Below are 72,089 nucleotides of genomic sequence, written 5' to 3'. Positions count from 1 at the left end.
ATCCTCAAACCAGTGGTTAAGTAGAAGTCTCAAATAAAGAGATCAAATCTATTTTGGAAAAAAACTGTCAATCCATCTAGAAAAGACTGGTCTTTACGATTATCTGATGCATTGTGGGCATACAGAACAGCTTTTAAGACACCTATAGGGATGTCTCCTTATCGCCTCGTATTTGGAAAACCTTGTCATCTGCCGGTTGAACTTGAGCACCGTGCTCTATGGGCCATCAAAAGCCTCAATTATAATACTAACGCGGTAGGCGCGAAGAGAAAATTGCAGTTAAATGAGCTTGAGGAAATTCGAAGTGATGCCTATGATCTCTCGAAATCCTATAAAGCCAACATGAAAAGAGTGCATGACAAGCACATATTGAGAAAAGAATTCAAAGTGGGTCAAAAGTTTTGATGTACAAATCAAGATTACACATTTTTCCAAGAAAATTAAAGACTTCGATGGTGCGGTCCTTTCACGGTCTCTTTGTCACCCCTTACGGGGCTATTTCTTTGAAAACGTAAATGATGACAAATAATTTCAAGTAAATGGCCAACGCCTTTAAACATTACCATGAGTTCGCTCTCCGGATGTCGAAAAGACTCTTCTCAATGACCATCTACATAGACTAATAGATTCGATGGTGTACTTCTTTCCATGTGTTTAAACAGAAAGTACGCCATTTGGGTAGCCGGACCCTCTTCTATTTTCTTTTCTTTAAATCCCTATAGTGTGTGGTTGTAAGGGCGGAACCATAGTCCACAAAAACTCTAATTCAGCCCGAGTATAAATGTCTTCCGATAATCGAGCAAAGCGTGCCTCTGGAAAACAATGGGTACCAAAATTTCAACTCCTTCTTTCTCCTCCCTTTTCTATTCTCTTCCTCCACGAACTCCAACTCATCATTTGGTCCAAATCTCACCCATCTCGAATAGGTAATGGTCGTAGTAATCTTGTTGCTTTCAGCGGCGGGCAAAAAGGATGGGGTGGTGTATGAACTAATCAAACTCCTTTCTGTCGGTCTTGATCTTCTATCGAGATGAGCGATTATAAGGTATATTATTGTCGACACCCAAAGGCGGGATAAACTTCGTCGTCGTCGTCCCGTTGTTCCCCACAGGTTGAGATTCGTCTTGAGGATCGGCGTTAAAAGACTCACATTCGTCTTGAGGATCGGCGTTAAAAGACTCACATTAAATCTTGAGAATCGGCGATAAAAGACTCAACATACATATAATCGTTTTTCCCTTAGCACCAAGCATGGTGCCCAAAAAAAGTCGTGATATGCAACATCGGACATTTCCTAGTTCGTGCGGGCAATGGATTCCACCAAGCCAACTCCGATCGGTTTTCTATGTGACTGTATCAAGGGGCGGTTTGAGGCTATACCATATGTACTAAGGGTAATATTATTACTAGACCATTGCACATTGGTCGGGATGGTACCGCCCTGAACCCTAGGCCCCATAACATAAAGGTTAAAGCCACGATCCGGGCTGGATTGGGTTAAGCCCGAGTTTCCACATGAAAGTTGCCTTAGTTAAGCTTTTATGATGTGTTGTTTTATTTGGACTTCGGTGTTGTTGACCGCGTTCCTTTAAATCTTGTACATTTGTATATAAATGTGTAAATAAATAAAATCACAAAAAAAAAAAAATTGAGTTTGAATGTGATTATATCATATTCCAGTGGATGGAATTTTTAATGCCGATCGTTTTGATATCTCATTGGTTCAATTTGGAGTTAAAACGAATCGAAATTCCAAGTTTGAAATTTCAGAACAATTCGGGACATAAGGGAAATTTCTGGAATTCATTTGGGCTTGGGCAAAAAAAAATTGGACCTAACCCAAAAACCCACACGCGGGCACCCACGTGTCCAAACCTCTCATTTCTTCCCCCTAAAAATCCGGATCTTGGTCTCCCTCACACTCCCCTCCCGCACGCGACTCTCCATCAGTGAATTCAACCTGCGCACGCGAGCCAAACTCCACCAAATCAAAAATCCTTCCTCCAGCACCATCTCCTCCACCAATCCTAGCTATTTCAACCCTCAAAATATCATCTACACCGCGCTATGGCAACACGAAGGAGAATCACAGTTGAGAGAAATTTCGAAAACCTCTACAATTCCTGGTTGTTTCACCCATTTTTCGATGAGAAACTAGCTAGTAGAGAGTGGGAATATCTACTGCATCGAATTCCAGCTCAGTACTCCGAAGATTTAGTGTTGAAATTTTACAACAATGGAGGTTTCCGGGGTGATGAATTTTGGATTATGGCGGATGGGTTGGAACGTGAACTCACGCTGGAGTTAATATCGAATACAGCACAGATTCCGATAAACTCTGATAGTCTTACCCTGTTATTGTCAGAGTATCCGACTACGAGGGATTTGATGTTTGACACCGCTTCTCGAGGGAGAGTACAATGATGGCTCGAAGCTGCGTGTACCGGCCTTTCGCTTCGCCGACGAAACCAACTAGCCCGTCACTCAATGGGCTTTGCAACGTCATTGGCACTTCAAAGACGTCTGACGTGAACAAGACATTCTTGCACCTGCTGTGGATCCTCCAGGAGAAGAAGCACACTTTATGTATGGTCCATTTTCTGGGCCATATTCTTACGACCGCATCAAACAAGTCAGCTCCTATTGCTGTACTTGTTACTAAGCTTATGCTTAATTTAGGGTTCCAGTCCGCTACTCCTTTCATTCCAACAAAGTCTTCCGAGAATTTTGGAATTTTCGAGACTTGTGTTCTGGACCACTGGGACCCAGTAGCTAGAAATGACATTGAGCGTGATAACGTACCTCCTCCTCCCCCTTCACCACCCGACTATTTTAATGAGGCTACCATGCACCGAATCAACACTCCCATGGAAGCCTTGAGACACATGAACACTAGTATGCGCAGGTTGTTTCTTCGTCAGGAAGAGATGATTACTTCCCAAAATGACTTCCAGCAAGAAATGCGAAATCGCCAAGGCCGTTTCTAGAGAATGATGTTGGCAAATCAGCTTCAATTCCAAGATCAACTGCTACAGTCTATAGGCCACATTCCAGACCAGTCAGCTCAGCCAGAAGTTCATCGTGGCCGACGACGTAGAAACCCTGGTTCATCTTCTGCTAACCCAGAGGATTCCCAGTAGTTGTTTATTTCCCTTATGCATTGCATTTTTAGTTTTCTTGTGATAAAAATATTATATATCGGTTGATTTCTCATAATTTTGTATCTCCAGATGGTTTAAATGAGAAATTATTTAAGTTATACACTTATTGTAATTCCAATGAGGCTACTTGCGTTGTATTCGGTGCCCTAGCTCAAGGTCATACATTATTTAACATCATAGGTTGTGTTATCTCCAACCTAAAACGAGCTCGCACTTTTCAGGATCAGTATATACTTTTACCGGTCACCGCTTGCCGAATCATGAAGACACATTTCCCACAGTTTGCAGCTACTTTTCATGACTGGGTCAAGGTAGATTCTATGTGCCCAGCAAACAGAATCATTCGTTCATTGAGGTTTAGGCAATGGAAGCGTCCCGCTCGGTACCTGAGGCATGTTCGTTGTTACCCGAAGGATGAAAATATGAAGATACATTTGAGGAAAGCTGGAAACGAAGACTGGGCAGAAATTTGGCAGACTATTATCTTTTGGCACGATGCTAAGGAAATGCATTTCCTTCAAGAGGACGCCAGAACTTCACATCCTGCTGGATGGTAAACTTGAGTTTGCCATTGTACATATATCTGGCTAAACCTTATGTTTGGTGTGCTATTGTTTTCATGTTTAAGTATGCTATTGTTTTTATTTAGGTGTGCTATGTTTAGTGTGCTATTGAACATTTTCTTGTTCTTTCTGAATAATATATTATGTTCTCCAACCTTTACGTTCGACAATCTAGCCCTAATTTTGCTCCGCGGTTCTCGGTACTTTCTCTCTTTAATTATTGATACTTCGAGGACTAAGCATCGATTCTGTTGGGGGTGCTTTAACCACAGTAGCAAATATTAGGCAAATTGTAACCTGTTTATAGTTTTATTTCATGTTAATAATTGTACTTAGTGACAAAGTCTTGTTTCCTTTTCAATGATGAAAATTGTCTAGAAATCTCACATTAGTATCCGAATTAGGATTTGTTTTTAAGAAACTTAAGATAATATGTATGCAATAGTTTATACATCTTTTCATGAACATTCATGTATGTTGAGTATCATTGATTGTACATAGCGGTAAGTTTGGAACCAACGGTTAGTTACTTAAACTATAATTCTGTGAGAATCTAACCAAAACCTTGACATAAGTGATTTGTGTGTGATGACCGCGAGGAGTAGTTTTCCCGATTAGAGAAAATCACGCATCTACTTACTTGATCACCACCTGAACCCTAGGCAAGAATTTATGCCATCTTTGGATCGACATAGCTAAAAATTCTTACCTGTTACAAATTTTACCACTAGTCACTCCACTGAACCTTTCATCAAACCTTTCACTTTCACCAAAAAAATTCCTTACCCATCTATTAATCCAAATAAAAGAACTTACCTAAGTGATGAGTATAAGAAATAGGATGAAATGTGGAAAGAATAAAGAGAAAGACTTGTCCCAAATAAAAGTCAGTTACTTGCTTCAGGAAAGAAAAATAGAATCATGTTCTTAAGCCAGTTAAAAAAAAAAAAAAAAAAATCCATTAGAGGCTTAAGAATAAGGTTGGAAAACTCAGTTAGAAGAAGGAAAGAAAGCAAAGATTTCTCTAGTGTAAATATATGAAGACCCTATTCTCTCATACTCGTAAATTTTAATTATCCATTTCCATTTTCTTGTACACTATCACCTAAGCCCCATAATACTTAAGAAAGACCTCTAGCTCAATTAGGAGTAGGGTGGTGTGATAATAAGTAGTAGACATGATTGATCGACATCGGCTCCTCTGACTGTCATTGAGATGTGAGGAAACGTGTGCCCACTTGCACAATCGGAGTTAACAAAACACGGGTGGAAAAATTTGAGTGAAATTGTGTTTTGACACATACACCGCGAGAACCCATTTAGGTACACTCTCTAAAGGATTGAAACAACCCTGCTAGTACATTTCAATGAAAAGTTCACTGCATGCATGATCATATGTAGATGTTTTAATTATTGAATACATATTAACTTGAGTTTCAAAGAAATCAATCCTCGTTCCCTGCTAAGGAGATGTATGGATATCTGAGATTAATTTAGGAAACGAGTTTCTGTCACTGAGTCATTGTAGTATAAATGAAGTTTGTGAGTATCTTCTCTGGAAAACTCTCACGAGGCTATAATTCGTCCACTAGGGAATTCCTAGTGGTTTAAGGCCTTGTTGCATATGGTCAATGCAACCGCACTCTGCGAAACGAGAATTAGTTAGGACTACACATTTTTGGCCACTTATCTATTTTAATGTCTCTTCTTTGCTTGAGGACAAGCAAAGTACTGTTTGGGGGTAGTGTGATAAGTACCCAAAAGTGTATTATGAAACCCCGTTGAGACATAAATTTGGTTAACTATGTGTTTAATAATCATGAAATAAATATGTTTTCATACTTTTGCAGGTATTCGCAGTAAACATGGAAATATGGTTTAAACCTGCAATAAAGCACGAGAACCGACATGTATATGAATACTTCCAAATCCGCATTTAAGCATCAAACTTCGAAGCTCCTACCTCTTGAACCAGACTCGAATCGACAAGTGAGCTGCTTTCGGACAATCGTATGATGAACTCTACGCATAGGCGGGAAGTTGTAAAATTGCCCAAAACCCCGACCGCCATTTGGACTGCACATAGGACCCATTATCACGGGCCCAAAGATTGGATGAGTCATCAATCATGGAGCATGTCAAGACAAAAATGACAAATTATTGGTGCAAAGTTGACACCTTGCATGTAATTAATTAGATTAGGTGTTAATAGTGAAAAAAAGACAAGGTGTCACTTTGTTTTAATGTGGTGGATAAAAATAAAGTAAATGTGGTTTGATGTTTCACATGGGAGGAAATGAGATGTCTCTCAAATAAAGAAGAAAACAAAACAAGGGGGGACACTCCATTTACTCCCTTGACTTCTTTTCCTTACCTTGTATTATTTTAGTTCCTTAGTCATTCTTATTATTTAGTTTTTAGTTTTAGAAAAAAAAAGCTTGTAATAGTTTTACTGGAGGAAACCTTGGTTTTCTTCTAGAAAATAAATAAAAAGCAAGTGAGTTTAGTTAGTTTTTCTTCTTCCTCTTTCTCTCTCTTTTTGTTCTTCTAGTTTGTAATCTTTTATCCCAAGGATCATGAGCTAACTTCCTTTTGGGAGTTAATCCAACTCATGTGAAGGAAAATAATTGTTGATTGGTTTGGTAGGTTGTTAGGAAGAACAACTAGACCTACATCCTATCCCAAAATGATAGTTGGTGTAGTGTCTAGTTAGGAATCAAGGAATGAGCTTAGAGATAAGTCATTGCTTGATTCCATTTGCTAACATGTATGAGTTTAGAAATTAGCCATTCATGTTAGGGATCAAGTTTTCTTCCATTAGGGCTTGTCTATGAGTCTAGGAAGAATCAAATGAACCTTTTCAAATCAACAACTAAATGTTATTTTCACATGAGGAGGATTAGCTCTCCACCTTTTCTTTAGTAAATTGTATTTTGTCTTAGTTGCATATTTCGAATCTTAATGTTTTTCTTTAATGTTTGTGTAGGAAAGAAACCTAGTATTAATATAAACTTACTCACTAGTTCCCTAAGAGTAACAACCAAGTTGTAGTTGTCCTAACCTTTAGGTTGGTTCGATCCTTACTTCAACTTTACGAACGCGAAGATCGTGAGTATGGAACTTTGAGTTCGCTTTTGCATCAAATTAGAGAATCAATCTTTAAACGTAGTAAAAGTGTAACACCATCTTTCTCTCCAAATTCATCCACTATTTATAGGTGAGTGGTGCCTCTTCGAAACAACACAATGACTCTTTGGAAAAAGTAGGCAACTCTTTGAAAAGTCACATGTTTCAAAAGGACACACCATTTCGGCATAAAGCACTATTTTGAACCAGTGCCTATTTCGAAAGGTCACACTTTTTTGGCATGATGCACTGTTTCGAACCAGTGCACATTTCGAAAGGTCGCACCTTTTCGGCATAATGCACTGTTTGAACCGTGCACCACTTTTGAAAAGGTTTTCCTCACTTTTACTATTCCAAGAGAAACCTATTTTATCTCAAGTGGGGTAACTTGGGAGATAAATTACTCATTCATATCTCAATGGATTTGTGCAAATCTATTTTTCTAACAGATCCACTTTGAAAATCATAGTTCTCGTATGGCTCAACAGGTCGAGTGGAAGTCCGACCTTCAAGCCCTAACTCTAGCTTTAGGAGTGAGGTCGTGGAGCTCTTTGTTTACCTCTAGCAAAAACTTAAGGCTCTAACCAAACCTCCAAAAGGTAATTCCTAACTTTACTAATGGTATAGCAGATGTACCAGTGAGTATTTTGGAGGAGGGTGTTGAACTTTGGAAGGATCATGTTGTGGGTTTTTTCATTGAAAAACGTCTATCTTATCCGTTTGTGAAGGCAGCAGTGACTAAACAATGGAAGTTAAAGGGGGGATTCAACATGATAGTAGACAAAGACTTGTTCTACTTTAAATTCTTCAATGATGAAGATAGGCAAACAGTCATAGACCATGGTCCTCTCTTCCTTGCAGGCAGAATATTTATAGTACGAGCATGGTCACTAGCCGTTGAAAAATATAGAAGTAAAATAAAGGCCCTTCCTTTATGGATCAAGATCGATTTACCTAAATAGTTATGGACTAAAAATGGGATTGATTTTGTCTCTAGCCTTCTTGGTGAGCCTATTTGCATGGACGATGCGACAGCTAAGAGAACAAGAATCAACTATGCAAGGGTTTGTGTAGTGGTGGATATCAATTTTAGTTTTCCCTTATTCATTCTAGTTAATCTTGGTGAAGGGACTAGGGAAGACATTGGGTTGGACTATGATTGGATCCCGTCCGATGTGGAGCTTTCAACATATTTGGGCATTCGAATGAAAACTACCCATTGAATAAGAACAAGGATAAGCATGTGACGAGAAAAGCTACAACTACTCGGATAGTAAAGCTAGCTAGAGTACAAAAGGTTCAACAATGCAAACCCAAGCAGAGATGGACTCCAAAGAAGAATATTGTTCAAGGGCAAACGAGTTGTCCGCGGTGATGACCGGGGGCCGACCTATTCATGAGCATGAAGACACTCCGCGATATTATATCGATGACAATCAACAATCTGAAAGCAACATTCGAGATGCTCAAGGTGTATAGAACCAAACACTCTCAATAGGTTGAAGGATCTAAACTTATCTAAAGAACACAACAACATACATGATCTTTCTCAGATCATAATACATGAAGAAGTACAAGTAGCTAACCAATTTGGTGTCTTAGCAAATAATATTAATGATCACGAGCACACGAAAAGCCGAACAATCTGGTTATAGTCCCTTTTTTACTGCTAATCACCAAACTAAAACTTTAGAAGAACCTTTTGAAGAAGTTAGAACAAAATTTGACAACAATGAAATGATTGCCTATACTACAGATGGTGATGAAGACTTTATTGAAGGTAATGAGGAGGATAAAAGGCATTATGTAGAGAAAAGGAGCCAATATCATGAAGATAGCAACACGGTAAGTGAAGAAGAGATCGAAAAGGAATATTTTTCATATCACAATGATCCTTCTGATGAAGAGCATGTTGTTGCTGGAATGTTGAACTCTCCTTCTCAACCTGGGACAATGGTAAAGACTAAGAAATTGTCCGAGCTTCCTGTTTCCTCTACTCCACCAGAAAGCAGGCAAACAAGAAAAAAAGAGAATACTAGAGGAAGGCCCAAGGGGGGAGGTAAGAAATCCACATTATAATTTTCCTAATGACGAATAATATTCCACTGTATGGAATGTTAGAGGGATTAACTCATTACACAAAACCAAAGAAGTTAATAAAATTAGACTGGAACACCACTTAAGTCTTTTTGGATTGATTGAAACTAAGGTAAAAAGGGATCATTTTGATTTCATTAGAAACTTATGCTACCCAGGATGGTATTCTTTTGATAATTATGGCAGTGATCCTCATGGAACGGTGTGGATTTGTTGGGATCCCAGTTACCATAAGGTGAAGAAAATAGGAAAGAGTAAACAGCATATTCATGTTTAGTTAAGGTCTTGTCCTCCTTAACAATGTATGAACTCTCAGTTATCTATGCTAGTAATAAGCTTCAACATAGAAAGATTTTTTGGAACATTTTGGGAAGCATGCAGCCTATTATATCCTTGCCATGTTGTCTCATGGAAGATTTCAATAATGTGTTATACTCAAATGAACGAGTCGGTTGTGAACCCGTTCATCCAAATGAGATTGTAGACTTCATGGACTATATAGTCATTACAGGTTTACCTGATCTGAAGTTCTCTGGGTTCTTTTACAGTTGGTCAAACAATGTTATAGGTCTAAATAGAAAGATCTCCAAGATTGACAGGGTGCTAGTAAATGCTACATGGATCTCCAAATTCAATTCTGAAGCTATCTTTGCTCCACCTGGCATTTCTGATCACTCTATTATGCTAGCTAGTACAATGGTACGATTCTAAGAAGGTCCATTTCCCTTTCAGATTCTGTAATATATGGTTCATGCATACTAACTTTCAGGATGTCCTTAAAACTGTGTGGGAGAAACAATAATATGGTACTTCAGTTTTCATTCTCTATTCTAAACTCTCAGAATTGAAGAAAGTTTTAAAGAGATGGTCTAAAAGTAAGTTCTCTATATTTCATGAAAGAATATCTGAAGCAAGAAAGGACATGTTTGATCTTCAACAGCAGATACAACTTGACTCTTCTTGCCGAGAAAGATAGAGAGGCTCGTGGAGTTTATGTTGAATTATCAAAGATGGAGCAGGTAGATATGCAACAAAAAACTGATTGTGATTGGATGGTGTTTGGAGATCGATGTAATGCCTACTTCTTTAATGCAATAAAAGAAAGGAAGGGCAAAAACTGTACTTGGTTTATGGAGAATTCTCAAGGGATAAGACTCAATGATTCTAAGCAGGTTGCAGATGAGTTCCTAAATTCTACACAAAGCTTCTGGGTCACCAAGATGATTATGATGTAAATGTTCCTTTCTTTCAAGACTTGGCAGTAAATGGCATTCTACAACAACATCAACATGTAGCCCTTGAATTAAAGGTCTCAGAAGCTGAAATCATTGAAGCTCTCTTTGATATTGAGGATAATAATGCACTTAGACTAGACGGATATAATGCATTCTTTTTCAAAAAATGCTTGAATCTTGTGGGAGAAGACTTCATCAAGGCAATCAAGTACATGTTCTCTCATTCTATTATTCCTAAATGCATTAATTCTACCTTCATCAGTTTAATTCCTAAAATGAAAAATCCATCGAAAGTAGGGGATTAATTATAGGCCTATTTCTTGTACTAATGTCATTTATAAATGTTTTACTAAAGTCATCACTAACATACTTAAGCATGTTATACATGACTTAGTGGCTCCTAGTCAATCCGCTTTCATACCAGGTAGGAGCATTCAAGATAATCTGCTCTTAGCTCATGAGATGCTCAGAAGTTACTCAAGGAAACATGGTCCTCCCAGATTCACTCTTAAGGTGGACCTACATAAGGCTTTTGATTCTATCCATTGGGATGTTATGTTATTCATGCTCCACAAAATGAATTTTCCGAAAAAGCTTATAGCATGGATTGAAGTATGCTGTACTACACCTTTCTATTCTCTTATCTTTAATGGAGAGCCACTGGGGTTCTTTTAAGGAAAGAAAGGGTTGAGACAGGGTGATCCTATGTCTCCTTACCTTTTTGTGTTGGTCATGAAAACTCTAAACTCTCTCTTGCAAACTGGATTGCAAAGATGGGTATTTAAGCCTCATCCATCATGCAAGAGAACTAAAGTCACTCATCTCTGCTTTGCTGATGATGTACTTATATTCATTAAAGGTCACGAGGATTCTATATGGGCTCTGAAGCTTATTATTGAAGATTTTACTAGAGCAACAGGTTTTACATATGAACTTACATAAGTTCACTATTCTCACCTCACCGGTCTCTTTTTTTTTTTTGCGTAAGTAAGGAATTTTATTAATGAAAGGAATTGTCAAAGACAATACAAGTTACTGGTGGTCTCTCTCATCAAGATGGTACACACCTAGCTCATATTCTGGGCATGCAGCTTGACTCTCCTCATGTAAGGTATTTGGACCTCCCCCTAGTTTTGGCAAGAATTAGCATCAAGGATTGCTTGCCTCTAATTGAGAAAACAACTATGAAGGTGGAGAATTGGAAGAATAGAACTCTAAGTCATGTTGGGAGACTCCAACTAATCATTTTTGTCCTAGCCTCTTTCCACATTTACTGGGCCAACCTTTATTCTTCCATAAGGTGTCTTGGTCAAGGTTGCAAAGATTTGTGCAAAATTTTTATGGAGTGGATCACAAATGGGGAAAAAGATGCATCAATCTAGTAGGGAGAATATTCAATACCCTAAGATGGAGGGAGGTTTGGGGATTTAGGATCCCATTATTTGGAATGGAGCAACTTAAGGTGGTCTCATTTATAAGATTGCATGCAAAGATTCAGGGCTTTGGATCACATGGACTTGGGCAGAACATACAAAAGAAAACTTCTTTTGGTCCATGTATGTGCCTAGGGATTCCACTTGGACTTGGAGGCCAATACTTAACAACAGAAAAAATGCTATGAACCTTCTGAGATACAACATTACAACAGATTAACAGACTCTTTTATGGCACGACCCATGGTGTATGGCGAACTCATTAATTAACATACCAAGAGCAAAAGATAACTGGCATTTTCCTCTTAATACTAAGGTTAGTATTCTTATCACAAACAGAATATGGAATCACTTTGTTCACAACTTGTCTGATGCATGCCTTAAGAACTCTATCTTGGCAACCGAGATTAATAGCTTTTAAACTGAAGATAGAGTCATCTGGCTGAACTCAACTTCTGGAGCAATCTTTTCTAAAGAAGCATACCAAGATTTAAGAAGAAAATAGAGTAAGCCCAATTGGTGTACAATGGTTTAGGGAAAGTTAGTTCACCCAAAATGCTCTTTCAATGGGTGGCAACTCTTCTCTGGAAGTCTACCGACTCAAGATAGACTTATTCATAAAAAGGTCCTCAATACTTCTTCATGTTGCTTCTGTGATTCAGCAAAGGAGAACTCGAAGCACCTCTTCTTTGATTATTAATTCTCTACAAATGTTTGGTCACTAGTGAAGAATGCTATTGGTCTAGGAAGATATGTCAAAACTTCCAATGCAGAATGGTGTGATATAATCAACCTTTGCAGACAACACAACACTCAAGCTGATATTTATAAGGTTTATGTATGTGCCACTATAGGGCATCTTTGGAAGGAACGAAATGGTAGAAGATTCAGGAACAGTATAAATTCATGGAGACATGTTACTAATTCTATCTTTAAGGAAATGAAAATCTATTTGGGGATTAGGATCGACTCTATTCAAGACACTGCCGCCATCAGATGTTTGCTGACTAGATGACTGGACATTCAAGTTTCATTCAAAACTAAAGAACCAATTTACTGCAAATGGAAGTTTCCTCCTTCAGATTACATAAAACTGAATACCGATGGTTCTATGAAGTTTAACAGTGTGGGATATGGTGGTATCGTCATTGATCAACATGGGAATGTTTTACTCACTTACACAGAAGGAGGTACCCAACATTCAATAATATTCCAAGAGCTTAAGGCTATAGAAGTGGGACTTATCCTCTGCCACCAACATGACTTCCATAAGATCAAAGTTTGCTCTGACTCCCTTATAGCAATACAAATACTCAAAGATTCAGAAGATGCTCCATGGTACTGTTGTAATCTAGTTGCTGCAATCAGATATCAAATTTCAAGAATGCGGGATGTCATCTTCTCTCATGTTTATAGAGAAGTTAACAGTAGTGCGGATTACATAGCTAATCTATCTATGTTTGTTGATGAGAAATATGTTTGTAATGGTCCTCCCTTGACAGTAAACTCTCTGAACTAGTTTCGAATGATCTAAAGGGAACGATTTATGTAAGATCTTAATACAGGTTAAGGGTTTGCCAAACCCTATTAACTCGTTTCAAAAAAAAAACAACAAGCCCAAACATATTCAAATAAGTGTCACATTTAAGGTGGTCGGAATAAGAGTTTGGCTGATTTCTATTTTTATCTTGCCGAAAATTTGACGGCGAGATTCGGTGGTGGTAGTGCTGCTGATGGAAGGAGGAAAAGCAAGTTTAGGGGAGAGAGAGTGTGTGTGAACCCTAGTTAGTAAGGTCGGGGATGGAAATTATCCATATAATGGTGAATCAATCGGGTATAATTTGATTTCAATTTCAAAAAATTCATGAAACAATTCGGTCAAATATTCACAGTACGAGAAATATTCATCTATATAGTTGTTTGTGAAATAATTTAGTAAATATTTGTAGATATAAACCACATTCATTTCACAAAAAATTGGTCAAAACCATATATATGAAATTCCATGTATTAAGTGTTCTAACTAAAACAAACATCTTTAACAATGAAAAAAATCCAAAATTCATTTTAACAAATTCACATCTCGTCATCATAAATAGAAATTTCTGTAGTAAAAGTTTTTTAAAATTTTATAAAAATTCTGAATTTTTGGGCCGAATTATTCCTGAATCCGAACTTTACCCGTTTAATACTTTTGATTGCTAAATTATTTTCGAATATGAATAATTGCTAGATTATTCCCATTTAATTCGATTTCAAAATTACTTAAAAAATTCATGTTTAAAACGCGAATAATCTGCGAACTTACTAAGAGCATCTCTAGGTGGAGGCATCAACTGCATATTTGCCTCCACCACTTGGAATTTTGGAATAAACCACCTCTAAGTGGAGGCAAATGTGGAGACATCAATTGTCTAGACGCATCTGTGGGGGCAAATTTGCGGTTTCGGATACCAATGTCGTTCAACAGTGGGAATGTTGCTTGAGTTTTTTTTTTAACTTTGACCAGAACAGCTGCGACACAAGTAGTGTTGTGCGACATTGTGAGTGTTGCGTGAAATTTTGTTTTTGTTTTTTTTTTTTTTTGAATAGTGTACGCGACATTGGCAATGTCGCTCCAACACATTTTTTACTGTTCGCCACTGTTTGCAATTGTTTGCTTTTGATTTTTTTGTTTACTTTTGCATCTGCGACACTGCAACTGTCGCATGGGTTAGGTTCATGACAATTTGTGATTTCTCAACTAGAATTGGTCATTGTTTGTAGGTGCTTGCCTCAAATTTCAGTCTCAAACGTGTAGTTGATGCCTCTACCACCTAGAGATGCTCTAAGGTGGGAACTAGGGAGAGTTCAAGTTTTTCATTTTTAGTCTTTGTTGACTTTTATTAGACACATGTTGTGCCTGTAAGCACTGTGGGCAGGGGCAGATCTATTCATGAACCAGCCTGGGCCTAGGCCCTCTCTGAACTTTGGATAAAAAAAAATAGTAATTTTGCTAACTTACTATCCTACCTTAGGCCTACCGTCTAACTACAACACTAAAAAAAAAAAAAAAAACTAATTGAAGTGTGAAAAACGCCTAAGTGCAAATGACCTATGCGTTGATAAACGACCATAGAGATTTTTTATGCTCCTGATTATTTCCTAAGGTAATTTATTATGTTCTTTTACACTTTACAGTATATATTAAAGTAATTATTCAATTGTTGTTTTTTCTGAAATTGGGTTGTTAGTTTATCTATGGATTGTGTTGTTTTGGTTATGGGGGTGCCAGAAACCATGTTCATGCTATTAGAATGATGTAAATTGGGTTGTACAACATTGCATTGTAATTGTTTGACAAATTGTTTGAATGGGGAATTATATCGTTGTCAATTAAGGAAAGGTTGTGAAATTGGTTTGGATGAAGTTGATTAAAATATTGGATTGTAGTAGGTAGTTATGCGGCTATGCTGTCTAAGGTTCAATTTTTAGTATCGACGACAAACAATAGTTCTATAACAAAAATCCAAAGATTTATGGTGTGGACATTTTAATATTTAGGGAAACTTGTCAAACAGGACAGAGGGGTTAGGGGAGGGATTAAAGGACCGTGTGTTTATGTTATGTTCTCATACTTTATGTTTGTGATGTTTAATTTGTCGGGTTTTCACTTGTTTGGTTAGCCTTTAAAGAATAATTAGGTTTTTTTTTATAGTGTATGCAATTGATTTTTGTGTAGATAATTAGATATGGATACATTCCTAAGAAGCCTTTTCCTGATCAATCACCCATGGCCGTAGTAATAGAAATACTCCCCCTAATCAAGTGCACCATGTGCTAAAGCAAAACCATGTTATTTTCATATTCAAAAGATTATTGTGATATATTCCTAGATGTATTAGGAATTTATCGATCAGTAGTCGCATTCCGTAGTGCCTACCTGGATGAAATTATCGGCTTCCCACTTCGTGGCGTCATACACCATGAGCAAAAACATCTCTGAATGATACCATTCAAAATGATCTACCTACTATGTTTCACACTAGTATTTGCCCATGCCGTATGGCCTAAGCAGTTAAAATCGGATTTAATCAGTGAGTAATTGTATATCGGGACTGGAGCGAGATGTTTTCGACCGATTTATCGTTTAGTACTCAGTTAGCGATATATTCGGTCGTATCGACCGATAACACCGATTTATCGGGCCAATTGAGAATAAAACAGCGCCGATATTATCGGAACCCAACTTGATTACTTGAATTAGAAAAAAAAAAATAACCCACGAACTCACGAAGTAGTGAAGTACTAATTACTGAACACTTCCAATTCCAGAGCTTTTCTTCATCTCCTCAGTCCTCTCTCCCCTCTTCAACTATGAAGTGATCAAGTAAATAGGTATTATTTTTTGCTCTTCTTTATTCTTTGACTCTTTGTTTCCTCTTCTCCTTTCTCCCCTATTTTCTTTTGTCTTTTCCATTGTTGTAGGGTAGTGTTGTTTGTTTGTAGGGTAGATATTATTATATTTTGATGGTCATGCGCTATGCATACTCTGCTGCACCTTACAGTGGAGGTGTGAAACCAAAGCTTAAATCGGAGAAGAAGAATGAATAATTAATTTAAACCTAAACAATAAAGGGCGACCATTAAAAGAACACAGTTGGAATATAATGCTTGTTGCTTTCGATCTATGGGGCGATGGTAATGCAATAATCTCGTCTAGTTTGATGAATTATATCGGTGTTCATTTGGTACTCCATCTTTTGCTCCTGTAGATTGGAATGCATTTAGTTGGTCTTACGGGAGGACCATGTGTAGAAGTCTTGAGAACTATTGGAGTTGTTACCAAACTCACCGATAACCAATATATTGCTTTGTAGTAGTATTTCCAAAGATAGCTACTTGTATTTGTAATGACTAATGAACTTAGAGTTAAAGTCGGTAAACTCTTACGCCAAATAATAATAAAAAACAAAAAAACAAAAAAAAAACTTGTGTTTTATTAAAATGTTTCTTACTTATTGGACCTAATATTGTTGTTTATATTCTATATTTCAAAAGTATAATTGGAATTTTGTATATAATATTATATACCGATTCAACCGATTAAATCACCAATTAATCACCGATTAACCGATTAATCGCATATCGCTTCTAGACCGATTACTACTGAAAACCGATTTTAACTGCTTAGCGTATGGCATAGATCTGCCGTGCCTTCTTCTTCCCGACACACATCAGCCCCATACGGCGCAGATCTGGCGTGCGAATTGATTATTGCAATATATTCCTAGATGTATTAGGAATTTATCGATCAGTAATCACATTCCGTAATGCCTACCTGGATGAAATTCCTGGCTCCGCCACTTATTGTGGGAGCCATACCTGTGACCGAAAAAACATCTCTGAGTGATGCCATTCAAAATGACCTACCTACTGTGTTTCATATTGAAAGGTCACATCAAAAGACCCGTGTAGCAACTTTCTAATAATCAAAAGAAACAAAATCAACTACCCCGCCCCACGGGATGAGTTATTGAGTTTGTCACATAGAAAGAAAAAGAGTACTCAATGAAAAATTGACTCATCTGTGGTGTGTTAAGATTTCATGTTATTAGAAACATACTCGTACTTCTTCAGTTAATAAACTACAAGCACTCTTATACTCTCCATTGCTGATCACCTACTGTGTAAATATACAACTATATTTTAAGCTGGAATTGGGAGTGTAAGTGATCTGCAACATTAGTTCATTATGTCAAGTGTTATATCGTTATTAAGCCCCTTGAGTCCAAGCACATAGGTCCTGAGCCTACTAGTTTAAGTTATTCTATTTTAGTTGTTGACATATGTCGTGTTCCTATTGGTTTATAGTTTTTAGGATTAGTATAAATAATGGGCTTGTAATTAGGGTTCAGGGAGAGTTGTGTTATTAAGAATATTTCAGAGAGAAATAAAGATTTGTTTTAGTTTTAGTTGTTTTGTTTAATTCAAGAGTAGATTTGATAAACTGAAGCTTCCACCAGTTTAATCTACATCATTTGGTATCGGAGCACGAATCGTTCATGAGTAAAATCCAATTTCCTTTTTTCTTATTCGTTTTAATTTTTCATGTTACTATTTATCGGTAACATTGTTCATCGGGAACACGATTCATGTGGTATTGTTCATCGTGTTACTGTTCACCCGATATTAAATTTCAATCTTTTTCTTCTTTTATCATCTGAGATTCAATTTTTCTTCTTTCAAGATAAAAAAAAAAAAAAAACATTATCTTTACTTCTAAAGATTAAAGTTTCAATCTTCTGAGCTATGTCAATAGATCGACCGCATGACAGAATCAAAGTTAAATCAGTTTGATGAAGATGACTGGGATGTAGGATGGGGTACTGGCGCTGAAATTGACTGGGATGCGCCTAATCCCAATCTAGGTGAGCCTTTGTGGGAAGCACCAAGTACTGCGGACACCATGTTAAGAACTGCTACCGACTTCAACCGCAAGCAAATCCGTCATTTCGAGTTCCCCAAACAAAGATCGACAAGACCCAATAATGTCGTAAACACACTTCTCCTTAGTTGCAACACCAGCAATGATCATTGGGGAGGGTGATAAGGAGACATGGAAGCGCCATTCTATTTTCATAACCAAATGTATTAGTAAAGGTAAGTTGTGTACTGTTGTTATTGATGGTGGTTTGATAACCTAGTTTCCCAAGAGATGGTCGATAAACTAGGACTATAGACAACTAAACATCCTAAACCATTTTCTATCCAATGGTTTAAAAAGGGATATCCAGTGGCAGTCAATCATCAATGTTTAGTTCCACTTACTATAGGACCTTACGAAGATACAGTAATGTGCACTGTTGTTCCAATGGACGTTTGTCAACTTCTACTAGGGCGTCCTTGGCAATTTGATCACAGGAGTATTCATGATGGCGCCAAGAACACTCACTCATTCTTGCATAACGGCAGGAAATTAATCTTGGAACCGCTCAAACCACCAGATATAGAAACCACTATGTGTAAGACATTATTGGCTGAAGCATGGGAATCTTATATGTTTTTCCCTCTTACATCACATGAGAAAAATAAGTATGCTAAAAAACCAGAAATCGAGCCAGGAAGCCCTGTTCAAGCTGCACCAAGTCATACAGTGGACAGCCATGATGCATCCACTTTTATGCCCGTTATGGCTTATTCTACTTCTTCTACTGATGATTTATTTGTTGGTAAGGGCTGTAATATGGAGTTAAACTATGTTGATTGGGATTCCCCTCCTACTTTTGATGTTTGTCCAGAGGAAGAACATGATAGTTTTTTAGATACTCCACCAATATTTTATGAATACGGAGCAGATGAATCTGAATTTTGTGTCACTACGCCCTCTTTGTTTGGGAATCTTTTCGTTAAGTATGCTGATACGGTTTGGGAGGATTTTGATATTAATTATACAAGGCTCTTTAGTTCTATGCATCTAAAGTTACAATTGGAGGTATGCGTGTTTGCTGTTTTTGGATGTGGTAGTATTCCCATAGAGCAGAGAAATCATGATGGTAATTTTGCAAACTTGCATACATTATGGTGCATTCTTATTCTTGTGAGTAATTATCTGGGCAAAATTCGAGGTCGAATTCGTTTGAACAGCAGAAGAGTGATGGGCATCAGCTACAGCAAATTTCATCAGTCAATTGCGTATACAAACTCGAGACAAGTTCTTTTCAAACTGGGGAGAATGATGCAGAGCATTAGTTTGTCTGTCAAGTGTTATACGTGTGCGCCCCTTCGCTGAGTCCAAGCCCATGGGTCGTGAGCCCACTAGTTTAACTTATTCTATTTTAGTTGTTGACACATGTCGTGTTCCTAATGGTTTATAGTTTTTAAGATTAGTATAAATAATGGGCTTGTAATTAGGGTTCAGGGAGAGTTGTGTTATTGAGAATATTTCAAAGAGAAATAAATATTTGTTTTAGTTTCAGCTGTTTTGTTTAATTCAAGAGTAGATTTGATAAACTGAAGCTTCCGCCAGTTTAATCTACTTCAGTAAGAGTCTAGTGGCTCTTTTTTGGAGCATAGGTGGAAGTGTAAATCTACACCTTCCTTCCATTAGTGATGCCTTAAGCACTAAGTAGCAAGGTGCAATAGAGGTCGGCTTTGCGAAACTACCTGTATCTTAACTTGCCTCTCCAAAGAAGATTACAAATGGCCCATGTCACCATTTACACTACCAAATTACAAATGTCCCATGCGGTAAGCGTTATTTCTTGGAGTCGCCCTTATCAATACTCAGTAGATCTGAAGGGCGTTACATTTTTTTTTCCTTCTTGATGATATTGAAAGGACTTGGTGATACGTAAAAGATTATAATTGAAATGAAATGATTTGGTGAATTTAATTATTGGTAGAACGATAGAATGTCTAGATTTGCATACAACAACAGTTGTGTTTTGAGCATAATGAAAATGATGCATGTGATTATATGGGACCAGTTTTAAAATTGGTCTCTAGCTAAAAGGGGAGGGCCAGGATTATAAACAAGAGGGGGTGGCTTCTACTACGAATTATCACTTGATTTTTTTTTTTTTGGTGGGTAAATAGTACACTTTCATTACTTCTATTTGTATTTCTTTAGGAGAGTTAGGGTGGGCTGCAGCCACCCCCTGCCGCCCCGTATAGTAGCTACCTCTATAAATACTGGTGTAAGACATGCTTTAGAGTCATCACTGTAAAGGTGTTATTTTGTTTGGGCTTTACAATATGTGATTAAGGTGGAGGAGATGGGGATAATAGATTGGAAAGACCAAGTTCGTTCTGAGCGAACTGCATACATATCTATCTCTCACTTCTGGGGGGAGAGTAGAATTAGGTCTGGCGTAGTTCATGTTGGGGGTATTTATAGTTACTGAACATGAAGATCCATACAACACGTGTACTGATAAGCACATATGTATGGTTGAGATTGAGAAGGAGTATATGAATGGTGTTGGTAGGAATTTCGTAATGATGGGGAGTGGTTACAGTGGTTCGTATTTTGCGATAATGGATTGTGTAAGTATGGCTTTGGTAATGATTGCCTCTAGAAGAAGAATGATGTCATTAGATGGAACGTTCTGTGTGAGGATGTACAAGTTGAGCTACTTTGGAGCAATCTCGTAAATCGGGTGCGTGAGTTTAAGATGCGAGTCGCTCTGAAGCCAACTCGGAGGACGAGGGCATGAGGTCGGTATGGTATTTCCATTATGCTGGACACGTGCCTGATATTCCTGAATGAGAATATCACTCCCTCAGACAGCCCCCTCTCAGTAGGTCGTGTTGTACATTGAAGCGATCTGCTGAGAGAAAATGGTGGTGTGTGTTGAGCACGAGTGAGGAAGCGAACCGGCGTGAATGGAAATACCAACCGTGCTACTGAGGTCAATTCGTGTTGTATGAAGAACTAATGTGAGATGGTAGTTGGCATGTGACTAGCATGTGGGATAATCTGAGCAGTTGTGAATAGAAAAATCACCGCCTCATTTTTCGGGATTTTGAAAAGACAGCTCTATAGGGGGCGTGTCGTATAGAGTATAGAGTGTAATCATGATATGCAATGGGAACTGAAGGGTCGGCTGTATAAAAACAAATCTGGAAATTTGGAAAGCCATTTTTTGTTTCACCTCCAACAAAAATGCAAGCTAGGGTTTTGCAGGTTAGTGCTTTTGCCATTGTTGCTCTTCATTTTTCTTCTGTTCTAGCGTTGTGTGTCCAGTAGCTAGGTTGGCTTTAGCTGTTCTTGTTTAGGTTTGGTATTTGGTAAGAAAAAGGAGATGTCTGACTCTGATGATACTCGATCTGAGGAGATTCGAGAAGTGTCTTTGAGTTGTGGTGAGTATGAGGAAGAGAGAGAAAAGTCAGTGAGGTATAAGAGTGAGGATGGGGATAAGGATGAGGATAATGCACGATCTGATTATGTGGTTGCTGTAGCTAACACGTCATGTCGCGATGAGTGGTCATCTTCTAGTGGGTTGCCCCCTAGGGTTGTGCATAAACGTGCGGTGAAAGCTTTCGCCAATCTTAGAGAAGCTTATGGGATAAATGTAAGCGACTTGGAGATACACGACCTAGGAGAGAACGCCAACGTATTCAGCTCGAGGTACACGCCGGCGAACTACGGGGTAGTAGTCTACGAAGGGCAGCTAAGAGCTGGTATGAAGATACCGTTCTCGAAGTTGGCCTGTGAATATTTGAACTTTTGTGGGAAAGTGCCCTGCCAATTCGTGGGTAATACCTGGCGGCTGCTGAGGGTGTTCGACTTGTTGAATGCAAGTGATGAATATCGCATAGAGTTTGCTGATATTGCTGAGCACTTCTCTGTGAAGCGATCTCAAGCTCATAATTTTAGTTTGCAAACACGAACAAGAAAGTCTAGCGTGCTGGATAGTGTAAGTAATGAAGCTTGGGTGAGAAGGCCGTTGTTATTAGTTGGGAACTTCTGTGCCGGATGATTTGTTATGAACACTAGGGTTTGCAACTTTTCAGGTGGGTACCAGTGTATTATCTTATTGGTTTGATGTTGTGTCTATTGACTTTGTATTTGAACTGCTTCTTTACTGTTTGCAGAGGTCATTATCAAAAAGCGAACCAAACGTGGGGTGATAGAATCATTTGCAAAGCTTACCCGAACTCAGAAGCAGGAGAAACTACCTGAAATAGCGAGCTACTTTGTAAAAATAGGAGGTCGTGCGATCAAGGAGAAGAGGAAAAGTCAGAAGAAAAAGGCTCGAGGTCAAGTGATTTGCGAAGCTTCCAATAAATCAGTAATGGAGAGGAATGTGAATAAGCTGGTGACTAGGGAAGAAAGGAAGCGAAACCATTCTGGTCAAAAGCGACCCGCAAGTGGTGTTGGAGCCTCTGGGGCTGGTGGGTCGAGTAGGCAACCTGAAGGGGGGAGAGGTTATGGAAGTGCTTCCTTCGACTTGGAGGAGATCGAGTTCATTCCTCGCGAGCGAAGAGGCTCGCTGAATAGGAAGGCTGATACGGTTGAGCCGAGAGCTGCTAAGGGTGCCAGGGTTGCGGCGCTTGTGATTGGGGGCAACTCTGGTGCTGGAGGTGCGTCTGGTGGTGAATGAGTTGGGGGTAAGACCTCTCGTAGTTCCAGGTCGAGGGCTACACCCAACCTAAGCCTCTTGGATCTGGAGACCTTTGGGGTCGGTCAGAGCCAGCCACCAGCACCTTGAGACCACAGCTCGACAGTGAGGTTGAAAGTTCTGAGTAAGGCGAGTGGGAAGTATGTTGTGGCTAATGACGACTTAGGCCGCCAAGTGGTGTATGCAGATGACCAAGGGGTGCAGTGAACAGTGAAGCTAATTGATATCAGCTACAAGTCGAGTAAGATTGCGGCCTGTATGATTGATCAGATGGCTCTGGATGGAAATCGCAAGAAGCTGGATTCCAAGGACCTTGTTGAAAATCTGAGGGGAATGGATCTTGCTCACTGTTTGGTAAGTGACGCTCTACAAAGCTTACTCATTAATGTCGTTCTTGAATTTCATGAGTTTACTATTGTGGTATTTTTGCGTATGTAGCTTGTGAGGGGATAGCAGAAGTTAAAAGAGATCGCTCAGATTGCTGAATCATAAAAGGAGTCTGTAGCAAAGCTGAAGGAGGAGTTGAGAAATATCCAGGACGTACATGCGATTGACCTCAAGTAGCTCGAGGAACTGAAGACACAGCACCAAAACATTTGCTTGGAGATCCTGATGAGCACCAAGTTGGAAGGAACGAAGTTGGAGCTTAATGCTACAAGGGCAGAGCTTAATGCTGTAAGGGCGGAGCTCGACAGGGTGACTAGTTATGCCCAGCATTATAAAGACATCGCTCAGAAGGCTACTAAAGATTACAAAGTCCTGGACACTGATTACATCGAGCTGGAGGCAGAGTATAAAGCTTTCAAAGAGGAGCATGAACGCGGGGCTCCCAGTACACCGGTGTTACACGTACTGGGAGATGCATGTGATGCTCCTATCTTATCTGGAACTGCTCTAGAGGTCGTTGAGTCCCAAATTGAAGAGGTCGCTTCTAATGTGCCCGTGGAAGTGAATGTTGTTGGTACCTCAACCGTTCTTTGGTGATGAGAACATCGCGGAAGGCGACCTGGATACCTTGTCTACTGAGAATATGTCTACTATTTCTTAAATTGGAGATTTGTGAGTGTTTGTTTGTATGTTGATCTTTGTAAGCTGTGATATATTAGAGCTGGTTTCCTGGGGTAACCTGGGTAGTTCGCCTTTCTTAGTAGGTTTTCTTTGTTGTACTTCGAACGACCTGGCTTCCCGGATTGTTCTAGGGAGTTCGTGGAGTGATGAATGTTGGCTAACCGAGTTAGATTTCCTGAGTAGACTCAGCAGCTCGATTAGTAGGCGAATTGGGGCCTGAGTTTGGCCGAGCAGTTCGGTCTTTTGCCTTTATGAAATGCATGATTCTGCTTCTTGTTTATTTCTGTGATGTTTTGAATGTGATCTCCCTGATGTTATTGTACCTATTTAGCATTGTAGGCTATCCCTAGTAAGAGTTAGTGAGGTTAATTAGCCTGTGATCCTAACTGAGTGTCCTGCTTGTTAATCGGTCTTAACGCGTTGTAGGTCTGAATAGTGAGAGGTATTAAGGCTATGTAACCTGGGAGGTCGGGGAACGTCTTGTGCATATGAAGCAATTTCCATGTCGGAGCATTCTGCTGAGAGAGGACCTTAGCACGTGTAGGAATATGAACAATTGGAGATTCAAACATGGTAGTCGCCAGGTGGCGTGCAGTTTGGCGTTTCGATGTATTTAGGACATGTCTTAGGAAGGGACAGAATGGAACATAAAATGAATTTTTGTGAGAAGTTCAAAGGTGTTGGTTCTGCATTTTCTTCAAACTACTTCTCCAAGGTTCTTGTGCAAGTTCCTTGATCGTTCCAGGTTGGTGTCTTTCATTGTTTGTTCTTTCTTTCTTATTAACTTGTTGAACATTGGGTTATCTTTAGAATACCCGATGGCCAGGCGATGTGGAGATGCACATGACGATGGAGGGGCGAGGGAAGCCTCCCCCCTTGTGATGGATGATATTGTCTTTGTGCCTCGTTGGCGGTGTGATCGTGGTAAGTGAAAGGCGGTTTCTTCAAGCTCGAGGAGCAATAAACGGTCCAAAGTTGAAGGTCGCTTTACTGCCAGTTCGCGCGAGTGAACCGGAGGTATAGTGTTTAGGTCTCCTAGTCGTATGGGTAGAAACGACCTGAACACGGAGGACCATGGTGTACTGGGCAAAGGAAAAGGTGTTGCTGGAGAGAATGCTGCGACTGGGTGTTTGGGGAAGCATGTTGGTGACCTGGGAAGCGAGTTCTTCTATATGGGGAAGAGCGAGAAGAAGAGTATGGTTAAACGCTCTGACTATAGCTTCCACTCGGCACCCATAGCGATTTGTCTTCTGAAGGGGATTGTGTTGGATGGTGACAAGGAAAAGCTTGGAGATGAAGACTTGGGGACGACTCTGGAGACCATGGACATGGCATGTTACTTGGTAAGCTCTTCACCTTGTTTGATTCCTTGTTGTTCTAATGGCGAATGTAACGTTGATTATTCTACTTGTAGTTCCTTGCTGGGTATGACAAATTAAAGCATACCGTCCAACATGTTGATAATGTCGAAAGTAATGTGGGCAATGCCAAGGAAGAGCTGGTGAGCATGCGAGCTGCGTGGGAGGCTGATAGGAAGGAACTGCTGGCTTTGAGGAAAAAATCGAGACGCGTTGTAGATGAGAGGTCGTTGTTGGTCAGCTCGATGATTGATTTACAGGAGAAGTTTGGTGTAGTGACTGAGTACGCTAAACATTGTCAGTCAGTTACTTGAAAGGCACAGGGCGTATGACCGAGTGTATGGAGACTATGCAATGCTGGAGGAGACGTACTTTTAGTTAAAAGAGGAGCGTGATCGTGGGGCTATGGGTACAAGTGTGCTTGTCATACCAGGAGATGTGAGTAACGCTCCTTCGACCAGTGCTGCTCCTATTGATGATAAGCACATTACTGCTGGTGTTTGACCATGGCTGATGGATGTCTTCGTCTTTGGTGTAAGTTGTGAGTATTTTGACTACTTTGTCTATTTTCAGTTTTGTAAGAGATTGCATAATAGTAGAACTGGTGTCCTAGGTTTGCCTGGGCAATTCGCCTTTCTTTATTGTTACAAAGATACAGAACGAACTGGTTTCCACATAAGTGGCAGTTCGATAGTTTCAAAACTTGTAATCAGACCGATCTGGATTTCTAGGTACACCCAGCAGATTGGTGAATTTATGAACTGGTTTCCTTAGTTTGTTCAGGCAGTTCGAATTATGGATGTTATGGAATGCACTTATTTTGTTTATGTCCAACTTCTTGTACATATTGTTTTGTCATTTCGTTGTTGCAGCCTAAGGTTATAGGTCTACAACAAATATGAAATGTAGGGGCTAAGAAGCCTAGGAGCTCGAGTGAGCGTGTTGCTCGCGGAGAGCGTTCTCGCTGAGTTGAGCCTAGAGTTGTAGGTCATCAACTAGTAAGAACTGTGGAGGCTAAGAAGCCTATGAGCTCGAGTGACCATGTTAGCTTGAGAAAGCGTGTTGCTTGCGGAGAGCGTTCTCGCTGAGTTGAGCATAGAGTTGTAGGTCATCAACTAGTAAGAACTGTAGAGGGTAAGAAACCTATGAGCTCGAGTGAGCATATTAGCTTAAGAAAGTGTGTTCGCTCGCGGAGAGCGTTCTCGCTAAGTTGAGCCTAGAGTTGTAGGTTATCAACTAGTAAGAACTGTAGAGGCTAAGAAGCCTATGAGCTCGAGTGAGCATGTTAGCTTAAGAAAGTATGTTGCTCGCGGAGATCGTTCACGCTGAGTTGAGCCTAGAGTTGTAGGTCATCAACTAGTAAGAACTATAGTGGCTAAGAAGCCTATGAGCTCGAGTGAGCGTGTTAGCTTGAGAAAGCGTGTTGTTCGCGGAGAGCGTTCTCGCTGAGTTGAGCATAGAGTTGTAGGTCATCAACTAGTAAGAACTGTAAAGGCTAAGAAACCTATGAGCTCGAGTGAGCGTGTTAGCTTAAGAAAGTTTGTTGCTCGCGGAGAGCGTTCTCGCGGAGTTGAGCCTAGAGTTGTAGGTTATCAACTAGTAAGAACAGTAGAGGCTAAGAAGCCTATGAGCTCGAGTGAGCGTGTTAGCTTAAGAAGGCATGTTGCTCGCGGAGAGCGTTCTCGCTGAGTTGAGCCTAGAGTTTTAAGTCATCAACTAGTAAGAACTGTAGAGGCCAAGAAGCGTATGAGCTCGAGTGAGCGTGTTAGCTTGAGAAAGCGTGTTGCTCGTGGAAATTGTTCTCGCTGAGTTAAGCCTAGAGGTGTAGATCATCAACAGGTAAGAACTGTAGAGGCTAAGAAGCCTATGAGCTCGAGTGATCGTGTTAGCTTAAGAAAGTGTGCTACTCACAGAGAGCGTTCTCGCTGAGTTGAGCCTAGAGTTGTAGGTCATCAACTAGTAAGAACTGTAGAGGCTAAGAAGCCTATGAGCTCGAATGAGCGTGTTAACTTAAGAAAGCGTGTGTTTGGATATTGTAATTAGCAGCTTTGATACTGAAGAGTCGTTTATACATGGTAACAGCAATAATAGTAAAAAACACAACGGAAATGAAAAAGAACTTTATTGATCAAACTTCTTTAAAGAGTAAGTGTTCCAAGGACATAGTAATGCTTGACCGTCCTGTGGTTTGATCCAATAGGCTCCATTGCCAACAACCCGTTCCCATGTTGGTGCCAGTTTGGATTCATCCTTAGTCTTTTTCAGGACTAAGTAACCAGGATGGAGTTTGATGATAAGATGCCACTCGGATGGTTGCTAGGTCACGGCGTTCTTCCAATAAGTCGACCTCTCAAGCTAGAACGGAGTCATTCTGCGCAGATTTGACGAGCTCTGACCGAGTCGCATTGTCACCAAGTACGATACGGGTTTATAATGGTTTACTTGAAAAAAAAAGTGTAAAAAGCATAAAAAAACATGGAGCATAAAAAAAAATGGTTTACTTAGTTCGTGTTTTAAACGAAACGTCTCGGAAAAAAAATGGAAAAAAAAAAGCGTAAAAAAACGTGGAGCATAAAAAACGGGTTTAAAACATATAATACGTAAAAGAAACGGTAAAAACCGATGATAAATAATATGATAGATAAGGAATTTTATTTGTTATAAGAGTGGAAAAAAGAATAGGCACAGAAAATAAAAATAATAATAATACAAATGAAAGAAAATTCAAATACATGAAAGTATCAAATTATCATTATTCATCCAAATACTAGAAGTTTTAGATTGAGTACCAAAACACGGCTCTAAATAAGATACTACTAATTACCAACCATAATGGCATAATCAAGTACTACAAATAAGTTAATAACTTTAAAATTTCCAATTATTAATATTCCAAAACAAAATAGAACTATCTCAATAAGTCAATCTAATTCCCACTCTTCAAAAAGGTAAACTTCAAAACCCCTTCTCGCGTTTTCTTTTCGATTAAAAAAAATTAATAAAGTTTTAAACGGGAGATTTTCAAAATCTCGAGTCTTAAATGTTTTTTAAGTTTAAAACGCTTTTAAAACGTTTAAAACACATTTTATTGAAAAACCCGGGTTTTAAACTGGAACAAGACGCCTTGCTAATATCTCGGGTTTTAAACACGTTTTTTTTAAAAAAAATGCCGAATTTGGTGACAATGCCAAGTCGTGGTGACTATCAGCTCAGTAGGAATGACGACCTCTGTGCCATAGCATAGTGAGAACGGTGACTCACCTGTGCTAGAACGAGCTGTAGTTTGGTGAGCCCATAGGATGTTCTCTAACTAATTTGGCCATTGGCACTTGTTCTTTTCAATCTTTTTCTTCAAATTTTCCAAGATTGCTTTGTTGCTAGCCTTTGCTTGGCCATTGCTTTGGGCGTACTAGGGAGTGGAGAATGCATGAACGATCATCCACTTTGCTAGAAACTCCTTGACTATTTTTCCCTTGAACTGGGAACCATTGTCCATCACCAGTGTGTGGGGTAGGCCAAATCTAGTGATGATGTGTGACCAGATGAAGTTTCTGACATGTGACTCTTTGACTTGAGCTAAGGGGACTACTTCTACCCACTTAGTGAAGTAATCAATGGCAGCAAGGACGAATTGAAATCCAGTGCTTTTCTATGGGATGAATGGTCCCATGATATCCAAGCCCCACATATGAAATGGCCAAGGGCTGGCGATGTTGATTAACTCGAGAGTTGGCTAGATGATATTGTGGCCAAATATTTGGCATTTGATGCATTTTAGTACGTACTTCTTGGCGTCGATCTATATTCGTGGCCAAAAGTAATCTTGGGAGATCGCTTTGTGAGCCAAAGAGTGACCTCCAACATGGTTCCCGCATTCTCCCTCATGGATTTCTGCAAAAATCAGCTGACCTTGTTCTGGGCTGATGCACCTCAAGTGAGATCCGCCCACGGACTTTCTAAATAGTTTGTTGTTTACCAGGCAATAGCGACGTGCCTAGTATTGAACTTGTTTGGCTTGGTACGGTCTTCTGGGGTTGTGCCGTGTTGGATGTATTCTATGATGGGTTGCATCCAGGTTTGACTCATCTGAATGTCTAAGAGTGGGCACAAGTCGTTGATTGCCAGGACGTGCTCATCTTGATAAGCAGGTCGGTCCGTTATTTCTATGAGTAATTGTCTAGGGGCGTTGTTTGGTGTTTGACTAGCCAGATAGGCTAAACTGTCTGCGTGGCGATTCTCGTCACGCAAGAAGTGGTGTATAGTAGCTGTCTTAAAAGAAGGAAGTAACTGGTAAACAACTTGAAGGTATTTAGAAAGGTTACCTTCATAGGTAGTGTACTTTTTAGCAATCTGGCGAACAACCAGTTGCGAGTCACTAAAGACTTTTAGCTCCTGGACACTGCGTTGTAGTGTCGTTCTAAGTCCCCTAATTAGAGCTTCATACTCCACCTCATTATTAGAGGTCGCAAAATCGATGTGATTTGCTTTCTCAACCATAGTGCCATCTGGTGACACTAGGATGGCTCCAATCCCTCTTCCTCCGGGATTGCTAGAACCATCAACAAAGAGTGGCCAGGTAGACTTGTCTAGGCTGTTTGGTGGATGTGATATATGTTTCTGGCTCCCAGTTCAGGTTGTCAACTAGGAAAGTCTGCTAGGAAGTCAGCAACGACCTATCCTTTCTAAGAAGTTCGCGGGATGAACTTGATGTGATGTTCACCGAGTTCTTCTGCCCAGACCGCCATGTGAGTTGTCTTGTTGTCTCTGAGTAGGATCTTCTTCAGTGGGAGGTTGGTGACTACTTTGAGTGGATGTGCTTGAAAATAAGGCCTGAACTTCCTTGCAGAGTATAGCAATGCGAATAATGCTTTTTCAATGTAAGAGTAGTTCTTTTCAGTTGGTGTTAGCATCTTGCTTGTGAAGTAGATCAACTTTTCTGATCTTTGGTCCTCTTTGAAGAGAACTAAACTGATAACAAAGTCAGAGATCGCGAGATAGAGCCCCAATGTTTCACCATCTGTTGGTTTTGCCAGGACAGGTGGTGTTGTCAGGTACTCTTTTAGAGTAGAGAACGCTTACTGGCATTGATCGCTCTATGAGAACTATTCCCCTTTTTTGAGAAGCTATAAAAAAGGTCGGCATTTGTCTGACGCCCTTGATATGAATCGGTTGAGAGTTGCCACCATTCCTGAAAGTTTATGTATTTGCTTCTTTGTCTTTTGATCGGGCATTTCCAAGAACGCTCGGATCTGGTCTAGATTGGCCTCGATTCCTCGTTATGATACCAGATACCCAAGAAATTTCTCGGAGGACGCTCCAAAAAGGCATTTTTCGGGATTCAGCTTCATCTGAGTTCGACATAATCTGGAGAACGCCTGCTCGAGGTGAGTGAGCTGATCAACCACTTTCTTGCTCTTGAGCACCATGTCGTCTATATAGACTTCCATGGTGTCACCTAACATGTCCTGGAACATGTTAGTGACGAGCCGTTGGTAGGTCGCACCAGCGTTCTTGAGGCCGAACGGGAGGACGTTGTAGCAGTAGATCCCTTGCTCTGTGATGAATAATGTTTTCTCTTGGTCTTCTTCTGCGAGTGGAATCTGGTTGTATTCACTGTATGCATCCATAAATGACAGGAGCTCATGACCGCAGGTCTGGTCTACAAGTCGGTCGATTCTTGGCAAGGGGAAACTATCTTTAGGTGTTTCTTAGTTGAGATTGGTGAAGTCTCCGCAAAGGCAAACTGTACTGTTCTTTTTTGGGACTGCTACGATGTTAGCGATCCACTCTAGGTAGTCAACCTTTCTGATTAAGCCTACTTTTTTGAGTTTATCGACCACGTCATTAATTGCTTTTTGAAATCTCAGGGATAACTTCCTAGGTCACTGACGGACTGGCCTAGCATTGGGGTTAACATTTAAATTATGACGTGTAATACTAGGATTTATACTAGGTACATCGATGTACGACCAAGCGAAAACGTCCTTATTTAATGATAAAAAGTTTACAAGTTGTACCTTGAGAGTAGGGTCAAGGTTAACCCCTACATAGACAAACTTGGGATCGTCTTTAGTTTCTAGGTTCACTCGCTCCTTTTCTTCAGTTTGAACTACTGCTTTAGAATCTGAAGCGACCTCGGCGGAGCTGGTCGTGTGTGATGCTTTATCGATCTGAGGAATGGAGGTATTGGCAAAAAGAGATGGTACGACCTCTGTGGTTATGACAACAGGGGCTGATGCAACCTATATGGTCATGACAATAGGGGCTGGTGCGACCTTTGGGGTCCTGACTGGTGGAGTAACAGTGGCTGGGGCGACCTCTGGGGTCCTGACAAGTGGAATAACTGTTTCGACAAAGCCCCTAGCATTCTCCTTTAGCGTCTTGGGTTTGACCTCAGCAATTAAGTCTTTGGCCATCATGGTGCAGGTGAGCTCGCTCTTGGTTCGGATGAAAGCCCCAACAGGTTTGTTCGCGGAGAGGATCTGATTGCAATGGTAAGCTCGCTCTATGGAAGGCCCAGTATGGCTTGCCTGGTCGATCCTCTGGCTGCCGCACTTCAGGTCGGTAATAGGCAGCTTTCTTGATCTTTTCCAGTATGTAACTGGGAGATCGGGTGAGTACAGCGAACTCTTGGCTGTTGGGCGTTTTGTTTCCAGACTTCTGTCCATGTTGTCTGGGTTGCTTTTTTGAAGGTGGGGCGTCTTCAGAGATTGTTGCCACTTGTTGTTCTTCTGTTAAGCCTTCACGTTTCAGACCTTCTTGCAACTTGATATACTTGTCTACTTTCGAGCATCGCCAAAAGGATAAAGCTTCTAGACGCGTTCTTCGGGGAGCAATCTAGAGAACGCCTTGATTATTCGGACCACGACGGCCGGTGAATGCCAATGTCGCAAATCACTCTTTGAGGCCGCTCTCCATACATAGCAGTTCGGTTTTGAAGCGACCTAAGACGGCATGGATGGTTTTATATTTTCCTAGTGAGAGCTGGAAAAGTGAATCTAGGTTTGCTTTTTTATGCCTGTTGTGGATGTACTGGCTAGTGAATAGATCGGGGAGATTCTCGAAGTTCTTTATCGAGTTTGGCTCGAGTTAAAAGAACCAATCGAGAGCGCCATCTTTGAGGCTGGCAGGAAACAAACGGCAGTAGAGATGGTCGAACTCCTATAGAGTGCGAGGCTTTAAATGTAGCGAGCCACGTGTTGATCGGGACATGTGCGGCCATCATACATTGCAAAGCGTGGTTGGATGAAATCCAGAGGGGAAGGTTTATTGAGTACCTCAACAGTGAAAGAGGATGCTCGATACGTCCTTAGCATCTTTTGAACGATCTGAGTGGCGTCCTTCTTGACTGCACTCTGATCGATTCTTTGCGACAGCTCATTAATTTGCTGGTTAACTTCGTTGATACCGTCCTCTGCTATGGTACCAGGTGGATTTTGCGCGTCTACTTGTGCTCGTAATGCAACATTCTCCTGCTTGAGAAGGGTGATGTGCTCGTTCATTGTACCTAGTTGACTTGTTAAGCTCTGGATTTAAGCTTCGAGGCTTGCCATGCTTCGTGGGCTTGAGGAATTTTCTTAGTGAGTGATTTGTGAAAGTTGCGAAAGTTTCTCAAGAAATCGAGATCACAGACGGTGCCAATGTAAAGATGTTATTTAGTTTGGGCTTTACAATATGTGATTAAGGTGGAGGAGATGGGGATAATAAATTGGAAAGACCGAGTTCATTCTGAGCGAACTGCCTATGTATCTATCTCTCACTTCTGGGGGGAAAACTAGAATCAGGTCTGGCGTAGTTCATGTTTGGGGTATTTATAGTTACTGAACATGAAGATCCATACAACACGTGTACTGACAAGCACAGATGTATGGTTGAGATTGAGAAGGAGTGTATGAATGGTGTTGGTAGGAATTTCGTAATGATGGGGAGTGGTTACAGTGGTTTGTATTTTGCGGTAATGGATTGTGTAAGTATGGTTTTGGTAATGATTGCATCTAGAAGAAGGATGATGTCATTAGATGGAACGTTCTGCGTGAGGATGTGCGAGTTGAGCTACTTTGAAGCGATCTCGTAGATCGGGTGTGTGAGCTGAGGATGCGAGTCGCTCTGAAGCAAGCTCGGAGGATGAGGGCATGAGGTCGGTATGGTACTTCCATTATGCTGGACACGTGCATGATATTCCTGAATGAAAATATCACTCCCTCACAATCACTCAAACTTAACAAAACATTAATACAATGGACTCTACAATCTTTGTAGCTTTCACCTTACTTGCCTTCGCTTCCTTTGTTCTTGCCTCTGATCCTAGTTCACTTCAGGATTTTTGTATCTAGTCTACTCCCAGAATGAGATGCCATGAGCCGTTGCCATGGCAAATTCCTCACAATTTAGACGATTATACCCCCAATTTCTATCTTAAAATACATAAATACAATGGACAAATGTAATAGTTGATTTTTTAGGAGCTTTCGGTAAAAGACGAAACTTACTTTATTGATGGCGTGGGCTAACTTTCTTGATTGAGTTGTCTTGCAAATTATTGGACGATCCCTTATTTTGCATCTTCAATTACAAGATAATTATTTTTATATTATTTTAATATTTGTTTTTTTTAGGGGCAAAATGTATTAAGAATTTTTAAAAAAATTGGTCGGTGCAAATTGCAGAGCATGAAGCCATGCGTGCTCAAAACTAGTTGGTATTAATGACCCTAAAGATGGAGGTATATATAAGCTCTAAGATTCTTTTAGGTTTCATATATTATATAATTTCTATGTTAAAATCACCATTTTGAAAGTCGTATTAGATTGCAATGAATAGTTGTTATACTTCTTTCAATTCTTTTTGGTTTCATGCTCGCTAATTTATAAACGTTTTGCAGTTTTTGTGAATGGGAAATTTTGCAAGGACCCAAAGCTTGCTACAACCAATGATTTCTTCTTCGGGGGGGGGCATCATTTACCGGGGAACACATCGAACCAAGTTGGTTCAGTGGTCACTCCAGCATTTGTCGCTGAATTTCCTGGACTTAACACTCTAGGCATCTCTTTGGTTTGTATCGACTTTGCACCCAACGGTGTTAACCCACTGCATACGCACCCTCGAGCAAGTGAGATCTTAATATGCATGGAGGGTACACTTTATGTCAGATTTGTCACCTCCAATCCAGATTATCGCCTTATGACCAAAGTACTTCATCAGGGTGAAGCGTTTGTGTTCCCCAAGGCCTTATTCACTTCGAGTTCAACACTGGTAAAACTAAAAACGTTCGTTTTGCTAGTCTAGCGGCCAGGCCAGCCAACAAAGATCTTCTTGAGCCAATCCGCCTATCCTAGATAATGTTCTTGCCAATGCATTCTAGCTTGACAAGAAAGTGATTGATAATCTTCAAGCTAAAAGGTGGGTGGATGCCATATAGTCTCTGATTGGTCTCTAAAAAAAAAAAAAAAAAAAAAAAGTTTATCAAATAAAAACAGGCATTTCTTATGGCCTCACAAATCTCTCATACAACAAACAACCAATGAGTTTGGGCACGAACAAAACTCTCAAGAGAGGCACCAAATTCTAAACCCTAGAAACCAATTTTGTTTCACTTACTAATTTCTAAACCCTAACTTTGTTTATATAGTATAGCTGAAATTTTAGTGAGATACGAAATTTCGATCCATTTCAATAAATGGATACCAAAATGTCATACTCCATTAAGCACTGAGATACCAAAAAATCTAACTAGTCAGGTTGTTTTCTCAAATTCAATAAAACGATACCGAATGAGCTTCACCAGCTTGGTAACTAGATGTCATCTCTAACTCACTTTCTCGGTAACAAGATACCATCTCCAACAAACTCCAAACTTGATAAAAATGGGCGAGGAGATTATAAGCAAGTGTGGAGGTGTAAGTCTTGTTGTGAAGGCACTAGAAAGCTTGTTACACTCCAGAAATGATGAATTTTGGAGATGTGTAAAAGACAGCAAAATTTGGACTCTTCAAGAATGAGGAGAGAATATCATCTAACTTGCATTGAGCAAAGTTATAACCATTTGCCTCCAATTTTGAGGCAGTGTTTTGCTTACTGCTCTGTGTATCCAAAAGATTGTCTGATGGAGAAAGAAAAAGTGATTCATCAATGGATGGCAAATGGTTTTATCCAATCTAGTAGATGGGTAGAGGTGGAAGACATCAGTGGCGAAGTTTTCAATGAGTTACTGAAGCGCTCTTTTTTCCAAGACATGCATGAAAATGTAATTTCGCAAAAAGTAAACTTTAAAATGTTCAATCTGATGCATGACCTTGCATGCCAGGGGCGGATCTATGAGTTGGCTGACCCGGGCTGTAGCCCCCCCTAACTTTCCTCAAAACCCAAAAGTACAGTGGTAACTATTCACTCCAAAAAAAAAAAAAAAAAAGTGGTTGTTTAGTAGCCCCCTATTGAAAATCCTGCATCCGCCCCTGTTGCATGCTCTGTTATGGTCAATGGTTGTTCGTCTATGAAAATTGGTGAGATAAGAGATGTTCCTCAGAAAGCACGACATGTATCGTGGCACCATCACAAGCAACTCTGAACACAATTTTAAATCCCACTCATTCTACCGCACAATCATTTTACACCACTGTGCAACCAGTTCCCTTTTAGAGCTCTTTGTATCAAGGCTTTCGCAACTTGAATACTTAAGAGTGCTAGATCTCAGCAATTTATGGACCTTCAAAAGTCTACCACCTATTTTCGACCGTTTAAAACACTTGAGGTATCTCAACCTTACTAACATGGACATTGCATCATTACCTAAATCAGTCTGTAACCTAAGAAACTTGCAGATACTAGTGTTAAGCTACAACTTAAAATTAACAGTTTTACCTCCATCAATCAGAAACTTGAGACAGTTGATGTGCCTTGATCTCTATCAAAGTGGAATGATGGTTTTACTTGAATCCTTTTGCAGCCTAACAAATTTACATACCCTGAACCTACAGAAATGTGCCAATCTTAAAATGTTGCCCAGGTACTTGAGCAACATGAGGAACCTCAGAAAACTAATTAATGATTAGCAACATGCCTAACGTGGAAGGATGGTCTTCGAAATGTCTGCTACTCCATTTTTACCTCAAAATATTGGATCTCTATAAATGCCCCAAATTGAAATTACCCACGCCACTGCCGTCTTCTATTATAAATTTATCTGTGGAGAAAGGCAACGATCCTTCGTTGAAATCAGTGGAAAAACTCCCCAATCTTTCTCTCCTTCGTATTATGGGATTTGATGAAGAGGAAAGCCTTCCAGAAGCACATCTACAAAACCTTACTTGTCGGTGCAATTTGCACATCATCGATTGTGACAAACTGAAAAGGCTACCTACGGAACTAGAAAATCTTTCGACCAATACGAACTTTGAAGATTTTTAGTTGTGGAGGTTTGGAATCTCTAACGGAGGGATTACGAAACCTGGCTTCTCTCAAGGAATTGTTCATTGCTAATTGTGGGAGTCTAAAATCTCTATCTGAATCATTGCTACAACATTTTACAGCCCTTCAAAAGTTGAGTATTTGGGATTGTCCAAAATTGGAAATCATGTCAGTTGATTTTCAGCACTTCATCTCCCTTCAAGATTTAATGTTGGTTTGGTTGCCTCAGTTGACGTGTTTACCGGTAGAAGTACAACATGCTTGTAGACTTCAGCTTCTATTTATTAAGAATTGCAAGAACTTGAGAAAGTTATCAGAGTGGCTGCTAGAGCGTCCAACACTAACTTCGCTTGTCGTCATCGAATGTCTTCTAGAGCTACATAGAAGATGAGAAGACTAGAACCGGACTCCCCACCTTCTAGTCGAGAATCATGTTGAATTGTCGAGACAGAAGAATGCATAATATAACTTTGGGCAGGCCAATATTTAGATAATGTTAGTTAAGGTCAGTTTGTCTTCTCTGTTCCTTTATATAACCAAAACTCTAGTCACATCTAACTAAGTGTCTTTTGTTACTAATGTAGTTTGTATTGTATGAAGTGGCACTGCTCAAGGGCTTCTGGCAAGTGTTCCTCTACCTTGGTCGGATTATAGAGTCAAACATTAAGTCCAAGGTGGCAATTCATCTGGTAAAAAGCAGCAAACACCAAGGAGTAATTATGTTCAATCCCATCCCATAGAATTCGTTTGACCTCATCGCGGGTGCTACCGGGCCTCATCCAAAACGCAATCCGACTTCATCCAAGAGCTAGTATTGTTAGTCTGGTCTATTATAAGGTGGATGTTGACTATCAACCTATAGGGGAGCGATATCCTATCATGCACGTGTGCAACATAAGCGAACTCAGGACATCGATCTCCAAGACCGACCGGTGAGCAGCTCCCTCGAGAACACGCATGTGCGCAGCATAAGCGAACTCAGGACATCAACCTCCAAGACCGATCTGTGAGTAGCTCCTTTCAAGTAGGTGGTACGAACAAAGATGTTTCGGTACGAACACATGACCAGAGACAGAACGTCTCGGATAAGGTCACCACTAGAAGTAATCATTACCCAAATCTTGCTTGTACTTCCCACCACCGGGAAATAGGGGTGACCGCTACGTAACGCCCAATCGGTATATCGACTTATAATATAACCCGAACACACATTCATTCCTCATTCACCGTGTGCAAGAGACACGCGTGTCTCGGTGACATTTTCTCAAGTCTATAAATACCACCTATTTGAACTACGTCGGGCCTGATTCCTCTCCCCCAAAAAGAAAAGGAAAACCAAAAGAGGATCGTGAGGGTTCCACTCAAGCGAACTCGGTCCATCCAGAAAATCTCAACTATCTTCCCTCACCCTTCGCAAAAACAAAGGAAAACCAAAACGCTCCTTTACATTGGCGCCGTCTGTGGTTTCGATTACTTGAGAAATCACGTTACCCTAACTAAAAACTCTCCAATTCTCAAGCCCACGAAGCATGGTCAGCCTCGAAGCTCAGGTTCAACACCTTGCAGAACAACTAGGTGTAACAAATGAAAGCATTTCCTTGCTTACAGGCAAGAAAATGCTACTTTACGGGCCCAAGTCGACGCTTATCAACAGCAACCAGTCGGTAATGTTGCGGAAAATGGCATCAACGAGAATAATCAGCAGATTAACGAATTGTCACATAGGATAGGCCAAAGTGCAGTCAGAAAAGATGCAACCCAAATTGTTCAAAAGATGCTCAAGACATACCGCGCGTCCCCGTTCACTGCTGACGTTCTCAGTAAATCCTCTCCTCAAGATTTTATCCAGCCACGTTTCCCCATGTATGATGGCGCGACACTGTCGGTCAACAACATCCGCTCGATACATTCGAGTTTGGCCCTCTACGGTTCTTACGAGTATGATCATCTTCACCGCCGATTATTTCCGGCCGGTCTCAAGGATAAGCGCGACTTGATTGGTTCTTCTCTCTCGAACCTGATTCTATTAAAACTTTTGAAAGCGACTTTTACGGACTGTTTTTGCTAGCCAATACGTGCATAACGGATGTAAGAAGGCGGATCTTCATTATTTGTTCGGTTATCATTCCGAAGATGAAAACCATTAAGCCAATTCTTAGGGCGGTTCAAGGCTAAACTGTTGTGTATGGAAAGCGGACTGAAAGAGTCTTTTGCCACACTGGCCTTTTCTAACACTTGTCGAGTGCGTAATACCAACCTCTCCAGATCACTCATGAAGGAACGCCCAGAAACGCTATCCGAACTATACGCCCGAGTTGACAAGTATATCAAGTTGCAAGAAAGTTTGAAGTCCAGTGGTTTAGTTGAGAACCAGGAGGTAACAGAGATCTCTGATCACGCCCCGTGTACCAAACAGTGATCCCGGTCGCTGGCACCTAAGGCTGGAACACGACAAGATAACAACAGAGAATTCGCTGTCCTAACACGCCTTCCTAGTTACATCTTAGACAAGATCCGGCGAGCCTCGTACTTCGTCCCAGATGTGAAGCAGCCCGTAGACCGACCTGACAAGCCATATTGCGCATTCCACAAAGCCAAATGTCATGACACCAATGCGTGCTGGGGGCTTAAGCATTATCTTCAAGACCTTGTAGAAGCGGGTCACATTAAGCAGTACACCAATATTCCTGACGGTGATTTGCGTCATAAGCTCATGGCTCGCCGAGTGCGCAGTCGATCTCCACCTCGCCGAGTGCGTAGTCGATCTCTACCTCGCCGTCATCATCAAGACTTTCCAGTTCGCCCCCACAATAGAGGACGTCCCCAAGATCGTTCTCATCACGAGCGAAGACAACACTCCTCCGATCGTGACAATGCCCAAACAATTCACATGATCACTTTCCCTGATGATTCAGTTACTTTATCCAGAGAGAAAAGACATCGTGTTGGAGCTCTTCAAGAAGTATATCACTTTACTTCCCAAGCAGCACATGTTCCACATCGTTCAGGTTGCCATTCAGGAGATATCATTTTCACAGAGGCCGACCTCAACAAGGTCTGCCTTCCTCATAATGACGCACTAGTCGTCCACGTCAAGATCAGCGGACAGTAAAGCGTCTTGATCGACCTGGGGAGTTCCTGCGACGTTTTATTTTACCACACTCTCCAAGAAATGAGTTTACCCACGTCAGTTCTGATAGACCCAATTGCCCCCCTTTATGGGTTCAATGGTTCCAGGGCCGACCCGGTCGGTGATATCATCCTTCCAGTATCAGTGGGATCTAAAGAGGACAAAGTCCGCTGCAATACGCGATTCAGCGACCTGGATATCCCGTCGTCTTATAATGCCATCTTAGGACGACGATGGATCCACCAAATGCAAGCTGTACCATCGACGTTGCATCAAGTTCTCCGTTTCCCGGGCCCCAGAGGACTGATGGAGCTGAGAAGCAATCAACTGGAAGCATATCATTGTAACCAAATCTTGTCAGCAGGAAAGAACGACAGTACACCACTCCACACAAGTAGCGAACCCATCACTTATACCATGGCCAAAGACCTGGTTGCAGAGGTCAGAGCCAACGCATCAAAACAGCATGCTGGGGGCACCAGTAAGAAGAGGAAATCGTCCACTTACACTCCAGAAGTCAATCCAGCCGTTGCCGCTCCATCAGAACGGATTCCCAAAGTCGCCTCAGTTGGTGTTAATGCCGCAGTCACGCCCCCAGAAAACCCCTCTGCTATTGTTATCTCACTCGTTAGCAACCCAATGGCTTCACAGGCACGTGTTACACCATAAGTCTTCCTGCCAATGGTCACTCCAGCCCCTCTTAGTATGACCACAGAAGCCATTCCAGTTCTTGTTCTCGTCACCACAGCTGCCGATCCAATTCGGGTGCGTAAATGCACTCTCCCTCAGGTCGTTGAAGTGCCACCACGCGAAGAAACGTCGCCACCCGAGCCAGCACCTCAACAGGTCGACAGAGAGCGGGTGAACTTAGGAACTGCTAATGACCCCAAGTTTGTATATGTAGGGGCTAACCTTGACCCTACACTCAAGGCACAACTTGTAAACTTTCTAGCTATGAATAAAGATGTTTTCGCCTGGTCATATATCGATGTGCCTGGTATAGACCCTAGTGTAGCCTGTCATCGATTAAATGTCAATCCTAATGCTAAACCCGGTTCGCCCGCGACCTCATTTGGTTATCTCTCTCGATTTGAAAAGCCATTAATGGCGAAGTCGACAAACTCGAAGCAAAGTCGGTTTCATCGGAAAGGTGGACTACCCGATTAGATTACGCTAACATAGTGGCGGTCCCCAAAAACAATGGAACAGTTCACCTATGCGTCGATTTCACGAATGTCAATCAAGAAACACCGAAAGATAGTTTTCCCCTACCACGTATTGACCGACTTGTCGATCAGACTTGCGGACATGAACTCCTTTCCTTTATGGATGCGTACAGTGGATACAATCAAATCCCACTCGCGGAGGAAGATCAAGAGAAGACCTCGTTCATTACTGAACAAGGAATTTATTGTTATAACGTCCTACCGTTCGGCCTTAAGAACGCTGGAGCGACATATCAGCGTCTCGTAACTGACATGTTCCAGGACATGTTAGGAGAGACCATGGAGGCTTACATCGACGACATGGTCGTCAAGAGCAAAAAAGCAGTCGACCATATTACTCACCTTGAGCAAAGCGTTCTCAGTTATGCCTTTCGAATGAAGTTGAACCAAGAAATGAAATGCCTCTTTGAGCGTCCTCCGGTAAGTTTCTCGGTTATCAAGTGTCACAACGGGGATCGAAGCAAATCGACCAAATCGAGGCGTTCTTAGATATGCGATCCACGGACAAAGCGGAATCTGAAGTTGTCAGGCATGGTCGCTGCACTTAATCGATTCATATCCAGGGCGTCAGACAAGTGTCGTCCGTTCCTACAACTCCTCAAGAAAGGCGAGCAGTTCTCATGGAATGATCAATGCCAACACGCATTCGCCACTCTCAAAGAATACCTCACCACGCCTCCCGTCTTAGCCACACCAGTAGATGGAGAGACACAGGGCTATACAGCGATATCAGATTTATTTCGTCCATTTCGGTTCTCTTCAAACAGGAGAACAACTCAGAAAAGCCGATCTACTTCACAAGTAAGACGTTCACGCCAGCTGAGAAGAATTATTCTTTCCTTGAATGAGCCGTACTTGCTTTGGTGTATTCGGCAAGGAAATTCAGGCCGTACTTTCAAGCCCATCCGATCAACGTACTGACCGACCTTCCACTGAAGAAACTCCTCCACAAAGAAAACAAAACTACTCGTATGGCCGTATAGGCCGAGGAGCTCGGTGAACACCACATGGAGTTTGTACCTCGCATCTCTCAGAAAGGTCAAGTCGTCGCCGATTTCCTCGCTGATTTCCCTGTTAAGGACCCACACTGGGAACCCGACATGGAGCTCGCTGTTGTCAAAGAGCGTGTCAAATCAATCTGGTCTCTCTTTGTAGATGGCTCTAGCAACCCCGGAAGGAGTGGCATCGGGGTCGTCTTAGTGTCTCCCGAAGGAGTTATGGTTGAAAAATCAATTCGACTCGACTTCGCATCTTCCAATAACGCGAGGCGAGAATCTGGCCGATCATGGGCCTTCGTTATGGTGGCTTACTGACTCGGTGTGCAAAGAGCTCCAAGTCTTTAGTGACTTCATGGCCCGGTGGATTAAGCCCGGTTTGCTAAAGAGTACACTACTCAGGAAGGTAACCTTTCGAAGTATCTTCACGTCGTTCATCATTTGTTGCCTTTTTTTAAGAAAGCTACCGTACACCATTTTTTGCGTGATGAGAACCGTCACGTAGACAGCCTAGCTTACCTAGCCACTCAAACACCGAGTTGTGCTCCACGACAACTCCTCATTGAGGTCGTCGATCGACCTGCATACCAGGTCAAACATGCCTTAGTTATAGCCGATCTGTTCCCTCTCTCCGACGATCAGCTGCGCCAGACCTGGATGCAGCCCATCATGGACTACATCCAATAGGGCACGCTCCCTGTAGAACGTGCCAAAGCCAGACAAATCCAATATCAAGCGCGTCGTTATTGCGTGTTACATGATAAGTTATTTAGGAAATCTGCTGGTGGACCGCATTTGCGATGTATTACTCGAGGCGGGGGCCGATTGATATTTTTGGTTTGAAATTCATGAGGGAGAATGTGGAAACCATGCGGAGGTAAATGCTCTTTAGCCCACAAGGCAATTTCCCAAGGCTACTTTTGGCCCGTATGCGGACCCGATGCCAAAGCGTCGTTCTCAAGTGCTTAAAATGCCAAACATTCGCCATTAACATCATTCAGCCCAAGACGCGGTGATCAATATAACAAGCCCATGGCCATTTCACATGTGGGGCATGGACATTATGGGACCATTCGTCCCCCAGAAAAGCACTGGTTTTCGGTTCGTCTTAGTAGCAACCGACTATTTCACTAAGTGGGTCGAAGCCATTCCTTTAGCACATGTCAAGGAATCGCATGTCCGCAATTTCCTCTGGACTCATATCATCACCAGATTTGGGTTGCCACATATACTCGTAATGGACAATGGACCCCAATTCAAAGGCCGAACCGTTAAAGAATTTCTAGCAAAGTGGAAGATAGTTCATGCATTTTCTACTCCACATTACGCTCAGAGTAATGCTCAAGCGGAAGCCAGCAACAAGGCCATCTTAGAAAATTTGAAGAAAAAGATTGAAAAGAACAAAAGTCAATGGCCGAACCAGTTGGAGAACATCTTGTGGGCTCATCGCACCACCGGCTTCGATCCGATCTGCGGTGAATCTCCATTCTCCTTGTGTTATGGCACGAGAAGGCATCATCCCACCGAAATGATCCACTACAACTTCGGTCCGAGCTCGTTGAGACCGGACACAATGATTCTGTCTTAGCACGAGAGGTCGATTTGCTTGAAGAACGGTGTGACTTAGCCACAATCCGAGTCGCATCTTATCAACAAACCTTGAAGAACTCCTACAACAAACGAGTGCATCCTCGATCTTTCCAGCCTGGCGATCTAGTGCTAAAAAAGACGCAAGACGACTCCAAGCTAGCCCCTAATTGGGAAGGTCCGTACATCGTAGAACGTGTTGTGGGCAACGGACCATACTGGATAAAAACTCAAGAAGGGAAATTGTTACCTCGCCCATGGAATACTTATCTGCTGAAAAGATTTTATCAATAAAACCTTTGTTGTTGTAGATATTTTTTAAGCAGTGTAAATGTAAGGTTAATTTTTTATGATACCTAGTATAAGTTATTCCATTTATTGGCATCAAAACGTCCTATAGCTCGCATCCGATGCACGATCAGTATACTTTCACGCTTAACGCGCCATACGCTCTCATAAACGAAACGCGTCGGCTCCTATACTTCTAGGATGAAAACGCATTGGAGCTCTCCGAGGAGCTTACGGTACATAGCCTCTCCAATTCTTGTCACGTTGAGGACCTATACTTCTAGGATCGACTAAACGAGAACACTCTCCAGCGGCGAGCGGCTCATTACATGCAACATAGCCTCTCGATTCATCGCGTCGACAGACTACATAGCCTCTCGATTCTTGTCTTCGCGTCGAGGACCTATACTTCTAGGATCGACTAAGCGAAACGCTCTCCGCGGACGCGGCCTCTTCAATTCTTGTCCGCGCTCTTCGGGAGCTTCACGGGCTACATAGCCTCTCCAATTCTTGTCACGTCGAGGACCTATACTTCTAGGATCGACTAAACGAGAACGCTCTCTCCGGCGACGACTCTCACGAGCTTCACGGGCTACATAGCCTTTCCAATCCACAATCGCGTCGAAGACCAATATTTCTAGAATTGACTAAACCACAGGACGTACATTTCTAGAATCATAAGTAGCACACTAGTTACACACAAGTACACGGCAGCATGCATGTGAAGCATAACCAATAACATTATATGACCACTCATCACAACAACTACATCCACCGATCTGCTGGGCTTACCCAGAAAATCCAGATCGGTGTTCATTACAACATTAACAAAGTATCGAACTGCCACTTTCGTGGAAACCAGTTCTCTGAATAAAAAGGTGAACTGCTCAGGCAAGCCTGAAGACATAGCTCTATTGTTAACTCTCATGTAAGAGAGGAAAATGTAAACAGCACTTACAATTTAGGGCTGACAAAGACAAAAGTAGATCACATCATCAAATCTCGTTTATGACATGCTTATCTTCTGGTGCCGCGCTGGTCGAAGCAGTATGCCGGGCCGATCTCAGCATCACACGCATCTCCTTCCCTTGTTCATCGCTCACAGTCGCTTTCTTCAATCATACTTCGTCCGTCAGGCGGCGCATAGGCAATACAAAGCTTCGGTATCGCGCTTCTTAAACTTTCTTGGCGCCACGCCCGACACTTCTTAGCATAAGCGGTCACCCGCTAATTCCCTTTCTAACTCCGTCCGTCGACCACTAACACGCATTCACGGCCGTCCGTTACGGTACTTGGTAGTCATCACTTCCGGTTTTCTCTTGTCCGCCCCCCCGCGCTTTCGCGATACACCCTAGCTCGGCGTGAGGGTTATCATCAGTCTCCGTGTTTTGTACAACATCCTTCAACTTATCATATCCTGCAAGAAACTGCACGAAGGAAGTTAAAGAATCAAATTGCCTTGGAGACCAACATACCCATCTAGTGTCTCATGAACTTACCAAACAAGCAGCCATATCCATCGTCCCCAGCAACGTCTCCATGTCCTCATCTTTCACCTCTGCCTTGTCACCATCCAGTACGATCCCCCGAGCGCGGTGGTATGGGCACCGAGTGGAAGCTACAGTCTGAGCGTTTCACCATACGCTTCTTCCCCGTCTTCCCCATGTAGTAGAACTCGCTCCCCACATCACCACAGCGCGGGGACGAACTATCACCAGCGACTGGGCGACCTTGCCTCAGGTCGCTACACTCCGCAGCGTGACGATCTGTGTCGCCTACCCTCTGCGGCGACCTAAACACAATGCCGCCCGGTACGCCGTCCCAATACTCCTAGGTCGTTTATGACCGCCTTCCTCTCTACAAAGCAGCTTTCCTCTTCCCGCGATCACCATGCACGTGAGGTTCAAACTCCATCCTTTCCATTATCAGTAGAGAAGTTTCCCTCATGCTGTCTTCTCCCCTCGCGTATGGATGACATCTTGCCATGATAAAACCTAGGAAACAAACGTACTGTCACATGAGCTACAGTTTTATCCCAAGCTTTTCTCAACGAAATAACACTCCGCGAGGAGGAGAGTGAACGTGCACGAATGAAGCGGCAAACGAAGGAAATGCCGCGACAAAAGAGCAGAGCAAGAAGACAGACTTAAGCTTTGGCAAGAAGACAAGCAAATACTTGTTTTGGTATTCGATGAGCAGTTTTTATTCAATATGAAACGCGTCTTTTCCTAAAGCCCTCATAATTACCTTGAGGCGCCAAACGCCATCTGCCTGCCATCATTATGTTCCTTGAACCGCTCGTCTCCCTCCACGTGTCGCGCCGCGGAACAACACCGCCGTTAAGCGGCGCGAACCTACACGATTCGACCTCCTTCATGAACCAGAATCCAAACACGGTGGCCTCGTTACGAGCAACACCTCACAACTGCAAGCAATTTAACAACAAGACGCTCATGCAAGCTTACCAAGCATGTGCAGGGAAGTCGTCACTGCAATGTACCCGCCATGCTTTGGTCTACGCAATATACTCACACGCAACTATGGTCAAACAAGCGATTCACACATAATAGGGGAACAACCCACAAGCGTGGCATACACACAAACAACGACCTGCACTAGCACGCTGCAAACATAGCAAGTTAGCCGGGTTGCTGAGACTACTCAAGAAATCCAACCCGACTAAACAATATTCGTCCTCACATGAGTGCCCCAAAACAGAATGGGGTACGGATCACTCCGCGATGCTAGCACATACAAATAAAAGGCGAATCGCCGGGTTACCCAAGGAAACCCGGCTCTATTGTATCCGCGGCTTATAAAGGCGACAAAGATTACATAACAAACTTACAACTCGCCATCTCTGGGCTCAATAATTAGTTCTCCAGGCATGAGTGATTCATCAACCTCAGCATCCCTCCCAGTCACCATAACAGATACTCCATCCAACTCTAAACTTCATTGACATTCGACGGGCAGCGGTGGCATCGGTTATTCGGTATCGCGAATCACGAGCACGACCTCTGAAACAGCAGGAGCACTACTAATTCCTCCCGGCACTTGCTCTACCCCGATATCATATGTACATCGTGCATGATCTGTCTTCAAAGCGTTGTAGTCCGCCTCCAGTTCCACGAAGTCTGCATCCAGAACGTCATAGGCTTTGGTAGCGTCCTGAGCAACCTTCTTACAGTGTAAGGCATACTCGTTCAGCCTACCAATTTCCACAGTCGCTGCCAGGACGTTCTCTTCACTCCCTGTAGTTTTTGCCTCGGATCTTCGCCGGTGTCTTTCAACATCTTGGCGGACTTCGGTGACTTGATGAGTTTTCTTCAGATCTTCCAGTTCCTCGCGTTCCATCTTCGAGACCTCCTAGACATTCTTCGACTCATCAGACAGCTTCACCACCGCTTCTCTATCTACCTCCGCGAACTGGGCAATCTCCTTCAATTTCTGGAACCCACTTACCAGCTGCAACAACACACACATGATTAATAGCCACAAAACAACAACGTGTATAAGTGAACAGTTACATCATACGAAGATAAACACACGTACCAAGCATTGCGCAATTTCCATTCGTCTCAAATTATCAGCCAGCCCTTTCTCATCCAGCTCCTTGCGGTTGCCATCCAGAGCTATCTGTTCTAACAGGCAACCCGATATCTTACTCGATCTGAAGCTACAATCACTTCGCTTCACAGTTCGTTGCGCCCCATGCTCATCCAGGAACACAAACTGTCCCTCTAGCTCGTCAGCAACCACAACAGCTTTTCCACTCGCCTTACGCGGAGCTTTCGCTTTCGCCAGCAGACTGGGTTCACGCCCCGTTGAGGCGCACTAGAACCCACTTCGAAAGTGGCTAAATCCATGACCTTCTCAGGTCGCGCTCCACTCCGCCGAGAAACCATAGCCCCAGCCGGGCCACCATCAGAACCGCCCCCTGCGCTGGAGCTTTCTCCAAGAGCGTGTCGTGCTACTTTCGTAACTCGGACAGCGTCTTGCTCAGAGGCATCGCGCGGCCTCTTCTCCGACCTGCTCCTCGCTCGAGGGTTGAAAACCACCGTTTCCAACTCCACAGGCGCATCGATCGAACCCCCTTCAGGGAGAAAACTCGATCCTCCAGCTCCTGAGGCACCACCTCTAGCAGGTCGCCTCGCGCCGCCATGCGCCCGCTGCCTCTCTTCTCGCGTTACTAAATCAGTCGTTCGCGTCTCCATCACCTCTTCCCTTGTATAACCTCGAGCTCGATCTTTTTGCGCCTTCCTTTTTTCCCGAATCGCAGGCCCTCCTTCTCCACAAAGAAGTGTGCAACTTCTGGCAACTTTGCTTGCGTTTCTTCACGAGTCAGCCGCGCGAACCTCTCTATCTCCCCACGATCAGTTCGCTTCTTCACAGAAAACTCTGCAGCCAAAGCAAAACAAAGGCCTGTTAGAACAACTATCAATCGTTAAGTAAAGCAACAACCAAAAAATGTTCTTACCCACCGGATATGTTACAAATCCTAGTTCGCAATCTACACCCGTTCACACAGTAGTTGCCAACTAGCAGCAATCGGCCTCTTTGTCTAGGCCTCATTGCTTACTCCATCGATCACAGCAGAACGCGTTGTCATGGTTTGCAAGCTAAAGTTCAAATTCCCAGATCGCCTTACCACATAGTGCTCCACTATGTCGGATACCCCTATGTCGTATTCCCCACTCGCATTTAACAGGTCAAACACCTTAAACAATCTCCAGGTGTTACCAACGAACTAACAAGGAGACTTCCAACAATGGGCCAAAAAGTCACATACCAGTTTCGAGAACGGTATTTGCATATGCGCTCTCAGCTGGCCCTCACATATTATTATTCCACCATTCGGCGGGTTGTACTCCTCACTACGAACATTTTCACTTAACCGTGGTTCGTATATCTCCAAGTCGGGGACATTAATCCCATACGCTGCCCTCAGTTCGGGGAACGAGTCTGCAGCACGACGGTTTACACTTCTAAGGGGCACATCACTTGATGACGACATCTCCCCTCGACCTGACGTACTGGCCACGCCACCTTCTGACCTAGATCGGGTATTACCCTCATCTATCCTAGCTTCCTCATCCAACTCAGCCTCAACGCCAGCACTTACTACTTCTTCGTCCTCATACTCTCCGCAACTCAATGATATCTCTCGAACTTCCTCTGATCGAGTATCATCAGAATCAGACATTCTAATGAGTCTTTTTTATCAATTACTCAAGCGTAAACCCTACAACCTTATAATGACCTACATATTTAATAAATCGCACTTCAACGAGAGGAATGCAAAGTGAAAATGGAAAGATAACAGCAGCAGAAGCACTCACCTGAGGAACCCTAGCTTGCGTTTTTGCGGAAGAAGCAAACACAAAATACCTTTTTTGACTCTCCCAAATTTGATTTTGTATAAACCGCCCGTTCAGTTACCAAGAAGTTATGATTACAGCCTATGCTCTAGCCCGCACACGTGTTCCAAGATATCGCTTTTCAGCGATTCCGTATATAACGCTACCGACACGCGTTTTCCTCAACTGCTACGATTCTGTCACGTGCAAATCACACCACAACAGCCCTTTCCCGCCAAATTGTCAGGCCACATGATTCAAAAGTTGCGCCATCCCAGTCGGATCGTCCACCACAGATCGCTCATGTTCCACACGTTCTTCCATTTTGTTTTCTCTCAGCAGAATGTTTCCTGTGGCATAAACACTTTACTGAGAGGGGGCTGTGTAGGGGAGCGATATCCTATCATGCACGTGTGCAACATAAGCGAACTCAGGACATCGACCTCCAAGACCGACCGGTGAGCAGCTCCCTCGAGAACACGCATGTGCGCAGCATAAGCGAACTCAGGACATCGACCTCCAAGACCGATCTGTGAGTAGCTCCTTTCAGGTAGGTGGTACGAACAAAGATGTTTCGGTACGAACACATGACCAGAGATAGAACGTCTCGGATAAGGTCACCACCAGAAGTAATCATTACCCAAATCTTGCTTGTACTTCCCACCACCGGGAAATAGGGGTGACCGCGCCAACGCCCAATCAGCGCACGACTTATAATATAACCAGCCCAACACTCATTCACAATCTCCGCCCTACACGTGTGCAAGAGACACACGTGTCTCTCGGAGTGACATTTTCTCAAGCCTATAAATACCACCTATTTGAACTACGTCGGGCCTGATTCCTCTCTCCCCCAAAAAAGAAAAGGAAAACCAAAAGAGGATACGTAGGCAGCTCGCTCACAAGCGAACTCGGTCCATCCATAAAATCTCAACTATCTTCCCTCACCCTTCGCAAAAACAAAGGAAAACCAAAACGCTCCTTTACACAACCTAAAGATTTACCTTATTCATCTCATAAGATGAAAGATAATTAAAGATCTTGCCCATCCAAAAAGCACTTTTTGCTGTACGAGATGTGATGAAACAGTATTTCCTTATGTTCATATTTGGATTTGTATAATTTTTTCTAATCTCCACCTTTTTATTTAGGTTGACTTATGTAGAAAGGATTGTGCATTGTAAGTTTTAGCCTATCTCAATTATTCTATTCTTTGTGAATAGTTTGGCCTCTTAAATTCATCCAGCCCTCTTTCCTGCGGCTAAATATCCCTAAATGAAGAAAGACTACTTGGTCTTTTCTTCCTTATTGAATTTCTGGTACTCATATTGTCCTTAAATAATGTATTGATTCACACCTTTAAATGGTCATTTCATGTGTTGATGAATGAAAATACCAAATCCAAGCATCATATTAAAATGTACGACAAGTTTTGCTTAGCCTTTGTTTATCATAATAAATGCCTACTTTAATTAGCCATTAGAAATCTCTTTCTCTTCGGAGAACTCGACCCCGTTTTACCCAATTCTTCTCAATCTTTCTTTTCTCTTCCAATAACTTCTTCTCAATATATTACAAATTCACTCATACCTTCTTTCTCTCACTCATATAGAAATTGGAGAACCATAATGATTCAAGCTAAAGTTTTTTTTATTTTTACTTGGAAGATCTGTAAATATTCTTTGGGGATTGAATTGATTGTTAAATTGATTGACCATTCTTATCATTGGTGAAGTCTAATGCATTCTCTATTATCACCAGTTTCGATCTCCAACAAAACTTTAGAACTTGCAACCACGTAATGAAAATTTCCCCAAATTTTTTGAAGTGAATTTATTCGATCCAGGATATTTTTAGAGTTCATTTTGTGGGTATGTTCATTAAAATCTTTAAACAGAATTTGTTTGATTTCTATGCTTGTTCTGGGTAATGCCCACAACCCTACATCTTCGACTTATTGATTTTTCTCTTCGGCCTGAATTTGGATTTTCTTTTTGATCTCAGTAATAGGAACGTTCCTTTATTCTGAAACAGATTTTCATATTGGTTTATTGAGCGATAATGGCATTTAAAAGACACTGAATACTTAACTTTTGGCACAGAGTCCGATTCTAGGGACTTAAATTTTTTTTAACTCAATTTTGACTCAATTTCCTAGCCATGAGATCTTAATCCTATCTTTTTTTTTAAGAATTCTTCTCCAACTAGCACCATTCTTAGCGGCATATATTTTAAGTTCTATTCCTCATTCTTACTACCATTTCCATCATTAGCAACACTCCAAAGCAGTGAACTCATTTTCCATAATGTAATAACTCAAATCCATTGCTGAAGCCATAGAGAGCAATCAAATATAATTTGAGTAGTTTACACAGAGTGTAAGAAGTTTTTTTTTTTTTTTGAAAAGATTATTATAGAACCAAAGGCATAAAGCTTACAAGATCCCCAAAGAGTATGATCTTTAAAGGGGTACATCTCTTCCCTAAGAGAACTACAAATCCCAAAGAGTTAAGGCTATTAGCCATACAATCATGAAACACTCATGAACATAACCCGCTAGGATGCACATAAGAATAACAACACAAACATCTATCTACCACCATGATCTTTGTCCCTTAAGACCAGATGATCTTTCTTTAGATGTTTCTGTTCATTCTCAAAATCATAGAAAAAAGTCTCACATTCACAACAAACATATGTTAAACCAAGAGTGTCATCCCAAATCTCCTTAATGTCCATCAAGATTTTTACCTTTGTATTTTCCTTTGGATGCTTGCTTCATCATAGCTAAAGGACTAATTTCACCAGGTAAGCTCCCGCTAACCGCATTCGGAGAGGGTTCTTTACTTACCGTAGTCATTTCCTCGACTGGGACTGGGGTTACAAAATGAATTGTTGTCGTGTTGTTGCTGCTACAAGACTTGGCTCTAGTATTTGGTGGAGAAACATGAGATTGTTTCCACCCACTAGCTCTCTTAGCCTTTGCATTCTTTTTGCTCAATACTGGTGTGAATTCCCTTTCCTCCACTTCCCCTGGTAGCCTCCAATCTTGAGAAAGGAGGATAAATTGTCACACCCTGATTTTTTGTATAATCTGAATCGACAATAAATAGATATTTACTCTATTTCCATGTCATCCAAATCCTACAAATCCCGAGGCGTGAACCGAGATCATACCTTTCTGATAAACATGCATTTAATTATAGCAAAAAAAAAACAAAGATTAGAATAAGAATACTTGCAAAAATCCAAAATGAATAACCTCCATATTTCAATCATCTTGATATGTCGAGGAACATCAAACCGAAATAAAGATAAACGAGAACGTCTCAACTTATTAACTCAAAATCCAACATACAATCAAAAAGGTAGAATCTCTAAAAAAAAAAAAACAGCTCCTAAGCAAAGCCAGCTACTCCAACTGTAGCTCCACGGTTTTCCAACTCAAACAAGTACTACTGCTGCGGTTCCTGCCAAGGGTCTAGGTTCTATAAGGAACATACCCCCCGAATGTAAAGCAAACTGGGGTTAGCGCTAAAAATGCTGGTGTGAGTGTCCTAAATGCAATGCTCATGATAGTTCATAACAATACACATTATCACCATGAAGTTACGTATGCCACGTCTACATCATTCGGCTACGTTAGAGACATCGATCCATGTAGCACATACCAATATAATACATAAAATTTACTATAATATTGTAACCAACTATCTAAATAATAACTTTAAGAAGTATACAGTATCTTAGCGCCTAGCAGTCTAGAGTGGGCTTCATTCCTGCAATAAGGATTAGGTAGCCCACCCTCCCACAAAACAGGATTAATTTAATGATAACAATAACACATAAAAATAATGTCTCAAGTATTATATAAATTATTAATACATTTTTTAATTAAGACTCCCCTACGATTTATTAAATTATCTTAGACATATTTTCTATTTCCTAAAGGACCATTTACCATTTCCGCACTTTGAACTCGTGCCGGAACATGCCCTGCCCAAGCATGACTCTCATTCACACCCAAGTCCATTTCGTGCTCACATTTATGTTGGGGCTACAACTAGAAATGCAATAACACAACGGACGCTTGGACACGTGTGAACAACCGCGAGAAACACCAATATCATGCAAATCCACATAACCAAGGTTTACGTCACATCTCTTAGTGAGGCAAAGGACATTTAGTTCCTCCCCTAAAAGATGTAACCTTGTTATAAATTTTAATCTCGCATTTACGTCATATTTCACAAAGATGGAATACGTCATAAAACATATCCAAACCCGCATTTACATCACATCTCACAAGGATGGAATGCGTCTAAACATCAAATGTATCTTGCCCGCATTCATGTCACATCTCCTAGAGATGGAATGCATAATCATCATGAGTATAGGAAATGTCCATCTTATTCTAATAGTGTCATAGGTTTTCTAATAATTTCACATCCATATAGTATATATGTTATACAAAACAAAATAAATTTCCACGATCAACAATACTTTCCATGCAATATTTCTTATAACACACTCCCAAGAGTGACAGTTTGCACAAGCTCAATCAATTCCATGTTAATATTTAAATAAACCAAGGTTACACTTGTGATGTAAATATACTAATTTCACATAAGAGCAAATCATGCACAATAATCATAAACAACAATCCATTCAATAAAATTAACCATTTTTCATTCACAACTTTATCCAAAAATCAATAGTCTCGTATTTCAATGCCTTGATTGACATCCCACCGTCAATATTAATGGGTATAACTACATTGTGTTATAAATATACATCTCAAATTTTAGGACAATCCAGTACTGGGCCATCCTTTATCTACTCCTAAACGTATGACTGCGCAGTGCAGTTTTCTGGCGTGCCTCGACAGAAACTCCACCGTTGGATTTGTCTAAAATTTATTTATGTCAGCGTTCAATGTATCAGGTAACTAAGGATTAAATTTGAGAGACATCCGAGAAAGGCAAGATCTCCATCTAAACAGAATTAAAAGATTGTACAGACAAGTTTTCTAGAATAATGTTTAATGTTAATTGTTCATCTTCTTCACAAAACTCTATACAGTTCATTAATGGCTTTATACTCCCAATATACAATCCATATGATCACACATAACAAACAACATATCCTATTTCTATGGAAACAAAAGAAAAAGAAATAAACTCACCTTATTAAATCTACAAGATGTAAACAACTAGGAATATCAATAGTGTGATTAGCCCAATACTTTGTGTTCCCCTTTTCTCTTTTCTTCTTCTATTTTATTTTCTCCTTCTTTTTCAATAGGGTTTTTAGGGTTTTTTTTTTTTTTTTTTTTTTTTTTTAAACATGGGAGAAAAAAAGTTAGATACGTGAGTTATCCTTGATAACTATCCCACGTTTCTCTCCTTGTTTTGCTAAACCAAAATTTCTATTTTTTATATTTTTAAAATTTCCAAAAAAATTATATCAATAAATAAAACTAAATAAATAATAATACAACAATTAATTAGTAAAATAAAAATGGGGTTTTAACATCAATAGTGGAAGTTATCAAGTTGTTAGGTTCCTCAACAAGAGACGGTTGAAGAGTAGTACCATCTTGGTCTTCAATATGGAGGACACCATGAGCACCAATATCAACATTAACAATTGCACGAACAACAACTTCAATGGCAGGAGAAGGAGAAGGAATAAATTCAACTTCAACTTGCCCAAGGGTGCTAGAAGCAATATCCTCGGTTTCAACAACATTACCAACCACGTCGGTACATTGTATATCATATTCTAGCTCTAACTCGACTGTTGGTGGCTCCGTGGAAGGAATTTTAATGATTTGTTCAATTGCATCTTGCACTACATTAGCACCTTAAGTAGTAGCTTCAAGTTGTTCCTTGTCCTCAATTATAATAACCGGTGCATCCATGTTTTGACTAGCTAGTTTTGATTAAATGTTCTTCCATAATCATCTCTTAACCAGCTGGTTTCCCCCTATTGTGCATTCTTCTTTGGAGTCCATCTTTGTTGCTGCTTTCTCTGTTGTACCCTCTGTACTCTAGCTGGTTTTCTGCTTGGATAGTTGTAATCTTCTTTGCATCCTGTTTATCCTTGTTTTTTGGGCAATTTTAATTTGTATGCCCAAAGATGTTACAAGTTTTACACTGCTCTGGAACCCAGTCATAGTCCAAATTTATATCAACTTTGTTCCCTTCTCCATAATTGACTGAAATAAAAAAGGGAAATCCAAAATTAATATCCACAACCACACATACCCTAGCATAATCGATTCTTGTTCTTTTGGTCGTCACATCATCCATGCAAATAGGTTCTCCTAGCAGGATATAAACGAAATCAATGCCATTTTTGGTCCATAGCTACTTTGGGAGGTCTATCTTGATCCATACAAGGAGGGACTAGATTTTGTTTCTCTGTCTATCAACAGCAGGTGACCATGATCTCACTACAAAAATTTTGCCTGCTAACAACAAATGGTCATGGTCGATGACAGTTTGCCTATCTTCATCGTTAAAGAATTTGAAATAAAACAAATTCTTGTCGGCAATCATATCAAAGATCAAACCCACTATTCAATTTCCACTGTTTCGACACTGCATTTTTCACAAAAGGATATGAAAGTCGTTTTTCAATAAAGAAACCAACGACATAATCTTTCCACAATTCCAGTCCTTCCTCCAGAATATGAGTTGGTACCTCACCTATACCATTAGTAAAAGTAGGAAATACCTTTTGGAGATTTGACTGTTGTGAAGGTGTTATTTAGTCTGGGCTTTATAACTTGTGATTAAGGTGGAAGAGATAGGAATAATTGTTTGGAAAGACCGAGTTCATTCTGAGCGAACTGCCTACGTATTTATCTCTCACTTCTGGGGGGGGAGAGTAGAATTAGTTCTGACATAGTTCATGTAGGGGGTATTTATAGCTGCAAAATGTGGAGATCCATACAACACGTGTACTGACAAGCACAGATGTATGGTTGAGATTGAGAATGAGTGTGTATATGGTGTTGGTAGGAATTCTGTAATAATGGGGAGTGGTTATAGTGGTTCGTATTTTGCGGTAATGGAATGTATAAGTATGGCTTTGGCAATGATTGCTTCTAGAAGATAGATGATGTCATGAGATAGAACGTTCTGCATGAGGATGTACGAGTTGAGCTACTTTGGAATGATCTCGTAGTTCGGGTGCGCGAGCTATTGATGCAGGTCGCTTTGAAGGCAGTTCGTGGGACAAGGGCATGAGGTCGGTATGGTATTTCCGCTATGTTGGACACGTGCCTGATATTCCTGAATGAGAATATCACTCCCTCACACAGCCCCCTCTCAGTAGGTCGTGTTGTACATTGAAGCGATCTATTGAGAGAAAATGGTGGCGCGTGTTGACCATGAATGAAGAAGCGAACTGGCATGAATGGAAATACCCACCTTGCTACTGAGGTCGGTTCGTGTTATATGACGAATTGATGTGAGATGGTAGTTGGGACGTGGCTGGCACGTGAGAGAATCTGAGTAGTTGGTGAACAGAAAAATCACCGCCTCGTTTTCTTGGATTTTGAAAAGACAGATCTGTAGGGGCGCGTTGTTTAGAATATAAGGTGTAATCATGATATGCCTCGGGAACTGAAGGATTGGCTGTATAAAACCAAACTGAAAATCTAAAAGTCATTTTTTGTTTCTCCTCCAGCAAAAACACAAGCTAGGGTTCCTCAGGTTAGTGCTTCTGTCATTGTTGCTCGTCCTTTTTTCTTCTGTTCTAGCGTTGTGTGTCTAGTAGTTAGGTCGGCTTCAGCTTTTGTTGTTTAGGTTTGGTATTTGCTAAGAAAAATGAGATGTCTAACTCTGATGATACTCGATCTGAGGAGATTTGAGAAATGTCTTTAAGTTGTGGTGAGTATGAGGAAGATAGAGAAAAGTCAGTGAGGTGTGAGAGTGAAGATGATGATGAGGATGAGGTTAGGGATGAAGAGGATGCACGATCTAATTCTGTGGCTGGTGTAGCACTTCAGGTCGCGAAGAGGGGTTGTCTTCTAGTGGGTTGCCCCCTAGGGTTGTAGATAAATGTGATGTTAAGGCTTTCGCCGATCTGCGGGAAGCTTATGGGATAAATGTGAGCGACCTGGAGATACACGAACTGGGAGAAAACGCCAACGTGTTCAATGAGAGGTACAATCTGGCAAACCACTACACCATAACAAGCTATTTGCAATGGCAAAAAAGCGTTGCTAATAATTTTCGTAACGCTTTTTAAGCGTTGCAAATATGGCGTGGGTAAAGTGTTGGAAATATTTGCAACGCTTAAAAAGCGTTGCAAACAGAAATTTCCAACGACTATTAAGCGTTGCAAACAGAACTTTCCAACGCTTATTATAACTATTTCGTGCACAAATTTAAAACCTTTGCAACGGTTTTTTATTTCACAAACGCTTTTTAAGCGTTGGTAATTTGTTAAAAATTTTACCAACGGTTTATAAGCGTTGCAAAGTTGTTAGTTAATTTTTAAAAAAAAAATTAAATTCGTTTGTAACGGTTATAAACCGTTGCTGATGGGTTGCTAATAAAAAAAAATTAATTTCTCATATTTTGTAGTGAGACCAACTAAACCTAAATAAACAATGAATACAAGAATACAATAAACAATGTATCATAGTTTCCAACTGAAATAACTGAGTCCACAACTATAGATGTTAAAAATTCTTTTTCACCACCAATTAGCTTTGAAGAGAGTGAGGTCTTTCCTATAAAAAAAAAAGCTTTGAAGAGTGTGGTAGCATCACACTTTGCCAACAAACTCTTCTTTTCTTCCATACTTTTCCCTTCTATACTCGCAGCAAGTTCCTTAATTTTGCTAATTGCCTGAAATACAAGTAGCAAACTCATGGCTTCTAGAACAATTTGACATGAACATATCCATCCAATCAAATCAAAAGATCCAAATTCCTTACCAAATTGGAAGCAGCTCGAAAACTACGTATAAGACTTTGAGTGGACACCATCCTCAATGAAAGGTTTGGCCTCCTTTAAAAACTCTCCCGCAAAAAGAACTACTCTAGTGGTTCCATCACCCACCTGTAAACAATAAATCCGGTCATTAAAATTACAAGTGAATTCCAAATTTATCCCTAAAACCTAACCAATACAATTATTAATGATACTCTCTCAACTTTTTCTGAGACAATGTCCTTGTTAATGTCATTATCTTCTCTAAAGTATAAGCTGTTAAATGTTGTAGTAATGCAACCATCATAACCCACTCTAAGATAAATATAAACTTTAGCATAAAAATTTCACTCTTTTAGTCAGCCAATCACTAAAATTAGTAAATTTGTTTTCTATTGTATACCTCAGAATCTTGAGACTTGGCAATATCGACAAGAATCTTAGCAGCAGGATGAACAACATCAAGAAGTTTCATAATAGTAGCACCATCATTAGAAATAGTAGCATTGCCCTTGTCATCATGAATCAATTTATCCATTCATCAATAAGAAACATATACGCAAGCCAGAGTTGCATAAAAGAACGACGTAATATCATAAATATGAAAGAAAATAGATCTACCTCGTTCCCAAAAGTTTCAATGAATCCGCCGCATAAGTCATATCAGAAATGTACTCTTCATGGGCGTCATAAGAATTGCAGCAAGTACATTGCCTTGTATCCCAAACCTATGGAATGAAATTTATAAAGCATCAGGATAAAGAAAAGTAAGTAACTAGTATTTCATCAATAGGCATATAAATGGAGTTTAAGATTAGTAATGAATGGAACCTATGGAGGTTTTGTTTCATGGGTGAAGAAGAACTGAATGGAACTTCTGATGCCCAGGAAGCCACTATGAAAGCAAATCCAAAACTAACACTTTTACCCCTTATTGCTCTTATCTTCTATGAAGTCTCCGGAGGACCTTTTGGGGTTCAAGATTCAGTCAAGGCAGGAGGGGGTCCCCTTTTATCTTTGCTTGGTTTTTTAATTTTTCCTCTACTTTGGAGTGTTCTAGAAGCCTTAGTTACAGCTGAACTTGCTACAAGTTTTCCTGAAAATGGCGGGTATGTTCTCTGGATTTCAGCAGTGTTTGGGCCCTTTTGGGTTTTCAAGAAGGATTCTGGAAGTGGTTCAGTGGAGTTCTGGATAATGCACTTTACCCCATTTTGTTTCTGGAAAATTCAAATAAGTTTGATATGGAGCCATTATTCTGGCACTATGACGACAATCCAAGTCAGGTTTTGTTTGGATAGAGATCCAACCTGGTACTTCTTTTTGTGAATTGGAGTTTCATCAATTGCCTTGCCATTTGAACTTCCATGACACTCAGCAGCTAGGTGACCAACTTGACCGCATTGAAAGCATTTCTCTTGTTGTCCCTTAGGGAGATCACCTGTAGAAGTAAGTCAAGAACATCCAAGTCCAATATATCTGAAAATGAACCATCAATAGAGATGTTTTACAGAAGAATTACCACTAACCTCTCTTAATATAGAGAAATGAACTTCGTGTGTAGCTAAAGATAGCATAATCAGATCAGCATCCTAAGCATAAGAAATCAAAGAGTTTAAATTTCATACTTAAAAAAAACAACAGTTAAGTTAAATGTCAGAAGTTGTAATATTAACAAGAAAAGGATGTATCTGATGTGCACTCACCAAACCATATAAACAGTGCCTTGTATTCGGATTAAAACCATGAAGATTTCTTTGCAAGCGGATATATAACAAAATAACGAACTAACAACATCCTGCACACTAGTTCGTGCATCATTTACAAAGGGAAATACTATGCCAAAGACTTAACAAAATTATAGTTGGAACTCAAGTGAAATGCAAACTCACATAACGGGCTCGAGCACTCTCCAAAACAGTTCCATTACGACGTTCATGTCCTGCTTTCCAGCTGTCTACCCGTCCATGTATCTTGTTAGGATTTTGTTTATTCTACATGTACATTGGTAAATAATTGTTAGCATATCGTGATCAAAATTTAAAAGTTTATGGAAAGACACCTACCATTTTATGCAACATGTTGGCATACGTATCCCGCCCAAGTGTATGTCGAGAATCATTCAGTTTTATATTCTCACCATTCTTCGCTTTTCTTGCCATCACTTCAGGAGTGTTCTCATATAGTACAAACTGTTCCCAATGATTTGGATCAATGCCATCTGGGCATGCGGCGATTTGTTCTTCCAAGGTCTCAAACTTATTCAATATATCTTTTCTCAAGACCCATTTTCCATATCTAAACTTAGTACAAAAGTTTTTTTCTGCATGTGAACGAGCTAGTGCTTGGTCGACATTTGTAACTTCAAATTCACGCTGTAAAACACAAGTTATATAGTAATGTGAATGAAGCTAGAACTCAAAATGTCTAGTATGCATTAAAACAAATCAGAGGTAAACCTTACCATTAAGGCATTCCAAACCTTATCCTTTAAGTCAGGATGTACAAGCCTCCAATCAGTGTAACTAACTGGGATACGAGCTCGAATGAGACTACCAGCACGAGTATTCCATCTGGAGGCATTATCACCAACGACAACACCATCAATATCAATCAATACAGGTAACTTCCTAACATTTTCTGATTCTTGCATGTCGCCTGAAGGCTGAGATGCCTGTGAAACTGAAGTAGAAGGTTGTGATGCATGTGAGGCAGAACCACAAGGTTGAGATGCACTAGGCTGTGGTTGACCTGATACCATTTCAAATGAAATCCTAACATATATTGCAAAATAGTGTATTAGTAGTCTGGCACTGAAAAATATAATCATGAAAGGTGAGAAAGAAGAATAAATAAAAGTATATAAACAATTCAATCCAAACAAAAGTATTTCATTACCTTATCGCACATACCACCAATTTAATAAACCCCAGAAAGATACATAACAAACAAAATGAATAATAATAATAATATACACAATAAGCATACATATTAAGACTGGAAACTTTAAAGCAAAAAATTGTATCATAGTTTGGAAACTACAACAATTACAATCAGGTTAAGCACTTCATCAAAAGCTTCAAATTAGGTTGGTCCTCAAGGGTAGATTGGAAAACAGTTGGTACATCTAGTGAGTCAACTCCACACGTCAATCGCCTCGGTGAATGGATGACTATCGACCAATTAGGATTTTTCAAGTCCTTCGAGTAAAACACTTGACTAGCTTCGGAAGCGAGAATGACCGGCTCATCAAAGTACTGATCAACACTTTTCATCTTATTAAGATTGACCAACATCAAATTAGAGTCTGGACAGAGCTTGCAGCCATTGGTCTTGTCCGCCACCCTCACCCAATTGCAATAAAAGACTACTTGTTGAAAGTCTGTATAGTCCAGCTCTAATATTTGTTCAATAACCCCATACCACTTCGTCGATGCATCTACTGGATTTTTGTCTTTCCTACTTGACGTAAACGAAGTGATTGCCTCCATGCAAACATCACTATCTTGTGTGGCAACTATTTCTTCATGCGACCTAGTAGAAAAGACAAAACCATTGATGCGGTACTTACTATACATTTTAGCTTGGTGCAATGGTCCTTCAACTAATCGCCATAAGTCACTTTTGGTGTCATTTGCAGCCAATAACTGTAAAAAGACGATAGTTAGAAAGCTAATATTACTAACTTCAGATTTCCTATTTAACTAATGGATGAATTAAACAATACCTTGTTATATAACCAGACAATGAAATCTGTTTGTATCTGCACTTCTGACTTTGCAACCCCTTTTCCTCTACCACGAGATTGTAAGGAGCGGTATTCACTACAAATCGTTCATGCAATTATGCATGAGTATTTTCATGTAGAGTACTAGAGTAGGTTTAGAAACCAAATGTGTCAAAAAAAACACACCTGTAGTAATCATCAAGCTTTTCGACGTCTAGTCGAAACAAGACCCATCTACGTATTTGAATCCATTGTTTAACACTTAAGGTCATAGTCTTACAATCGAGTAAAGGCCCTTCATCACTATACTCACCATCTTCATCCAGAAAGGCCACACGCTTCGATTTATGATTTCCATCCCGCGAATTGGGCATATACTCCATAGCATACCTAACTGACTCAGAAACAATATACGACTCTGCAATGGATCCTTCAACATATCGTTTATTGCTGGGAATATTTTTACACTCTTTCATCGCCCTATTAAAATAAGAAATTTAAGTATACACTTTCAATTTTTAAAATCCAATTATAGAAAAAGCTAGAGAAGATATTAAGGTAAAAGTAATTTACATACTGTTCAAATGGAAACATCCACCTTTGATGCACAGTTCCACAAAGTAGCACTTCATCAGCCAAATGCACCATGAGGTGGATGCTGATATCAAAAAACGATGGTGGAAAATATTTTTCAAGCACGCACAATGCTTCTGCAACCATGTACTTGGCCTCTTGGATATGTTGCCGGACTAAGACTTTAGAGCACAACAAGTTGAAGAATAAGCTTATCTGATGAATAGCTCTTCGCAGGTCACGATGTTTAGGAAAAGCATGTTGAAGCAATACAAGTAGCAAATAACACATAATGACATGATAGTCATGTGATTTCATTACGAGCAAACCAGGTGGATTTAAAGTGACAATGTTGCTTAGATTTGATGAGATACCAGAAGGAAGCTTCAAGTCCTTCAAAATTTTGTAGAAATTTAACTTCTCGTCTTTAGCTAAGACAAATGGAGCCTTCGGTTTTATTGGTTTCCCTGTGACTGGGTCTGATTGCATCCACTGACCACTGTGAATTCGCATCTTCTTCATATCTTCTCGCGCATCTACTATATCCTTTGACTTGTCTTTCTTGTCTAGGATGTAATTTAGTAGATGTTCCGTAACATTTTTCTCAGTATGCATCACATCAACAACATGTCGGGATTTATGAGTGGGCCAATAGGGCATATCCCAAAAAATAGACCTTTTATACCAAGCCTCTGTAACTTGAACATCTTCATCATCTACACTATCATCCAAATTCACATCAGATGTGCTTCTTTTGCTACCAGTTGGGATTTTACCCGGCTTATACTTGATATGACTCACCTGTTGCATAACTTTTTCTCCACTTAACCTTAGTGGAGCAATGTTTAACTCTTCAGTCTTAAGTCCCAAGTATTTGCCTGACCGAAACGGGTGACCCAATGGAAGAAAGGGGCAATAGTTTGTGTAAACAATCTTCTTTGCATGCTCAAGATATATCGATTGAGTGTTATCTAAACAAATCGGACATGCTTTGTAACCATGTGTTATACAGCCCGCTAAGTTTCCAAAAGCAGGAAAATCATGAATACCCCACATTAGCATAGCTCTCAAGGTAAAATATTGTTTTTTATGCATGTCATAAGCCAGCACCCCTTCTTTCCACAACTGTTCCAACTCCTCATACAATGGCTGAAGAAAAACGTCGATATCTTGACCCGGTGCCTTCCACCTACGTATCAGCAAACATATCATTTGGAACTCTGGTTTCATACATAAAGAAGGGGCGAGATTATAAGGTACCAAGTAAACAGGCCAACAACTGTAGCTAGTGGATTGTATTCCACGGGGATTGAAACCATCAGTTGCAATTCCAAGCCAAACATTACGCCCTTCCTGAGCAAAATCAGGCCAACTCTTTTTACATGTTTTCCACTGGATTAAGTCGATGGGATGTCGCATATGATCCCAAGAAGGTGTAGCTCGGTCGTGCCATGTCATTTCATTCGCTATCCGTGGGATAGTGTACAACCTCTTGAGCCTTGGAATCAAGGGAAAATGTCTCAAAACTTTATTCGGCTCTTTTGTTTCTTTCTTACCCTTCTTTCCTTCTTTCACTTTGTATCTGGGTGCTTTACACTGACGACATTCCGTTAACTTAGCATCATCTTTCCAGTATAACATACAATTGTTCTCACATGCATCGATACTTGTGGCTTTCATTCCTAGATCTTTCAGCATTGCTTTCATTACAGGGTACTTTGATGGCAAAGTGATTCCTTCTGGGAACCATATCCTCAAAAGGGACAAAAGTGCAGACACACTAGTTCCTGACCAACCATATTTCTTCTTCAAGTTATGAAGATCAACAACTGCTGAAAGTGTAGTAACGGGAGCCTCACATGAAGGGTATAGCTTTTGTTCTGCCATTTTCTTGTATTCATTGTACCTCTTCCCCAAATCACGTTCAAGAACAGGTGGTGGTTCAAAATCCTCCATATGATTTTCTTCATCCTCATTCAAATCACTTGCAACTACTTCATGCACTCCATAAGAAGCATCAACAAAATTCCCCATCCCAAGCCTTTCGGCCTCAGTGTTTTCTTCTTCAATCACTGGCTCCACCACCGGATCCATACATGGGTTCTCACCATGTAAAACCCATACACGATAATTCTTATCTATCCCGTACCTAATCAAATGTCTAGAGATTGTACCAAACACAAAGCTTTTTCCATTTTGACATTCTCTGCAAGGACAAGGACACGTGGTCGAGCCGCGGTTGTTCACAGTCGCAAATTGAATGAAATCATCCACCCCTTGTTTGTACACATCTCCAAATCTGTCCAATTCATTCATCCACTCTTTCTGAATTGGCCGAGACATTCTGCAAAATTATACGAAAGCTTACCAGTAGCACACCATTTACAAAGAATACTAACAAAGAAAAATTGATTTAATCTGCCGTAACATTGGGCTATACTACCACCTTAGGCAGGCACCGCCGTCAAACCCTCAGTCGACATATCTTTATCTAAGCAACCACATATACTTCATCATTGTTTCACCACTGAACATAAGAAAACTTCATGCAACAACAGCTATCAATACTCAGTCGACGTCAAATTATGTACCGATGAAAAACTTGAGGAGTCCGTAAACCTAGTATGCTTCATTTTCTAACAACAATGCTACATATACAATTACTTCACCTGTTTCTAACTTGTTATGTAGATAATCTGAAAATAAATTTTCTTCCCCTACATGACTACATAACACTTTTATTGAAAAAAGAGACCCTGATGCATCAAATAGCTTTCAATGAAAATATATACTCTCTACACAAACCATATACACATTTCCCAGTATGTAAATTCCAAACAAAGCAATCACGACATACTGCAGTCATTACTATTTAACTTAACCATCCTAATCAAGCTTTATGAAATGCAATTTTATCTTATCAATTTCAATGAAAAGTTTATCAAATCAAACAATAACCCATATGCATATATAATCTTTATAAATCAAAGACATAATAACCCTTAAACAACAAAACATACCCCCTGGATTCTCTTTCCAGTAATAGGGCACTAGGCTAGTAAGGTGGAACACCGAACCTCAATTTACAAAATTCAGTGAAAACCTTCGAAAGTTGTCACTCAAATGGAGGCATGCAAAAGTAATTTTTTGTAAAGAGAACAAGAAAGCCTAGGGGAACACAAACTATTGCCGTGAATCAGACGAGGGGTAAACATGTTTGCACACTTTGGGCTCAAATGTATATCATTCATAGAAGGCACGGAGAATCAGATTAAATATGGATACCGAGGCACAAACTAAGACCGTACTTCCCACATTCTGAACTCTGAACTCCCCAACAATGAGGCAATCCCAAGCATATAGCTCATAATAGATAGGTCTGCCACAGCCTCTCTCTTTCTCAATTATATTTTGATTCTCGAGTGCCCACATGTTCCCATCTGAATAGAAAAAAAACATGTGCCTTGTGATTCCTACATCTAAGTCCAGCTTTCTCAGACACCATCTCTCTCTATCAACACTTAATCTATTATCTAAAAAAAACACTTAATCTGTTAGCTTATGAAGACAGATCCTCATTCAATTAAAATACCGGGTTTATTATAAGCAACTTTTCTACAACCACAAATGCAGCATTCTCTTTTTCATCAAATTAGTTAAAATTGTAAGTTTAATTTCAAAGTTTGTAACTATAAGCAGATTCAACATCCCTTAATAAACACGAAAATCAGTCCATTTATGTAAAACCCCTTAAACCCTAAAGGCATATATATGCTATACTAAGTTTAGATAAATCTGAAACCACATTGAAGACTAGTTCTCTATTTGTCAAACAAAACAGCTGCTACAACTTAGAAGAAACACACATAACCACTATTGGTATGAGCAATGGCCCATTAACAATAATACACTACTAACAACAACTAGAAGAAGATTTGATCCCAATCCAAACACCACCACCACCAACACCACCAGTAGATACCAACAACAACATGAAAGCAAGAAAACAACAGATGAAGAAATGACTCTGAAGTTGCATCAAATAGAAAATTTGTGATTAGGAAACGACGTTATACAAGAATGATAGTGCTGAGCTGAGCAGAATCATTACTAAACTATGAAATTAAGCTTGTCCTAATTCTTAAGTTAAGTTGGTTAATGGTGGTGGTGATCAAATGTCCGTGAGAACAGGTATGCCTAGTCACTCTCACTTAACTACTTCGAGTTTAGCTGTTTAGGTTAAACCGCTTTAGGGACTTTTGGGCCAAGCACCTAACAATCTTGAAAATACTGCTTGTTGTGCAAATAGAGGCATTAGTGTTCGTTGGGTTACACTGAAGTTAGGTATTGTGCACTGCTCTGATACAAACACTACAAATTATTTGTTGGCTAAACAGGACTTCGTTTACAATTGCGTCTAACTTCTCGCATAAAATTATCGCATTATGCTGCATCACAATCCACAAGCGATCATCCCTCACTAGTCACCAATGCTTTAAGAAAATTCCGAATCTAATTGGCCATGCATATCGTTTTTCTTAGAGACCATAATATTTTAGTGGATACAAATCTACTGATTGTTACTTTATTCCATTGACATTCTCCTACAACACAGTCCCACTTGAAAGAGAAGAAGAAAAATTCGGCAGCCAACAAAAACACCAACCACCGGATCAAAGAAGAGGAATTAGATACCAAGTGACGCTGCAACTTGAGACAAAATATGGGCTGTGGACACTAACTAAAACAACCACTAGCTAAACATCCATTTCTAAGACACTAACTAAACTAACTAAAACAACCACTAGCTAAGAAAGGAATGAAAAAAACGGAATTCATCCATTTCTTGCAATGTCGATAACTCGCCTTCGTCCGAATACTATTGTTATTCAATTTTTTTTTCTATTTTTGCCATTATCTGGTGTAATTATTCAAACTTGTAGGAAGAACAAAATCATCAATCGAATCTCCAATAGTAGAATTTCCATCTGAAGGGCTTTTTACCCAATTGGGAAGCTCAGGTGACTCACTCATATTGCAAAAACACTTGTAAACTATCCCTTCACACATATTCCAAGTTGTTCATTGTTCGAAACGTGCAAAAGCCTCAAAAGGTTTGTATTTTGAGAGCATATTACAAGCACCCAACATGGAACAAGCAGAGTAATAACAATCAGTCAACTATAGAAGCAAGAATCATGAAAAAACTCCAACTTGGGCATTCCTATAATCAGTTCAAAAGTGCTAAAAACAGTTACTGTAAGAAACTAAGACAACCCCACCATAGAAAAAAAAAACAAACCATGTAGAAAGAGTTGAAGTAGTGCGAATGCTTGACAAATTATTCTGATGTGGGTATGTTTCTAATCAGTATAAAGATTGACACTTTATAAGAAAAAAAATTGAACATTTGTGATTTGAAAGGTGAATAAGAAAGAAAAGAAGGGTACCTGATGAGTGGAAGAAAACGACTTCCAAACTCAACAGCGTTTAAGTGATAACCCGACAGGCTACAAACTCAATAGCTGAAGACGTTATATATCTTTCCCACACATGATTTTATTACGTGATTCACTTCATGTATTTCCTCATGGTAATGGAACCTTTGCATTTCATTACAGATAAAACTAATTGAATCAAAGCTACGATATGATCGCTGTCTTCAACACGATCAACATATTCGTAAGATGGCAGAGATAGCGATACGATCGTTGATCTTTCTTAATTGATGATCATTCTCTTACTGCCTCTTATGCGATAAATAGGAATCTAAAGTGGAATGTTTGAAAAGATGATGGATTATGTATCTGACGAAGGTATGGAGGATTATATGTATCTTATTCTTCTTCTTCTTTCTTTACTAGGGAATTTGATTTTGAGGAGTGCGAAAATTAGAGATCTTGAAATAATGTGGCGGTGAGAGAGAGAGAGAGGAGAGAAAAAAAAAGTTATGTTTTATATTTCAATTTTTTTCGTTTCCCTCTGTTCGCGAAATTTTTAAGTTTTTAATTTGTAACACTTCTCCAACGCTTTTTAAGCGTTAGCAATTAATTCCTGAAATTCACCCAAATAAAGCAACACTTTACAACATTGCCAACGCTTATTTAACGTTGGAAACTTACTACCGCTAAATAACCGTTGCAAATCAAAAAAAGTGCGTGTTGCAAATATCCTATTATGGTGTAGTGAACTACGGGGTAATAGTGTATGAGGGGCAGCTGAGAGCTGGTATGAGGATACCATTCTCGAAGCTGGTTTGTGAATTCTTGAACTTTTTTGGGAAAACGCCTTGCCAGTTCGTGGGTAACACCTGGCGGATGCTTAGGGTGTTCAACCGGTTAAATTCGAGTGGTGAATATCGCATAGAGTTCGTTGATATTGCTAAGCATTTCTCTCTGAAGCGATTTCGTGCTCTTAACTTTAGTTTGCAAACACAAATGAAAAAGTCTAGCGCGCTGGACGGTGTGAGTAACGAGGCTTGGGAGAGAAGGCCGTTGTTATTAGTTGGGAACTTCTATGCTGGAGGATTTGTTGTGAACACTAGGGTTTGCAACTTTTTGGGTGGGTACCAGTGTATTGTGTTATTGGTTTGATGTTGTGTTTGTTGACTTTGTATTTGAACTGTTTCTTGGCTATTTTTGCAGAGGTCGTTATCAAAAGGCGAATGAAACGTGGGGTAATAGAATCATTTGCAAAACTCAGTTGAGCTCAAAAGCAAAAGAAACTACCCGAAGTAGCGAGCTACTTTGTAGAAAGAGGAGGTCACGCGATCAGAGAGAAGAGGAAAAGCCATAAGAAAAGGGCTTGGGGCAAGGTTATCCATGAAGCTTCTAGTGAATCAGTGATGGAGAGGAGGAATGACGAACTGGTGATGTGGGAAGAGAGAAACCAAAACCGTTCTGGCCAGAAGTGACTCGTAGGTGGTGTTGGAGCCTCTGGGGCTGGTGGGTCGAGTAGGCAACCTGAAGGGGGGAGAGGTTCTGGTGGCGCTCCCTTTGACTTGGAGGAGATTGAGTTCATTCCTCGTGAGCGGAGCAGCTCACTAAAGAGGAAGGCTGATATGGGTGAGCCGAGAGCGGCTAAGGTTGCCAGGGCAGTAGCACTTGTGATTGGGGGTAGCTCCGATGCTGGAGGTTCATCTAGTGGTGAACAAGTGGGGGTAAGGCATCATGTAGTTCCAAGTCGAGGGTTGCGCCCGACCTAAACATCTTGGATCTGGAGACCTTTGGGGTCAGTCAGAGCCAACCACCAGCGCCTCGAGACCATAGCTCGACGGTGAAGTTGAAGGTCCCGAGTAAGGCGAGTGGGAAGTCTGTCATGGCGGACGACGACTTGTATCACCAAGTGGTGTATGGGGACAACCATGGGGTGCAGCGAACAGTGAAGCGAACTGATGTCAGCTACAAGTCGAGTAAGGTTGCGGCCTGTATGATTGATTATATGGCTCTTGATGGCAACCGCAAGGAGCTGGATTCTAAGGACCTTGCTGAAAATCTGAGGCGAATGGATCTGGCTCATTGTTTGGTAAGTGAGTTGTACAAGAGCTTAACTATTAGTACCGTTCTTGAATTGCATGAGTTTATTGTGGTGGTGTTTTTGCGTGTGTAGCTTGTGAGCGGATAACGTAAGTTGAAAGAGATCGCTCAGATTGTTGAATCAGAAAAGGAGTCTATAGGAAAGCTGAAGGAGGAGCTGAGGAATATCCAAGACGTACATATGATTGACCTCAAAGAGCTTGAGGAACTAAAGAAAGAGCATCAGGACGTTTGTTTGACGAAGATCCTGATGAGCACCGAGTTGGACGAACGAAGCTGGAGCTTAATACATCAAGGGCAGAGATTGACAGGGTGACTAGCTATGCCCAGCATTGTAAAAACGTTGCTCAGCAGGCTAGTGAAGCTTACAAAGTTCTGGACGCTGATTTCCTTGAGCTGGAGGCAGAGTATAAAGCTTTCAAAGAGGAGCATGAACACGAGGCTCCCAATACACCGGTGGTACACATACTGGGAGATGCATGTGATACTCCTATCTTATCTGGAACTACTTTGGAGGTCGTTGAGTCCCAAATTGAAGAGGTCGCTCCTTATGTGCCTGTGGAAATAAATGTTGTTGGTACCTCAATTGTTGCTGGTGACGAAACCATCACAGAAGGCGACCTGGCTCTTTGGATTGTGAGTGTTTTTGCTTGTTCTGATCTTGTAAGTTGTGATACAATAAAGCTGGTTTCATGGGGTAACCTGGGCAGTTCACCTTACTTAGTAGGTTTCCTTTGTTGTACTTTGAACGACCTAGCTTTCTAGATTGTTCTGGGGAGTTCATGGGGTGATGAATGGTGGCTAACCGAGTTGGATTTCCTAAGTAGACTCAGCAGCTCGATTAGTAGATGAACTGGGGCCTGATTTTGGTCGGGTAGTTTGTTTTTTTGCCTTTATTAAATGCATGTTTCTTCTTTTTGCTCAATACCTTGATGCTTTGAATGTGATTTTGCTGCTTTTGTTGTACTTGCCTAGCTGTGTAGGCACTCCTGGCAAGAGTGGGTGAGGCTAAGTAGCCTGTGTTCTTGATTAAGCGTCCTATTGTTTAATCGGCCCTAGTGTTATAGGTCCAAATAGTGATAGGTATTAAGGCCAAGTCACCTGGGAGGTCGGGGGAATATCTTGTGTATATGGAGCGTTTCCCATGTCGGAGCGTTCTGCTGAAAGAGGACCTTAACACGTGTGTGGCACATGTGAGGATATGAACGGTTGGAGATCCAAAAATGGTAACCGCCCAATTTTGTGGAATTCGAAAAATGGTGAGCCATGTGACGCGTCGTTTGACGTTTCAATGCATTGATGGTGTGTACTGATGACACCAGTAGAATATAAAATGAACTGTTGTAAGAAGTTTAGGGGTGTTAGTTCTGCATTTCCTTCAAGCTGCTACGCCAAGGTTTTTGTGCAAATTCCTTGATCGTTCCAGGTTGGTGTCTCTCATTGTTTGTTCTTTCTTTTCTTGTTAATTTGCTGAACGTTGGGTTGTCCTTAGAATATCCGATGGGTAGGTGATGTGGAGATGCGCATGATGATGGCGGGGCGAAGGGAAGCCTCTCCCTTTGTAATGGATGATATTGAATTTGTGCCTCATCGCCGGTGTGACCATGGCAAACGGAAGGCGGTTGCTTCTGGCTCGAGAAACACCAAACGGTTCAAAGCGAAGGGTCGCTTTACTGCTGGTTCGCGCGAGCGAACTGGAGTGGTGTTCAGGTCTCCCAGTCGTAGGGGTAGGAGTGACCTGAACACGGAGGACCATGGTGTACTGGGCAAGGGCAAAGGTATTGCTGGTGAGAGGGCTGCAACTGAGTCTTCGGGGAAGCGTACTGGTGACCTGGGAAGCAAGTTCTTCTATACTGGGAAGACAGGAAAGAAACGTATGGTGAAACGTTCTGACTGCAGCTTCCACTCGGCACCCATAGCGACCTGTCTTCTGGAAGAGATTGTGTTAGACGATGATAAAGAAGAGCTTGGAAGTGAAGATTTGAGGACGACTCTGGGAACGATGGATATGGCGTGTTGTTTGGTAAACTCTTCATCTGGTCTGGTTTCTTATTGTTTTGTTGGCGAATATAACATTGATGTTCTATTTGTAGTTCCTTACTAGGTATGATAAGTTGAAGTATACCGTCCAACGTACTGACAATAGCGAAAGTGATGTGAGTAAGGCCAAG

General features: G+C 40.8%; 2 protein-coding genes and 1 long non-coding RNA gene across 4 annotated transcripts; all 3 read right to left on the bottom strand.

The window, feature by feature from the left end:
• Positions 1-57,884: 57,884 nt before the first annotated feature.
• Positions 57,885-58,790, bottom strand: LOC147511090 (uncharacterized). 2 transcript variants are annotated; one of them, XR_015216929.1, is made up of 4 exons: positions 58,708-58,790; positions 58,490-58,597; positions 58,092-58,215; positions 57,885-58,002 (listed from the first exon to the last, which is right to left on the bottom strand). It is a non-coding gene; the product is annotated as an uncharacterized LOC147511090 (long non-coding RNA). The 2 variants fall into 2 exon arrangements; XR_015216928.1 differs by lacking the exon at positions 58,708-58,790 and having other exon boundaries at positions 58,490-58,644.
• A 674-nt stretch (positions 58,791-59,464) lies between these two features.
• LOC147511089 (uncharacterized) lies at positions 59,465-60,853 on the bottom strand. Its single transcript, XM_086598354.1, has 5 exons — positions 60,548-60,853; positions 60,150-60,458; positions 59,976-60,077; positions 59,613-59,675; positions 59,465-59,524 (listed from the first exon to the last, which is right to left on the bottom strand). The coding sequence occupies exons 1-5, from the start codon at positions 60,842-60,844 to the stop codon at positions 59,465-59,467; spliced, it is 831 nt and encodes a 276-aa protein (XP_086454480.1). The 5' UTR covers positions 60,845-60,853.
• A 930-nt stretch (positions 60,854-61,783) lies between these two features.
• On the bottom strand, positions 61,784-64,726 carry LOC147511088 (uncharacterized). Its single transcript, XM_086598352.1, has 3 exons — positions 62,388-64,726; positions 61,997-62,290; positions 61,784-61,907 (listed from the first exon to the last, which is right to left on the bottom strand). The coding sequence occupies exons 1-3, from the start codon at positions 64,724-64,726 to the stop codon at positions 61,784-61,786; spliced, it is 2,757 nt and encodes a 918-aa protein (XP_086454478.1).
• Positions 64,727-72,089: the final 7,363 nt, after the last annotated feature.

This window comes from Coptis chinensis, chromosome 3 (assembly GCF_015680905.1).
Source record: "Coptis chinensis isolate HL-2020 chromosome 3, ASM1568090v1, whole genome shotgun sequence".
In the NCBI taxonomy this organism is placed as follows: Eukaryota; Viridiplantae; Streptophyta; class Magnoliopsida; order Ranunculales; family Ranunculaceae; genus Coptis; species Coptis chinensis.
Note: the sequence above shows the minus strand (reverse complement) of the source record. Positions and strands in the feature narration are given on the sequence as shown.

What these genes read in the sequence shown, in the direction of transcription:
- LOC147511089 (XM_086598354.1), bottom strand. Translation starts at nt 60,844, where the DNA reads ATGGTATCAGGTCAACCACAGCCTAGTGCATCTCAACCTTGTGGTTCT. An exon ending in CCAACATGTTGCATAAAATG is followed by an intron (nt 60,078 to 60,149) that starts GTAGGTGTCTTT and finishes ATGTACATGTAG; the next exon opens with AATAAACAAAATCCTAACAA. An exon ending in AGAGTGCTCGAGCCCGTTAT is followed by an intron (nt 59,676 to 59,975) that starts GTGAGTTTGCAT and finishes TCTTATGCTTAG; the next exon opens with GATGCTGATCTGATTATGCT.
- LOC147511088 (XM_086598352.1), bottom strand. Translation starts at nt 64,726, where the DNA reads ATGTCTCGGCCAATTCAGAAAGAGTGGATGAATGAATTGGACAGATTT. An exon ending in TGGATGTTTCCATTTGAACA is followed by an intron (nt 62,291 to 62,387) that starts GTATGTAAATTA and finishes TTATTTTAATAG; the next exon opens with GGCGATGAAAGAGTGTAAAA. An exon ending in AAGCTTGATGATTACTACAG is followed by an intron (nt 61,908 to 61,996) that starts GTGTGTTTTTTT and finishes AACGATTTGTAG; the next exon opens with TGAATACCGCTCCTTACAAT.